The 71,196-nt window shown below is 49.8% G+C and overlaps 2 protein-coding genes across 8 annotated transcripts in view; both read left to right on the forward strand.

Moving 5' to 3' along the window:
* Positions 1-3,308: 3,308 nt before the first annotated feature.
* On the forward strand, positions 3,309-29,691 carry ccnf (cyclin F). Of its 7 annotated transcripts, none has more exons than XM_052022554.1 (19): positions 3,309-3,498; positions 7,857-7,945; positions 8,971-9,125; positions 9,454-9,549; positions 10,546-10,652; positions 11,488-11,555; positions 13,258-13,451; positions 13,959-14,012; positions 14,577-14,681; positions 15,996-16,073; positions 17,262-17,410; positions 18,685-18,849; positions 18,958-19,081; positions 20,141-20,321; positions 20,692-20,779; positions 21,364-21,463; positions 24,360-24,490; positions 25,320-25,492; positions 27,353-29,691. In XM_052022554.1, the coding sequence occupies exons 2-19, from the start codon at positions 7,864-7,866 to the stop codon at positions 27,775-27,777; spliced, it is 2,475 nt and encodes an 824-aa protein (XP_051878514.1). In that variant the 5' UTR covers positions 3,309-3,498; positions 7,857-7,863; the 3' UTR covers positions 27,778-29,691. The 7 variants fall into 7 exon arrangements, with proteins under 7 accessions (XP_051878514.1, XP_051878515.1, XP_051878516.1 ...); XM_052022555.1 differs by having other exon boundaries at positions 7,864-7,945; XM_052022556.1 differs by lacking the exon at positions 7,857-7,945.
* Positions 29,692-54,622: 24,931 nt separating this feature from the next.
* abca3b (ATP-binding cassette, sub-family A (ABC1), member 3b) overlaps positions 54,623-71,196 on the forward strand; it is a 67,913-nt gene continuing 51,339 nt past the window's right edge. The window contains 6 exon segments of the mRNA XM_052021199.1: positions 54,623-54,768; positions 61,896-62,136; positions 62,615-62,873; positions 63,286-63,416; positions 68,180-68,345; positions 70,278-70,537. Coding sequence (XP_051877159.1) covers positions 62,083-62,136; positions 62,615-62,873; positions 63,286-63,416; positions 68,180-68,345; positions 70,278-70,537 — 870 coding nt within the window. The 5' untranslated portion in view covers positions 54,623-54,768; positions 61,896-62,082.

A 71,196-nucleotide genomic window follows, 5' to 3' on the forward strand; every position in this document is an offset into this window, starting at 1 on the left:
TCCAATCAAACACTTGGTTTCCTTCTACCTGGCATTTATTCCTCCTCTCCCTCATCAGCAAAGGTGGTTAAAAATTAACGTGGGCTCTCGGTCTCCCCCCACCCCCGGTCTTCTCCCTCGGTTCCCACCCCGATCTCCCCTCCCGCCTGATCTTCCCCCCGCTCACTCTCTTTCGATCTCTCAGTGTCAGTCTCTCCCTCTCTCTCTCTCTCTCTTTGAGAGGCCTGGAGAGAGCAGACGTGGAGAGGATGTTTCCATCAGTGGGAGAGTCCAGGATTCAAGGGCACAGCCTCAGAATAAAGGGACGTCCGTTTAGAACTAGATGAGGAGGAATTTTTTCAACCAGAGGCTGATGAATCTGGGCAGTTCATTGCCAAGGGCTGTAGAAGCCAAGTCATTGGGTGTATTTAAGGCAGAGATTGATAGGTTCTTGATTGGTGAGGGGGTTAAGGGTTACAGGGAGAAGGCAGGAGAATGGGGTTGAAAAAAAATCAGCCATGATTGATTGGCAGAGCAGATTCGATGGGCTGAATGGCCTAATTTTGCTCCTATATTCTCTCCCTCACAGTCTCCCTCTCCTTCCTTCCAGCAGCACAGTCTCTGCTCCAATCAGTGGAAATCGGTGCAGCTCAAACCTGAGCTGTCTCTGCTCTGGGACTGTGGGAATATTGCAAATAAAGTGTGGTTCTCTGACCTGTGGTGTCCCTGCCCTGACCCCAGATCTATAGTGGGCACTGTGTGCCCAGGACAGCACAGGGGTAGCTTACAATGATGTGCACAAATGTCCTCAATGCTACAGTTTGTATTGTAACTGCACAATATTTGTACATGGAATCAAAAATTACTCTGTTTATAGAGTTTAGTTTTGTATAATTAACTTTTATTAATAATTAACCATGTTCCCTTGGTGGTGCTGTGTGTGTGTGTGTGTGTAGTCTACATGATTTGATGTCCCTTTCCAGGTACCACACTTTGAGCTGTTGGAAATGCTGCCAAGTAGATTTACGTGGATGGTCTCAGGAAAGACGGTCTTATTGTGTCAGGAGTCTGGGGTTTTCCTTAGAGCAAGGAAGATTGGGAGACCCAGTAATGTGCAAAATTCTAAAGGCAGAAGTGATAAATTGGTCAATTGGTTTATTATTGTCACATGTACTGAGGTACAGGGAAAAACTTTGTTTTGCATGTCAGCCAGACAGATCATTTCATCACATCAGTGCAAGGGAAGACAATAACAGAATGCAGAATAAAGTGTTCCAATTACAGAGAAAGTGCAGTGCAGGCAGACAGTAATGTGGAAGGCCATAACAATGGTGGGGAGGGCTGTGCCCATGATGGACTGGGCTGTGTCCACTACTCTCTGCAGCCTCTTGCCTGCCTGTGCGTTAGAATTGCCGTACCAGGCTGTGACGCCACCAGTCAGGATACTTTCAACAGTGCATCTGTTGAAGTCTGATAGAGTGTTCGGTGACAAGCCAAGTCTCCTTAGTGAAAGTCGAGTTTATTGTCAGCTGCACAGTCCATATGTACACAGGAGCAATGAGAAACTTGCAGCAGCACCACAGGCACACGGCATCATGTAAGCAGCATTCACAAGATAAACATAAACACAATTTTTACAAGAAAGATCACAATTAGAAGAAAAAATGTAGTGCAAAGTGGTCAAAGTGTTCCTAAACTGTAGTGATTAGGGTTGTGCCGGTTGGTTCAAGAACCAAATGGTTGACGGGAAGTAGCTGTTCCTGAACCTGGTGGTGTGGGGCTTCAGGCTTCTGTACCCCCTGCCCGATGGGAGCTGTGAGAAGACGGCACAGCCCGGATGGTGGGGATCTTTGATGATGGATGTTGCCTTCCTGAAGCAGCACCTCCTGTAGATACTCCTGATGGTGGGGAGGGATGTGCCCGTGATGTATTGGGCTGAGTCCACTGCTCTCTGCAGCTTTCTACGTTCCTGCGCATTCGAATCACTGTACCAGACCGCGATGCAACCAGTCAGGACACTTTCAACGATACAGCTGTAGAAGTTTGTGTTTAGTGACAAGCCGAACCTCCTCAACCTCCTAAGAAAATAAAGCTGCTGGCGCGCCTTCCTTGTGATTGCATCGATGTGCTGGGCCCAGGACAGGTCGTCCGAAATGTTAACGCCCGGGAATTTAAAGCTGCTGACCCTCTCCAGCTCTGACCCACCAATGAGAACTGGCGTGTGGTCTCCTGACTTCACCTTCCTGAAGTCAATGACTAGTTCCTCCTGATCGACTGGTCCCTCCTGCCCCCCGCCCCATCACCATGTCTCCCTCCCCTCCTCCACTCATAACCCTCCCACTGGCTCTCACCCCTCTACCCCTCACCCCCCTCCTCACCCCACCCACAATCACCCCCACCACCCTTCACCACCACCCCTCACCCTCCCCACCAACCCTCACCCCACCCCAACCCTCACCCTACCCACCATCACCCCTCACCCTCCCCATCACCCCTCACCCCAACCCTCCCCACCAACCCTCACCCCTCCCTTCACCACCACCACTCACCCCCTCCTCACCCTTCACTACCTCTCACCCCCACCCCAACCCTCACCGCACCCTACCCACCCCTCACCCTCCCCACCAACACCCCTCACCCCAACCCTCACCCCCACCCCAACCCTCACCCTACACCCCCACCACCCTTCACCACCACCCCTCACCCTCCCCACCAACCCTCACCCCTCCCTTCACCACCACCACTCACCCCCTCCCCACCAACCCTCACCCCCACCCTTCACTACCTCTCACCCCCAACCCTCACTGCACCCTACCCACCACTCACCCCCACCTCACCCTCCCCACCCCTCACCCTCCCCACCAACCCTCACCCCACCCCAACCCTCACCCCTCCCCCCTCACCCTCCCCACCAACACCCCTCACCCCAACCCTCACCCCCACCCCAACCCTCACCCTACCCACCACACCCCCACCTCACCCTCCCCACCAACCCTCACCCCCCACCACCCCTCACCTCCCCACCAACCCTCACCCTCACCCCCTCCACCCCCCCCCCCCCAGTACCGGGGACAGGTCCGCCGGGTGCACCTCCCCCTCCCCACCACAGGGGGCACCACTTTCGCTCCGCCGGCGCCCGATTCGAAAGTGCATTCTCTGCAGCCAATGGGAAACGCGCACAACCCGGAAGCGACGCTGAACCCACCAATGACGGGGAGGAATGAGGGAACGAGGGCTTGTGATTGACTGCGGGGAAGCCCAATGGGCGTGGCGCGTTTCCGCGACAGTCAGCCAATCAGTGCTGCCTATTTTGAATAGGTTCTCGAGCGGTGGGTTTGAAACGGTCGGTGCGCGGGGCGGCGGGAGAGCGGCGGCGGCGGGAGCGAGCACCGGGCGCGGGAGCGAGCACCGGCCGGAGCGGCGGCGGCGGGAGCGAGCACCGGGAGCGGCGGCGCGCCGGCGGATCTCGGTGTGTGGGTGGACGGGACCGGCGGCGTCGGTTGAAGATGCGGCCGGAGGGTGAGAGCGGGGGGTGAGAGAGCGGAGGGAGAGGGAGAGGGAGAGGGAGAGGGAGGGGGGGGGGGAGGGAGAGGGAGGGGGGGGGGAGGGAGAGGGAGGGGGGGGGGGAGGGAGAGGGAGGGGGGGGGAGGGAGGGGAGGGGAGGGGGGAGAGGGAGGGGAGGGGAGGGGGAGAGGGAGGGGAGGGGGGGGGGGGAGAGGGAGGGGAGGGGGGGGAGGGGGGAGAGGGAGGGAGGGGGGAGAGGGAGGGGAGGGGAGAGGGAGGGAGGGGAGGGGAGGGAGGGGAGAGGGAGGGGGGGAGGGGAGGGGGAGGGGAGAGGGAGGGGAGGGGGGGGGAGAGGGAGGGGGGGGGAGGGAGGGGAGGGGGGGGAGGGAGAGGGAGGGGAGGGGAGGGGGGGGAGGGGAGAGGGGGGGGGGGAGGGAGAGGGAGGGGAGGGGGGGAGGGAGAGGGAGGGGAGGGGGGAGGGGAGGGAGGGGAGGGGGGAGGGGGGAGGGGAGGGGGAGAGGGAGGGGGGGGAGGGGAGAGGGAGGGGAGGGGGGGGAGGGGAGAGGGAGGAGGGGAGGGGAGGGAGGGGAGGGAGGGGGGGAGGGGGGGAGGGAGAGGGAGGGGAGGGGAGGGGGGGGAGGGGAGAGGGAGGGGGGGGAGGGAGAGGGAGGGGAGGGGGGGAGGGGAGAGGGAGGGGAGGGGGGGAGGGAGAGGGAGGGGAGGGGGGGAGGGAGAGGGGGGGAGGGGGGGAGGGAGAGGGAGGGAGAGGGAGGGAGGGAGGGGGGTGAGAGGGAGGGGGTGAGAGGGAGGGAGGGGGGTGAGAGGGAGGGAGGGAGGGGGGTGAGAGGGAGGGAGGGGGGTGAGAGGGAGGGAGGGAGGGGGGTGAGAGAGGGGGGGTGAGAGGGAGGGAGGGGGTGAGAGGGAGGGAGGGAGGGGGGTGAGAGGGAGGGAGGGGGGTGAGAGGGAGGGAGGGGGGTGAGAGGGGGGAGGGAGGGGGGTGAGAGGGAGGGGGTGAGAGGGAGGGAGGAGGGTGAGAGGGAGGGAGTGGGGTGAGAGGGAGGGGGGGAGAGGGAGGGAGGGGGGTGAGAGGGAGGGGGGGAGAGGGAGGGAGGGGGGTGAGAGGGAGGGAGGGAGGGGGGTGAGAGGGAGGGAGGGAGGGGGGTGAGAGGGAGGGGGGGGGTGAGAGGGAGGGGGGGGGGAGAGGGAGGGAGGGGGGGGAGGGGGAGGGAGAGGGAGGGAGAGGGGGGGGGAGGGGGAGGGGGGGAGGGAGAGGGGGGGGGAGGGAGAGGGGGGGGAGGAGAGGGAGGGAGAGGGGAGAGGGGAGAGGGAGGAGAGGGAGGGAGGGGGAGGGAGGGAGAGGGAGGGAGAGGGAGGGAGAGGGGGGAGGGAGGGGGAGGGAGGGAGGGGGAGGAGGGAGAGGGAGGGAGGGGGGTGAGAGGGAGGGAGGGAGGGGGGTGAGAGGGAGGGAGGGGGGTGAGAGGGAGGGAGGGGGGAGAGGGAGGGAGGGGGGGGAGAGGGAGGGAGGGGGGGGAGGGGGAGGGGGGAGAGGGAGGGGGGGGGAGGGGGAGGGGGGGAGGGAGAGGGAGGGAGAGGGAGGGGAGGGAGGGGGAGAGAGGGAGGGGGAGGGAGGGAGGGGGGGGGAGGGAGGGGGAGGAGGGAGAGGGAGGGGGGGGAGGGAGAGGGAGGGAGGGGAGGGAGGGAGGGGGAGGAGGGAGAGGGAGGGGGGGGAGGGAGAGGGAGGGAGGGGGGAGAGGGGGGGGAGGAGGGGGGGAGGGAGCGGGGGGAGAGGGAGGGGGGGGAGGGAGGGGGGAGAGGGGGGGGAGGGAGCGGGGGGAGAGGGGGGGGGAGAGGGCGGGGGGAGAGGGGTGGGGAGAGGGGGGGGGAGGGGGGAGAGAGGGCGGGGGGAGAGAGGGCGGGGGGAGGGGGGGGAGAGGGGGGGAGAGAGGGCGGGGGAGGAGGGGGGAGAGGGCGGGGGGAGGGGGGGGAGAGAGGACGAGGGGGAGGGGGGGGGAGGAGGGGGAGGGGGGGAGAGGGGGGGAGGAGGGGGGGGGAGAGGGAGAGGAGGGGGGGGAGGAGGGGGTGAGAGCGGGGGAGAGGGGGGGGCGGGGGGAGAGGGGAGAGGAGGGGGAGAGAGGGGGAGAGGGGGGGAGAGGGGGGGAGAGAGGGAGGGGGAGGAGGGGGGGAGGGGGAGAGGGGGGAGAGGGAGGAGGGGGAGAGAGGCGGGGGGAGAGAGGGGGGGAGAGGAGGGGGGAGAGCGGGGGGTGAGAGCGGGGGGAGAGGGGGGGAGAGGGGGGGGTGAGGGCGGGGGGAGAGGGGGGGGAGAGGGCGGGGAGAGAGGGGGGAGGAGAGGGAGAGGAGGGGGGGAGAGAGGGGAGAGGAGGGGGGGAGGGGGGAGAGGGGGAGGAGGGGGGGAGAGGGAGGGGGGGAGGAGGGGGAGAGGGAGAGGGGGAGAGGAGGGGGAGAGGGAGGGGGAGAGGGAGGGGAGAGGAGGGGGGGGAGGAGAGGGAGAGGAGGGGGGAGAGGGGGAGGGGAGAGGAGGGGGAGGGGGAGAGGAGAGGGGGAGAGGAGGGAGAGGAGGGGGAGAGGGAGGGGGGGAGGAGGGGGAGAGGGAGAGGAGAGGGAGAGGGGGGAGAGGAGGGAGGGGGGGAGGGGGGGGAGGAGGGAGGGAGAGGAGGGGGAGAGGAGGGAGGGAGAGGGGGAGAGCGGGGGGAGAGGGAGAGGTGAGAGGGGGGAGAGGAGGGGGGAGAGGGAGGGGGGGAGAGGGAGAGGGGGGAGAGGGAGAGGGGGGGAGGAGGGAGGGGAGAGGAGGGGGAGAGCGGGGGGAGAGGGAGAGGAGGAGGAGGGAGAGGAGAGGGAGAGGAGGGGGGGAGAGGAGGGGGAGAGGAGGGTGAGAGAGGGGGGAGAGGAGGGTGAGAGAGGGGAGAGGGGGGGAGAGGGAGAGGGGGGAGAGGGGGGGGGGGAGAGGGGGGGGGAGAGGAGGGAGGGGAGGGAGAGGAGGGAGGGAGAGGGAGGGAGAGGGGGGAGGGAGAGGGAGAGGGGGGAGAGGGGGGGAGGGAGAGGGAGAGGGGGGGAGGGAGGGGGGGGAGAGGGGGAGAGGGGAGAGGGGGGAGAGGAGGGGGGAGGGAGGGGAGGGCGGAGAGGAGGAGGAGGGGGAGGGGGGAGGGGAGGGGGGAGAGGAGGGGAGGGGGAGAGGAGGGGAGGGGGGAGGGGAGGGGGGAGAGGGAGGGGATGGGGAGAGGAGGGGGAGGGGGGGAGGGGAGAGGGGGGGAGGGGGGAGAGGGAGAGGAGGGGGAGGGGGGAGAGGGGGGAGGGGGAGGGAGGGGAGGGGGGAGAGGGAGGGAGGGGGGGAGGGGGAGGGAGGGGGGGAGAGGAGGGAGGGGGGGGGGAGGGAGGGGGGAGAGGAGGGAGGGAGGGGGGGAGAGGAGGGAGGGGGGGGAGGGAGGGGGGGAGAGGAGGGAGGGAGGGGGGGAGGGAGGCGGGGAGAGGAGGGAGGGAGAGGGGAGGAGGGAGAGGAGGGAGGGGGGAGAGGGGGAGAGGAGGGGGGAGAGGGGGAGGGGGAGAGGGGGGAGGGGGAGGGGAGGGAGGGGGGGAGGGGGGGGGGGGGAGGGGAGGGAGGGGGGGGAGAGGGAGAGGGAGGGAGGGGGAGAGGGGAGGGAGGGAGGGGGAGAGGAGGGGGAGGGGGAGGAGAGGGGGGAGGGGAGAGAGGGGAGGGGGCAGGGGGGAGGGGGTAGGGGAGGGGGTGGGGTGAGGGGAGGGGGGAGGTAGGGGTGAGGGGAGGAGGGGAGAGGGGGTGAGGGGAGTGGAGAGGTGGGGAGAGGGGGTGGGGGTGAAGGTTGGGGAGGGGGTGAGGGTTGGGGGGAAGGGTTGGGGGTGAGGGGTGGGGGAGCGATGGTGAAGTCTCCGTCCGCCCTGGGACGTGTCCATTGGTGAAAGTGATGGATTATTCCACAGTATCCATGTCACAGATGTTCACTCTGGGATCACCCTGACCTGTGGCTGAGCCAGACCAGAAGGAGTGTTGTACCCTGGTGTGGGGCAGGGGCAGGCGGATAGTATCGTGAAGTTTCTTCTGAATGAGTGAAATGCAGCTGACAACAGTTTTTTGGGAAGAGGAAAGGTTTCCTTTGCAGACCCTCTCCCCATCTGTGTTGTTGGGGAGCCTGCATTGAAAGATGTGCCTTGACTCAGTGCCATCTTCTCTCAGCAATCAGGGATGGGCAATAAGCCCTGACCTTGTTAACAGTATGCACATGGCCAAAAACAGTGGCCTGATTGTGTTTTAAGATTGATTTGAAAAAATTTTTACTATTAATGCAAAGTAGTGGTTTGCATGTGATATTTGAGTGCCTCATGATGTAATAAATAACTGTCAGTTTACAGATGGAACATAAAACCATTGGAGAAGCAAGAGGCCACTTGGCTCTTTGCGCCTGCTCCACCGTTCGTCCAGTCGTGAGTGATGGTCAGTTCCACGCCACTTTCCTGCAATATCCCTGATTCCCTTCACATCCAGAAATCAGGCAGTTTGAATGAGTGCAACCACTGGGCCTCTAAAGACCTCCCAGGTAGATAATTCCAATGATTCCCATGAAGAAGCTTCTTCTCGTCTCAGTCCTATTCCTTATTCTGAGATGATGTTCCCTAGTTTTGGATCTCTCAGCTGGGGATACATCCTCCCTGCATCCAGCTTGTCAAACCCTGCAGGAATTATGTAAGTTTCAATGAGATCGCCTCTCATTCATCTAAACTCTGGAGAATAGAGGCCTAGGCTGCTCAATCTCTTCTCACACACAACACCTGCTGTCCCTGGGACCAGTCTGGTTATCCTGCGCTGAATCCACCTGGGGCAAGTATATCACTTCTTGGGTAAGGCACCAAAGCTGTCCATAGTACTTGGTCTCATCCCACCAAGGCTATTTCTAAATGCAGTAAAACATCTTTACTCATGCGCTCAAATCCTCTCGTAATAAAGGCCAATGTACCATTTGCCTTCTACCACCAGCTGCACTGCTGGTTGGCTTTCAGTACAAGCACCTCTCAGTCCCTTTGAACATCAATACTTCGCAATCTTTCACCAAAAAATCTTTGCTTTTCTGTTTTATCCACCAAAATGGATAACTTCATATTTTACCGTGTTATATTAGGTAGGTGCATTAGGTTGAATTTTGTGCTAAGGAAATCCTTTAAGCTAAATTGGAATCCGTTGGAGGAAGTAGTGAAGGTTGTACTGAATGATTTTGACGGGAGTCATTTAAAAGAAATAGGTAAAGCAGGTTGTGTAAATCTGCCAGTGTGTGGCATGGTGCTGGTTCAGTATCCGGTTTCCCCTGATTTGCTCCAGTTCTTGTGAGTGTTCCATTGTAGGAAGGCAGGAACCCTACAGGGTATCTAAACAGCTTTGGCTCTTATGTGTATTTTATGGAACTAGGGTTTCTAGAACAAAATGTCAAATCAAATTTCTTTACCATTCTAATCTTTCACTTTCAGTGTTTCACTGTAACTGTGCAAAATGTGTCTCACTACCTGCAATACAGAAAGTTAAGAAAAGTACACCTGCCCTGACACTGCTCAGTCTTCCAGCTGACGTTTTGCTTTACGTTTTGGAATGTCTCCCTGCTCAGGATATTTTGCGTTTCAGAGCGGTAAGTTAGTTGTCATTCATGTAAGTGGTGTGATGAGAACAAAAAAAATTCCACCACGAGAGCAACAAATAATCTTATGTTCACACTCTCACTTCACGTCAGAAAGATATGCAAGTGGTACTTAGTGTCAATGTGCAGCATTTGCACTATTGCATGCTGAATCCACAACCAGAGTATTTGACATTCAAGTCTGCCTACATTTACCAATTACTGAGCTTTAGTGAAACATTTTTGTAGCTATTTCCATGTATTGTAGTGATAATCTCTGAATTCCCCCTCTATTGCAGTGACCACCAGTGCAGTGAGTGTTTCTTTTATATAATTCAAGGTTAATGGCGGAATTCTTAAAGTTGCCACACAAGTTGACAGGGTGGTTAAGGAGACGTGTGGCATGCTGGCCTTCATTGAGTTCAAAAGCTGCAAGGTAATGTTGCAGGTCTGTAAAACTCTGGTTAGACCACACCTGAAGTATTGTCATTTCTAGTCACCTCATTATAGGAAGGATGTGGAAGCTTTAGAGGGAGTGCAGAGGTGATTTCCCTGGATGTTGCCTGGATTGGAGAGCATGTTTTATGAGGATAGATTGAGTGAGCTAGGGCTTTTCTCTTTAGAGCGACAGAGGATGAGAGGGGACTTGATAGAGGTGTATAAGATTATGAGGGGCATAGATAGAGTGGACAGCCAGCACCTTTTTCCCTATGACTAATACCAGAGGACATCAGTTTAAGGTGAGAGGAGGAAAGTTTAGGGGAGATGTCAGAGGTAGGTTCTTTACACAGAGAGTGGTGGGTGTCTGGAACGCACTGCCGGGGGTGGTGGTAGAGGCTTATACCATAGGGACATTTAAGAGACTCTTAGATAGGCACATGGAAGTAAGAAAAATGGAGGGTTATGGGCTGTGTAGGAGGGAAGGGTTAGATTGATCAAGGCTTAGGTGTTTATGTAGGTCGGCACAACATCGTGGGCCAAAGGGCCCGTACTGTGCTGTACTGTTCTATGATCAAACCAGTAGATGCTTGGGTGCACCGTCAATCTCCTGTGTCCTTCTCGATGACCTGGCAACCCCAGTGCCTGGGTCTCGATGGGGTTCTGAATCGCAGTGGTTGGGTATTGAAGAGTTAAGTTGTTGGGTAAGGTTTGGATTGGCTGTGGTTGGGTTTTAATTTTACAGCTGAGCAGATCTCAGTTTGTTCTGCTGCTATAGCCTTGGAACCAACGTTACAGACAAATGGGTCACAATCGCAGCTAGCCAAAAGTTCTCACACTGCGACCCTGATTGTGTCCAGAGGAAAGGATCCCTTATCTGAACTAAGGTGGCCTGAGTGCTTGCCTACATTACAGTTTTTCAAAGAATGCGTTGTTCTTAATATAAATTGTGTGAGATGTTGACAGTTGAAACCCTTCTACTCCTGCTTTTCAGGTACACCCTCTCTTTAAAGCCCTTGTTGACAATCACTCTAGTGTTTGGGCCCATGCAAATTTTCAGGAGATTTGGCCGTCTCCAGTAAATCGGTGGCTCTTTGAAAGGTACGGTTATAAAATGCGCTGCTGTTTCCGTGTCTGATTTTCAAAGAAGATAAATAGAAGCAGGTGTAGGCACTTATCACCTCCTCCTGCCCACTCCTCGTTCACCTCCTGCCTGCCCGATCTTTTACCTCAGCACCGCTCTCCTGCACTAGCTCTCTATGCATTAATTCCCTATCGATCTCTGACTGATCCTCCAACCCTCTTGGATAGAGAATTTCACTATGCTCTTGAATGAAGACATTTCTTCTCACTTGTCCTGAATGGTTGACCATACTTTGAGACATTCATCTAGACTCGAGAGTAGCTAAAGTTGCCTTGGTCTCCTCATACAACCGAGCTCGCCATCCCGGGAACCAATCTACTCTCAGTCACAAATCGGGCAGGGATATCTTCCCATCTGAACAGTATTCCAGAAATCCAGGCTGTCTGCTCAATCCTATTGTTATTTTCCATGTACCCTATTGCCATTTCTGGAATCCAATATTTTCCCTACTAGTGATGTGGAGCTAGCCTCATCTCTTGCTTGTTCGCTTGTCTCGTTTGGAACAAGCTATTCTGTTCCATTACTGTTTCATGTATGTGTTGTTGCATCATTGCCTACAGTTTACTTGGTGTGATTCAGGTGCTAAACCAGCAAATGTTCATTCCAGCATTGGCCCTTCCCCTTGAGTGCCCAAAGAAAGATGAACTTTGTTCCTAAATGTATGAAATGCAGATTTCTTATTAAAACCATAAGTGTACTATTGTTAAACTATTGAAACCAAAGTGTTAACTGCATCTGTTTGGGAACGGGAGGAACTCTCTGCTACAGCCCTCATGACTCTCTCTTTTCTAGGGCTGCAGAAAGTGGAAACTTTGAGGCTGCTGTAAAGCTTGGGATAGCGTATCTTTACAATGAAGGGCGTAAGTATTGATCCTGCTGCATGAAATGTTATACTGATGGGTCACAAAACATCAGTGGAAGATTTAAAGGAACTTTTAGACAATGAATTTGGAATGCTTTCCACGGAACTGTGAAGCAGAGTCCATAAGTTCTTTTAAAGGCAATTTGATATTTGGTTTGGAACAGGGTAAATGATATGAGAACTTGGCAATGCAGTGAAATTAGACTAGGAAAACACCAGTGCAGATTTCGGTTCTGTAATGTTCTGTGATTATAATTCTGGACCAGACACAATGCACAACTTGACGGAGGCATGGGTGAGGCAGGGTGGGTGATATTCTTAATTACTGTTGTAGTTTCATTTTTCTCCTGTTTGGTTTTCTACCTGGAAGGATGTCACATTATTAAATAAGTGTGTTAAAGTGAGCTTCTCGGCCCTTTCCACCAGCCGCCAGAAGCAGACGGAAAGTGTGACTGAATTTGTTCTGAATGGTGCTCCATTGGTGCGTTGAGTGAACTGACCACCTTAAACACTGTGTTTTGACACATAAACCTTGTACCTGTTGATTATTGTGAACAATGTCTAGAAGAACAGCTGGTATTTATAAAATTACTAAATATTTATATGTTTCAGATGAAAATGTCATTGCATTTTCTTCATGACTCAGTGGTATTTTGTGTAATGATTTCCTTTAAACATTTGGAGAGACTTTGTATTTCTATGGTACATTTTGCAACCCTTATTTTAAATGCTTCACAGCCAGTGAAGTTGTTTTGTAGTGTTGTGCACACCAAGCCCACACTTGCAATGATATGAAAGTAGCCAGAATATCCGTTTGTGTGCTGTCAGCAGAAAGCTGCCCAGTTCAAAATATTGCTTGGGGATCTTTACATCCACCTGTGACAGCAGTCAGCACTCCTATTAACATTCACCTGAGGGACATACTTTAGAATCCTGACCAATTACCTTCCACCTTTAGTCTCTATCAAATGGAACGGTGGTAGGTTTCTGTATCGCACCCCATGTGTTTTAAATGTCTGCCCTGCAGTCCCCTCTTCGTGAGGAACTGCAAAACTTGAGTCATCAACTTTGGGGAGTAAATTGCAAATTCTGCGTGCCTTTGTGCATGTATTTCCTTTTTAAAAAAGGGTTTACTTTGACCAAGTAGTTCAAATAACTCAGTTGTACAAAGGATCAGTGTGCCAGTACAGATTTAATGTACAATAAATTTCAGACAATCGCGTATGTGCATACAGCATTGATACGAATCCTGGGTTGATGGTTGAAAATGTGCAGAAACTAAAGCTTAGCCTAGTCCACTGTCTTGCTGGAATCTGGTGTAAACTGCACTTGCCAAGTTGCTTGTGGAGTTAGAGGTTTGTTCAGGTCATCTTGCTGTCTGAGCTAGTTACTGGAAGCTGGAAAAATCTGATATTTATTTGGGCAAATAACCAAACATCAAACACAACAGTGAATCTGATTAGTTTTTCAATTCTCCAATTTGGAATCCAGAATAAGCAGCTTATCAAACTGAGCTTTATTTAAATGTATAGATTGTCGATGCATGCCTACTGTAATCTTGAAAGAAGGGTTGGAATGAAATAGCTTGATGTTCTGAGCAATCTTTTAACTTGTGGCAGGCCTGTGGTTAAAATGCAACTTTGTGGGCCTGTACTTCTGTTGCTTTCTGTTAAGTGATCAAATGCACTTTTATTTCCCAGTTTCAGTTTCTGATGAAGGGCGTGCTGAAGTGAATGGACTGAAGGCCTCCCATTTCTTCAGTCTGGCTGAGAGTCTGAATGTTGATGCAAGCCCATTTGTTTGGCTGTTCATTAGACCACCGTGGTCTCTGACTGGCAGTTGCTGTAAGGCCGTTGTCTATGATAGTTTAAAGAACGAGTGCCAATTACAATCAGTAAGTTTTTTTCTATCAACTAGGCTTGATAAATTCATCTATAGAATAGTTTTTGCATTGTTTTGTATCTGCTAACTTAGTTCTTTATGGTTTGTAAACAGGGCAGTAACGTAGTTTTCTTCTGTGGGAAATCTACCGTTGGGAATTGTTTTCAAATAGATTGCCTTCCAGTTCTTCAGGAAGCTTTCTAGTTTCCTTTATTTTTTTGCTATTGTTATTTATTTCCAAGTATCAGGGAAAGGGCACAGTACCCTAGTGGATGTGAAAGATAGTAAGTTATTTGCTTATAGATTAACTTTAATATCTACTGACACAATAAAATTTGACAGGAATTGAAACACCTTGCTGAATGCAGACTGTCTATTTTGTGAAAGAAGCAGTGGATTGAGATCCTTTCCTAAGTGCAATGTAGACTGTTGTAACTTGCAGAACTAATTGGGCACAGGTGCTGAATGCTGCGACAGATCTGGGCAAGTTTTTACATCGTGTATTATTGTCTTTTTTTAGGCTAAGGCGGCATCGCTAACTTATTGTTTGGCCAAAGTTCTGAGTCTCTTTGAGGTTGGTATCATAGTAATTAAGCTTAATCTCTCGCAATCCTCTGCATAGCACCGTTCTCTGGCCCCGCATCAGCCCATCGTCTGAAACCCTCGTGCATGCCTTTTGTCACTTCTGCACATGAAAATTATTCTGGCTTGTCTCCCTCAGGTTTGCACCCTCTATCTTTGGAGCTCATACAAAATTCTACCCTTTTATCCCATGCTTTCAAATTCCTCCTTCACTTCAGTTTCAACCTTCTCTCACCCTGTAACCATCTGTATCAGTGCTGCTTCAGCTGTTGCCTTATTGCCGATTCTGCTTCACTCCACTGACCATTGTCCATATCTGACTGCTTAGACCTAGAATTACTGGGTCTGCTTAGTTAAGGACTGCTTAATAAAGGACTGCTTAGTCCTTCACTCCCTGTTCTGATCATGTTGCAGTTATGTGCCCTCGTATCTCCTTGACCAGTATGATGTGGCATTTAATTTAATCACTTTTGTTATGATGCAGTGATATAGGTGCTATTGTTGCAAGTTAATGTTCGAGCAGCATTCTATTAAATAAACTTTTCCTTCAATTTAGGATGAAGAGAAGCAGAAGCAGGCTATATCAATGTTCGAAGAATCTTCTTGTCACGGGTGTTTGCCAAGTTCTTACCACTTGTGGGAGAGAAACCATAAAGAAGCAGTAAGTTAGATACAGTGTTGATTTTCTGGAATGGAAAATTCTTTGTTATTCCAGCATCCAGCACGTGCTGTGGGTTCTCCAGAAAGTGTTAACATACTGCTCAATCTTTCAAAAGGCCTGAGCTCTGTCTGTGGCCTTCAGTGAGAGGTGGGCGTCCGGAGAGAAACTAAATGTGTACTTCATGGCAACTTTGGTTGTGATAGAAGGTTGTGTACTTTTAATTGGTCTATTGTTCCAGTATTTTGGCACTGGCTTTCTACTTATTACAGCTGACTGAACTTTAGACTGACCGTTTCTGCTTGTTCATGCAGGTGGGCATTGGTTCCTAGTTACAGAGTCCCAACAAGTACCTTTTGGGTGTTCCTGGCTTTAACCCTGGCCATGTGAGGTTAGCACATTCTCCCTGTAACTGTGTGGAGGTGCTCTGGTTATCTCCCATGTTCCCTAGATGTACTGATGCAGTAATTTACAATTAGCCTTGGTGCTGGTGGTAGTAGGAGAACGAGGAAGAGTTAATGAGCGAATAAGTTACAGGGAAATAGCTGGAGGAATGGAATTGCTCTGGGAGCCAGCATATTCTCCAATAAGCCAAATGCCTTCATATCATGAGGAAAATGGGCATTATGGCTTCATTTTGGATCACAAACACTGGTACAGACGATGATGTTTTCCCAGAGTTGCACAGATTCATAATTTGGGTGCTGGCTATCCAAACTTAAGGCCACAATTGAATGAGGTATAACTTTCATGATGTGTCTTAGGCTGGCTCAGCGTCCTTGAGGTAGCAGAGCCTGTGGGTAAAGTGCATTTTTCAAAGAGCCTGAGTTTGAGCGAGTAGTGCTACAGGTGGTCATGGATGAGTTCACATCTTCCATCTGTGAGGAAGCCCCTTTTTAAAAACTGGTTGGAAGGATAAATGGGATACGTAGGCAAAGGCTGGTGGGTTTGAGATTTGGGGTAGGCACATTTCGAACTTATTCAAATACTTTGAATCTTAAATTCGGCCCCCTGTTTTTTTTACTTTTAGAAAAGATTTGTTTAAGAGAGGACTCAAAAAGATCTTTCATATTTCCCCGTGTGTCTGCGTGGGTTTCCTCCGGGTGCTCCGGTTTCCTCCCACATTCCAAAGACGTACAGGTTAGGAAGTTGTGGGCATGCTATGTTGGTGCCGAAACCATGGCGACACTTGCAGGCAGCCCCAGAACACTCTATGCAAAAGATGCATTTCACTGTGTGTTTCAATGTATATGTGACTAAAACGATATGTTATCTTATCTTCCCATTCAGTATTTGTGGATGATTTTGTTTTGTTAGGTGGCTGATCCTGGGAGGTTCCTTCAGAGCCTGAGGAAATTGCGTGATTATGCAACAAAAGGATGCTGGGAAGCACAGGTAGATGCAGCAGGGAGCAAACATTGATTCCCTTTACCGTAGTTGACAGAAGCTTCCTAATTGGAGACTTAAATGGACAAAGAATTTAAAATTAATGTTATTATTGTGGGACATCTAAGTTCTGCTCATTCACCGATTTATAAATTATGACCAAAACAGTGGTGTCCCATTACCTGAGGAATTGCCGCAATGCTGTGTAGGATGGGCTGGCTTGAAACCTGCTAGTTCCATGCCTGTAGTTTCTGTGCAAAACTGATTTTGAGGTGGAATTCACTTTGAAAACATTTGTTCACTCTGGTCAATCTGAAGATGGTCTTAGCCTTATGATGGCAACTGATTTGAGTGGATTATATCCTAAGGATTTGATGAATGCACCAAGCAGAATGTCACACAACCTGTTCCTGTTTTTTTTTAAGGACTGCAAAGTATTTAACTTGGGAAGTTTTCCTTCGACGTGGACACGAGACTGGCAGGCAATGTGTCATGAGCTTTCATCTTCCACAATAACCCTTTGAAATGGCATGTTATCAAATGCCTTCTGAAAATCTAAGAATAACACATCTACCCATTCCTCTGTTACCCTTGTCAAACATGATTTCTCTTTTACAAAACATTGTTGACTTTGCTGGGTTATCTTAAATTTTCCCAAATGTCCTGCTGTAGCGTCTTTAATAATGGTTTCTAGCACTTTGCCTGTGACAGATGTTAAACTAACGGACCTGTAGCTTCCTGCTTTTAGTCTCCCTTTTCCTTTGAATAAAGGAGATACATTCACCAAAATATCAAAGTAAGTTGCCGGCCATCCAGAATTGAGGTGACCACCTTCCCCCAAGAGTTAGTAATTCTTTTACCCAAGGGGCTGTGAAAGCACAGTCAATGACCCTATTCAAGTTAGAGATCGATAGATGTTTATATCTGTGGGAATCCAAGAATGTGGGCTTGCTGACGTAAATGATTGATCGTGCTCCTGTCGAATGCAATACAGCCATTCCTTTCGTAATCTGTAGCTTCTTGCAGTCTGGTGCTTTCCTCCTCCCAATCAACTCCGTGGCCAACATTTGTACCACTGGTTGGAGTATGACTCCGGATTGTTCTGGGAACAATATTTAACAAATCTGAGGGGAGGGTCTTGCAGTAGTAGCCTGTAATTTTTGAATTGCGTAAGACGTATTTACAATTCTGTTTCAGTTGACATTAGCCAAAGCCTGTGGAAGTGGCAGTCTGCTTGGACTGAAGTCTAAACCTAAAGATCTTGTGGCCCAAATTTTTCAGTCTTCCTGTCCATCCTTCAAACAGAAAATGTTCAAAGTACAAAAGGGCATGAATGACACAATGAGGTAAATGCAATTATTTTCAGTGTTGATTTATTTTAAGTTGAAATACTAAACAGAAACATTCCTATCCAAGTAACTCATCTGGATGCTGTCTGTTTTTGGCATTGCATGTCAGGAAGGTTACATTGGCCTTGAAGGGAAATGTAGTACAGATTTACTAAAGTTGCAGTGCACTAAAAGGGCAAGTTGCATAAATTGATTGCACTTCTGACTTTGAAGGTTGGTGTTTATACACAGCACAAACCATTCGCCCAACTAACTTCTGCCAATGTTTATGCTCCACGGGAAAATCTGCACAGTGCAAAGATCAAACATTGAATAAAGACACATTCCTAAAGTAAGAGCTAGATTCATGACCCTCACAAAAGGGTAGTGGGAATCTTGAACACTCCTCTCCCAGCAGTGATTGTTATGCTGCAGGGATAATTGAAATGAGATTAGTAGCTTCTCTCAAGAATATATTTCAATGATATAAATCAACAGTGGGTAGGTGGAGGCATTCTATTCTGCTCAGTTTGCTCCTGTTCTTGTGGACTGTCCTCTCTTACCTTTTTAACTTGCATCATTAAAACAACTTGACGTCCAGTCGTTTTGTTGAATTTGAAACAGAATGCCGGAAACATTCAGTAGGGCAGGTAGCATGTGTTGAGAGAAACCTATTACTGGACATTGCATCGTTCCCATGTAGTGGCTGAGAATCCAATTTTGCCACAAACAAATAAAATAGCTTCCTTTATGTAATAATTCGTAGGTGTCAAGTTGGATGCTTTTATAATCGATAAAGCAAGCTGTTGCTCTCAGGGATAGTTTCCATTTTGGCTCAGTAATGGGTATAGCACCAGTGGTTGAGAATGGTGCTTGTATGTTGCTGTTTGATAATTAAGGGAGAGTTTTATCTTTTTGGGAAGATGTTGAACATCTTGTGGATCTGACGTAGAATCAACTGAGTTTGAAATTATTTCTGTCTAACATTTGACAATAGTGTCATTGATTTATTCCTTGACATTGAGAAGCATTTGATAACACACCATATGGATAGCTTAGGAAAATGTGTCCCATTGTATAAAGAGGTTTACCCTGAATAGGGACTGTTTTGGCTTGTGGGAGATCTGCTTGAATCGGTTGCTTCTCCCTTTGTGCTCATTAGCAGAGCAGGGTACTCCCTTACCTGCACATTTACCATAGCTTTCTGCCATTTTATGCTATTTTGAAATCTGCACAAACCAATCCTGTATAGAAATGGCTGTGGCATAACCAACAGTTTTCCTTCCCTTCAGGTACATTTTAATCGATTGGCTCGTGGAAGTGACCAGCATGAAGGACTTTTCCAGCTTGTGTCTGCACGTTACCGTGGCAAATGTAGATCGGTACCTGATGCTGCGCTCTGTACCCAGGGGTAGACTCCAGTTGTTGGGGATAGCCTGTATGGTTATCTGCACACGGTAAGGTTAACAAACAGCCATTTTACCTTCATAAAACTGCTGCACAATGTTTTATTTTTCTGATTCAAGGTCTTTACAGGTTTTTTGTTTAAATTTCTTCCTCCATAGTTTTATTAGTAAAGAGATCCTCACAATTCGCGAAGCAGTCTGGCTTACGGACAACACTTACAAGTACGAAGACCTAGTACGAATGATGGGAGAGATCATTTCTGCACTTCGAGGAAAAATTAAAGTGAGTGACTACAGATGCCATGCAGAACTGAAGCAGGGGCGTTGGTTTATAGTGAAAACTACAAGGATAGATGGAGCAAAATGAGCTTGGGCAAGGAATTTAAAAACTCATCACAATGTGGTACAAAATTTCCAAGTCTGTCCAGTGTACATTCCCTTGCATTTGGTCCATGAAGCTCTTCCATAAACAGATCCTGTTTCCCTTTCAACTGGAGTGTGCGGCATAGCCAGAGGTGGATAGGCACACTGCAGTTACAGAGTTGTACAGCACAGGAACAGGCCCTTCAGCTCACTGCATCCATGCTGACCATCCTGCCTATCTATATAATCCCACTGCCTGCATTCATTCCAGGTCCCTCTGTGCCCTGCTCATTCACGTACCTGTCCAGATGCCTCTTCAATGTTGTTCCTGTTCCAGCCTCCTCCTCCTCCTCTGGCAGCTCGTTCCAGATACCAACTTCTCTGTGTGTGGAAATATTTACCCCTCAGTACCCCTTTATATCTCCTCCCTCTCACCTTAAACCCATATCGTCTAGTTTTAGACACCCCTATCGTATTAATCCCATCTTCCAGCACTTTTGCTCGTGTCTAGTCGAACACTTGAACTGCCTCGGCCATCTCCTAAATGCTGTCAGCAATGCTGCTTGCACCACTCGCCACTCTCCCCTGCCGTACATCAGTGTGCTCTAATTTCATCCATATCTGCAGCCTACCCTACCTATACCTGTCCTAACTTCCTATACCTCATTTGTGTCCCCTCTTAATCTCCTGCACTCCAGGGAGAACACACCTTGCCTCTCCAATCACTCCTTGTAACTGAAACACTCCATTCCAGGCACTGTCTTCATAATGCGGAAATTGCCAAAATGATGTCTCATTTTATTTTCTGTGCATCGTTCTCTGAATGTCTAAGCAGATAGCGGTACATTTAAGGAAACTGAAATTGTAGGTTCTCATCTAAAAGCTGTGGACTTTTCCTGCAGTTTATTGGGACAATATGAGAACATTAAATCCACCTTTCAAACTAGTGCATAATTCATGTCGATCTTTATTTTTACAGACACCTACCATTCTGGATTATGCAGAAGTGCTGCTGGCAATATCTCCACTAGAAAGGCACACCGTCCATCTATTTAACTACATCTGCGAGCTGTCACTGCTCTATACAGACATCTCTGTTTATTCCCCCTCCATGACAGCTGCTGCTGCTTTGCTATTGGCTCGAGTGCTCCACAAGCAAGGTTAGTATACAGCAGTGTAGATTATGTGACGTGCATGTTTCAAATGCAAATGCTACTATTCGAATCAGTAACATTTATGGTGCTGTATTAGCTGCACCGAATTACTGTATTGCTATGGAAAGCAGACATTTGGCGCAGTTTTGAAATGAGTTGCTTAAATTGCAGAAACCTTGCAGGGACGGGGCAAAGGGCAGAGAGTGGGACTGTCTTCATTTCTCTTTGCAGGCTTCAGTGGCTGCTATCTGTGTTCTTACCATTCCTGAATCTGATTCAGTACCAGTATGAAGAGCTGGCATGTTCAATGATGGCTCTGGTTGAAAGCACATAACTCCCTGTAGCTGTAACACCGGTTTTGTCTTTTCTCTTCTAGCCCTGCCATGGTCCAGCCAGCTTACAGAATCCACTGGATTTACATTAGAGAGTCTCATTCCATGTGTAATAACCCTGCATAAAAAATGGTGAGAACTACCAAATGCCATCCAACTAATTGTGTGGTTTTATATAATATGTCCAATCGCGTATAAATTCTCAAATGGTTCTTTTCTATATTAATGTTAATTGCCCAAAATGTGCTGGGCAGACTGTCTGCACTGTATAAATAACTTTTACTGCTTGAGGGTTAAATATTTACAGGCCTCCATCTTCAGGCCCATTAGTGCTGGATACCTTTTGGTACTGCAAAACTTCATCCAGCAATTTATTGGGCAACGCTGTCATTAAACATTTGTATGTTGTGCTATTTCAAAGGATAGCTATAATACTTCTCCACTATCTGCAGGCAACGTAGCTCAGTGCATTGGGAAGGGGCTTTACTCCTAAACTCATTGCTACTTCCCTGAGAATGATGGCTACATGTGTCATCAATATTTAATTGTGTATTGAGCTGTTTTACGTAAATGTCCATTTTTTTTTGGGTAAATGGTTGTTTTGGAGCCTTTTTTTAAAAATCCACTTAATTTAATTATGTACGTTTGTAGGTGACAAGGTAACACTTGAGAAACTAACTCTTGCGTGATTTATTCTTAAAAATAAATTCTTCTAGCTTCCATAATGAAGTGCCCAGGGATTACAGGCAAGTCTCTCTGACTGCTGTAAAGCAAAGATTTGAGGATGAACGTCATCAGCAAATAAGCAAGGAAAAGGTAGGTGATTCCGGGTAGAAAAACTGGTGTGATGTGTTGATAAATCCTGCACAACTCCACAGGTATCTGTGTATTGCACAGCTGTCAATCAAATGATCGTCAATGCCCTGTCTTTGCATTATGCCTGTCTATTAATCCATCAGTCCAAATTAATTGTTGTGTGTACTTTTTAAGTGGTATCCTTTTTCTCCCCCCACCATCTACAAACTTGCTGCATTGTAGCAGAGGGTCATTCTGGCACTTTGAACCACATCATGGCTGTTAATGTTGGTTTTAGTTCTGTATTTAGGGTAAGGATATCACCAGCAATGCCAGTGCTCATTATCCATCCATCATTGGCTTGCTGGGCTGCTTCAGCACACCTTTTCAAAGCCATCTGTGTTAGTGGCCTGGAGTCACGTAACAGCTGGACTGGGCAAAGACGTCAGATTTCCTCCCCTAAAGGGTGTAATGAACACAACTGCTTTTTTACAACAATCCAGTAGTTTCTACATGAACATTTTTTAAACAAAACCAAGTGGTAGGAAAATCAGCCCGTTGAAAATGTTCTGCCATTCAATGAGATCCAATCTCAGCCTCGACATTCCGTTCTCTCCCCATACCTTGTAACTCCAATGTCTGTCGGCCTCTGCCCCGAGTATACTCACCAACTCTGCAGCTCTCTAGGGTCAAGAATTCCACACCATTTGGACAGAAGAGATTCCTCTTCCTGTCTTAACCGGGTGGCCCCTAGTGCTAGATGCCCCCACTGGGGGAAACATCCTCTGTGTCCGCCCCTTCTATCCCACTCAGAATGCTCTGCTGCAATAAAGTTGCCTGTCATTCTCCTGTATTCCAATGAGCACAGGCCCGACCTGCTCAATCTCCTTTCATACGTCAACCCATTCATCCCAGGAATTGAGCTAATGAACCTTCTCTGCACTTCCTCTGGAACTGTGCCTATCCTCTCCTCCTTTATCCAATCTCTTGCATCTACAAAGAACTCTTGCAAATTTGTCAGATACCTGCTTCTCTTATGACTTTTTTTAAATGTCCTGCTATTACCTTCTCGATACATTCCAACGTTTCCAGATGTTTGGCCAACAGTTCCCTCCTATCCTGAATGGTAGCATTATATTTGTGTTTTTCCAATCCTCTGGGACCTTACAGAGTCCAGGAAATTTTGGCAGATTACAACCAACACATACGTTATCTCTGCAGCCACATCCTTTACATCCCTGGAATGCTGTGTCCAGTTTTGGTCACCCTGTTATAGGAAAGACACTTCAAACTGGAGAGGGTGCAGAAGAGATTTACGAGGATGCTGCCTGAATTAGAGGGCCTGCATTATAGGGAGAGGTTGGCCACGCTGGATCTTTATTCCTTGGAGCGCAGGAGAATGAGGGGCGACCTCATAGAAGTTTATAAAATCATGAGGGGTATGGATAAGGTGGACGGTCAGTCTTTTCCCCAGGGTTGGGGAGTCCATGACTAGAGCGCACAGATACAAGATAAGAGGGGAGGGATTTAAAAGAGACCTGAGAGGTGACTTCTTTACACAGAGGGTGGTGAGTACTGGAACGAGCTGCCAGAGGAAGTGGTCGAGGTGGGTACAATTGCAACATTTAAGAGGTATTTGGATAGGTACATGGAGGGGAGGGGTTTGGAGGGTTATGGGACGAACACGGGCAACTGGGACTAGCAGGGAGGATGCTGTGGTCAGCATGGACCAGTTGGGCCAAAGGGCCTGTTTCTGTGCTGTATTACTCTGACTCTTAAGACCCTAGGATGCAGGTCATCAGGTCTTGAGCTGAATTTGTTTGCCCAGTACTTTTTCTCCAGTAATTGTGTCACGTTCCCTTCCAGTGGCCCTTTGATTGTCTGTTATTATTTTGTGGCCATCATTATTACTGACGAGTTTAAAAATTTCAGATTTAAATTTCACAGCTGTAAGGTGGGGCTTGTACTCAGGTCTCAGCACTGTGCCAGATGTGCACGTGCTTCAGTGGTGCTGCTCCTTCCAACAATGTTAGGCCACCACTCCCCTGGCAAACCTTGTGGCTACACAAGCCTGTGTGATTCCCCTGTCATAGTTAACAAATTCAAAAATCTATTTTTCTACAGACTCTCTGCCAATCTTATTTCATATTCAAGCTAATTTTCCTTTATGTCAGACAGATCTCCAGGGAGTCTGGCTTGGGTTTCCTCTCTGAGGGAACATTCAGAGACTGTGCCCTTGTAAAGATGTCCTGCTCTGTTTCTTTCTTCCACCCTAATTGGTTGGATCTCTAAGTTTGCTGGAATCATTCCTCCTGCTATTAGACAACCGGTATCTTTTTTCCCATGGTCAAAATGCCTAGAGGGCATGCATTTAATGTACGAGGGGAAAAGTTCAAAGGAGATGTGCAGGGCAAGTTTTTTTTACACACGGAGTGGGTGCCTGGAATGCACTGCCAGGGGTGGTGGTGAAGGAAAATATGATAGAGGTGTTTAAGAGGCTCTTGGATGGGCAGATGAATGTGCAGGGAAAGGAGGGATATGGACCATGTGCAGGCAGAAGGGGTTAGTTTAATTAGGTTTCATTAGCTTAATTAGTTCAGCACAACATGATGGGCCAAAGGGCCTGTTCCTGTGCGTACTGTTCCATTGTTTCTTCCTGCTTTGTCCTTTTCCATTACTAATAGAAACGTCATGAAACACTGGTCACATCTGCTGGGCAGTTTGCCCACTGTTCTCCAGTTAACCCAGAACTACATCCCCCTTCAGACAGCAAATGGATTGGAGAAGGTTCTCTGAATGCATGTGACGATGAAGGCCTTGAAAGCTGGTGAAGCCAGGATAAAGGTTCAAGATGAGAGTAACTTTGGAAGTGGCTGTTGCAATGCTTTCTATTAACGACACTTGTGGTCAATGTTAGGTGATGGATTACAATGAGCTGTGTAGTCTTCTGGGAATAAAAGAGGAAAGTGGACCTTCACCACCTTCTGTTCACACCGTTCCTGAGATCCAGACCTTTTTGACATCGCCTTCAGGCAACAAAACAAAACGGTAAGAATTGTTGTAAGCCTTAACTAAAGAACTTAAAGATAGTCTTTATCAAGCAGTTCCTCCAAGCAAGAAGGGCACGTCAGTTCAATGTGTACTTCTGGTTTTCTCATTTTCCAAAGACACACTGGCTGCCGGGAGAATTGGCTAATGACTGGTGGGACTATCAAAGGGGAGTTGGTGGGCATGTGAGAGAGGATAGGTTGTAGAGAAGTCAGAAGTCCTATTCCTTGTCCACCTACCACTAATTTGTACTCCCTGTAGGCCTTTAACTAGCTGCCACGTGTCTACACCGATTTACCTGCTTGAATTTTCTACTTTACGTGCCACCTTGATCCCCGAGGTGCTGCTGCCATTCCCATTCTTGTATTGTGGGAGTGTTGGGTTAGTGAAGGACACTCTGCAATACACTGTTCCAGGTTCTGCCTTGAACACTTGTAACAAAGGTTGTCTTTCATTCGGCAGCAGAGTGAGGAGAACTTGCTGAGCGGTAGCCTTTAAATTTACCTCAAAATTTGCCAGAATATCACATTTTCTTAACTTGTCCTTTTAAACTGGACCAGGATCAAGCAAAGCTTCCACTCGGCATGTCGGCTTTTCCCGCTGGCTTGTAATTTGAGAGTAGTGGTGGAAAGAGATCAAGCGATCTCTTAATTGTTGTATCACATCAGGTGTCTGTCTGTAGCGATGCTTGAACTCAACAGGTCTACACTATTCTCCAGTGGTCAGTGCACTTAACCTTTGGAGAAGGGAGAATCTTTTGTACAAACAAGTTTGCCAAAATCATGTTTCTGTTGCAAGTTTGCCTGAATATTTTATTCCCTTTGTTCAGACGAAGAGAAGATAGTTTTCGAGAAGACAGAGGTAACTTTGTGGCAACTCCTATTGTTGAATTATCTAATCATGAGGACACCTTCCTGGGCGACTTCGTGGATCTGAGTTTAGACTTGTCCTGCACTGGGTATGAAGGAGACCAGGAAAGTGAAGAGGAGAAACATGTTGATAGTAAGTTCATTATATTAAATACTTCACAACAGAAGTGTGTGTGTATCTAATGAATTGGTTCTCGGACCCCAATATTTGCTGGTGCTTTACCCTTGGTCTCTGAGTGGCCATCTTCACCCAGTGCCTCTGGGATTCAGTCTGAGCCACAATGTTGCTGTAGACATCAAATGTTCTTGTATCTACAATTATAGAGTCATGCAGCACAGAAACGGGCCCTTCGGCCCAACTGGTCCATGCCAACCAAGATTCCCATCTAAGCTAGTCCCATTTGGCCCATATCCTTCTAAACCTTTCCTATCCACTTACCTGTACTTATTTTAAATGTTTAATGTACCTGCCTCAACCACTTCCTCTAGCAGCTCATTCCATATACTGACCACCCTCTGGGTGAAAGAATTGTCCCTTTGGTCCTTATTAAATTTTTCCCCTCTCACCTTGAACCGATGCCCTCTAGTTCTTGACTCCCCAACCCTGGGAAAAAGACCATACACATTCACACTATCTACACCCCTCATGATTTTGTACACGATAAGGCCACCCCTCATTCTCCTATGCTCCAATGGGGGGAAAAAAGTCCCAACCTGCTCAATCTTTCTCCATTACTCAGCCCTTCAAGTCAACATCCTCGTAAATCTCTTCTGCACTCCTTCCAGTTTAATGGCATCCTTGCTATAGCAGGGTGACCAAAAATCAACTCCATATTCTAAATGCAGCTTCACCATTGTCTTGTACAACTGCACCATGACATCCCAACTTCTATACTCAGTGCCCTGAATGATGAAAGCCAGCATGGCAAAAGCCCTCTTCACCCCCCCTGTCTACCTGTGACAACATTTTCAGGGAACCATGTACTTGAACTCCAAGGTCCCCCTGTTCTGCAACACTCCCCAGTGCCCTGCCGTTCACTGTGAAAGTCCTACACTGGTTTGACTTCCCGAGTGCAATACCCTGCACTATTCCAAATTAAACTCCATTTACCATTCCTTAGCCCACTTGCCCAGCTGATCACCATCTTCACTGTCAACTACACCACCTCTTTTGTTGTCATCTGCAGACTTGCTAACCACGTCTTGTTCTTTCTCATCCAAATCATTGATATAGATGCCAAACAGCAGTTGGCCCAGCACCGAGCCTGGGGCACACCACTAACCACAAGCCTCCAGTCTGGAAAACAACCTTCCACCATCACCCTTTGCTTCCTATCATCAAGCCAATTCTGTATCCAATTAGCCAGCTCTCCCTGGATCCCACACAGCCTACCATGTGGAACCTTATCAAAGGCCTTACTGAAGTCCATGTAGCACGTCTACCTCCCTGCCCTCATCGACCTTGTTGGTTACTTCAAAAACTCAATCAAATTCACGAGACATGATCTCTGACACAGAGCCATGCTGACTATCCCTAATCAATGCCTGTCTTCCCAAATACTTGTATATCTTGCCCCTCCAGTAACTTACCTACCGCAGATGTTAGACTTACTGGTCTATAGTTCCCAGGTTTTCTTTGCAGCCCTTGGATAAAAGGACAACATAGACAAAAGAGCCTTGCTAAAATCCACGTCGACTGCATCAAACGCCCTGTCCTCTTCAGCCCTTCGCAAAGAATCGGTTGTGACTCTTATGGAACTTTCTCTGTTCTTGATTGATCTGTGTTTCTAAATGAAGGTATATGTGGCGCCTTAGAGTCTGTGTGTGTACTCGGTGTGGGGAATAACTGATGCTGAGAGTGAAGGAAATCTATTAACGCCACTACTTCAGTTGACTGCTGCTTCATATTTCCTCTCCTTTGTATTTAAAGTTCTTTGTAAGCAATTAACCAGCTGGTCCACAATATTTGCCTAAAAATAATGTCTTATTGCAGTTACTGATGCTGCTGGAGTTGAGGACGCAGCTGCGGCGAGTGGGAATTGTGAAGCAACAGATGAAGAGAGTGACGACAGCCTGCTGGATGATCAGCTGCTGCCTGGCTCACAGAGATCTGCAGCACCATGTGCCTTCCGAGAGCTGCAAGGGGAACTCAGCTCAGGCTACTCATCTGTGACCAGTGAAAGCTCCTCCTCCTCAGACACCAGACAGCCGTTGCCATCTACTTCAAGGCTGTCTCCCACAGTGGACCGCATGAACCCAACACCTTCCTCCTTCAGCACAGAAAGCTGGCACCTGCTCCACGAATCGGAACCCGAAGGGCACGGGAACTGGTCCCCGCCCTCTCGCAGGAGGCCTATCAAACGCAAGAATGGTGCAGAGCACAATAAAGGTGACTCGAACTTGGGTTTGAGGGTCTAACAGAAAATTGCCTCGAGCTTTGAAAACAAATTGCTGTTCAATTGGAATGAATTTGATATTGGTAACGTAATTGGTTCTGTACAATATTGTAAGATTTGAGTAAAATCGAAACTAAGGGGGAATGCACTGTGCTGAATTGTAGTCCTAAATGTTTTAAAATGGCAACTTGAGCAGTCCTAGGGACTGGCATTTTGTTTGTACTTGATCATCCCATTGGTGACACTTTGGAAATGGTGCTAAGGCTACTGTTTACATCCCTGTAACATTGGGAGCGTTACATTTAAACACTTTTATACTGATCTCTACATGGCTTCTTCTAGTTTTACGAGTTACAGCCCAACATTAGACAATTTAGGATTGTATAATTTGGTACAATGCGCACTTTTCTCAAATGCCTAGTCATATCAAGGGTACTTGGGTATTGGCCAAAAAGCCCAATACACTGAACAAATAAACTCTCATTACACACCTCATTTGGGGTGTTCTATTTAGCTTTGGGGCTCTTTGGGCAATGATTTGGTTTCCAAATTGATGTGTACTTTAATTTTCAATGTAAAATCTGCTTTTCCTTGGCTCCCTGCATGAGGCTAGAACCTGCCCTGACCAAAGCCTTGTCGTGTCTGTCTGTCAATGCTGTCGTTTCTGGATTCAGGCACTGAAATAGTATGTTGTTTGTTGCCACTGCCTTTCAAAAGAAATAGACGATGTTAAGGAGACTCTTAAGAGTCTCACTAGCTGTTCAACACTAAAGTTCATTGTCTTTGATATGAGACCACGTTTACAGCTGTTTGACAAAACCACTTCACCTCATTTTAAAGGTGATGACACTTCTAACTGGATCATATTTCTCCACAGCACTGGGTCCAGCAGTAAATGCAGAGAGTGGTCTGTTTGTACAGTGTCTAATGTTTGGAAATGGTCAATTTAGTGTTTTTCTTGGCTGCATTTTTGTCAGTGTGAGGAAAGTATCCTTCCATCTATTTGTTGGGAATCTGTGCACGCAGTCATTGAACTCCAGTTACTTGAAATTCACATTAAATGTGTACAGCTTGATCAAATGGAAGCCTACTGTGCATTTGTGCTGAAGCTATTGATGGACAACAGTTAAATAATGCAAATGATCACTGCTAAAATTGAAATATTGGCAAGCTGTGAAAATGAAAGCTACAGTGCAACAATGCGTTGTAGTAGAAAGTTATTCAGGGAACATGTCGCAAAAAAACGCATAATACTTGATGGGCAGTTAGCCCGGGAAAATGACCAAACTAAGTGTCTTTTAAACTTTTTGATTATGTTGACAACCAAGTACATTTTTATTTGAAATGACTTTCATTTCATAGTTTGTTTTCATTGTAAATGAAATTCAATGTATTTTTGTAAAAAAAAAAGAAAATTAAGATGACTGCTTTGTGATCTCACCCTTTCAAAATAAAGGGTCTGGGTCTGGAAAATGTGTGTTGGCACTTTGGAGCTTCAACTGGTTCTGTGGGCAAAATCTACAATTATTCCTGAGTTTTTGTTTAGTAAAATAAATTGAATCAATTCTGGTTCATGCCCCACCTTGAGTTTAATGTTTCCTGTTTGCCTCTGAACTTGGCTTTTAAATGTCAACTCTATTAACAATCTGCCAGGTGCAGAAACTCCAGGCCCAGGAATACCTGACTTGACACAATTGCAGCTGTCAAATCTGAGAAACTTTTGATGCTGGGAAAATAATTCAAATTCTTGAATTTAAAACTTCTCTGGAACCACCGTTGCTTAACTCTAAATATCTCACCTTGAGCATGTTAGCACTGTATGTGAACGTCATTGTTATGTACTTTCTTTTGGCTAGCCTATCTATTTAATAACTGTCAAATGTATACTTTCTTACATGCAGTGTCATAGTAAAGATGTGTTCTTCAAAGTGGTTAATTGACGAGTTGGCCTGTGTGTTTACAGCAATTACTGGCTTGATTTAAGACTGATTCATAATGGGCTCTGGAACTGATTCCTCGTGTAATAGCATGTTAGTCTGGTATTTGTCATCCACATCCTGTAGTTTTGGGTAGGAGCAATAGGAACACCACTAGGAAAGAGGAGGTAAACTTCACATTTCCTCCTGCAAAACTGGCCTCAAAATAGCTTTTGACTTTTAACTTGAAAATTTGTCCGTGACAATGGGAAGAGACGGGAGCAGAGTCAGTCACTTGGCCCTTCGAGCCTGCTCTACCTTTCTGTAGGATCACAGCTCGTCTGACCATGATCTCCACTCCACTGTCCTGCCTCTTCATAACCTTCGACTCTCCAATACAGGCCTTCCTCAGGTTACGGCAGGGTTCGTCAGAAGTGTGGCTGCAAACAGAGTTCCCACCTGCGGCCCTGGTCTCCCAAACGCACGTCTATAACCTGGGGAGGACCTGTACACAGTATGTAGATAATACTAGACCTTGTATTGGGAAATGAGTCTGGCCAGGTGATTGGAGGTTCTGTTCAGGACCCTTGGATGACAAGAGATGTGGCAAATTTAGTCCAAGAATAAGGAAGAGTATGTAAGGTTTAGGATCTGAAATCGGACAGGGCCTTTGAGGAATAGAAAGGAAGCAGGAGAGAATTTAAACTGAATCAGGAGGCTGAAAGGGGCCAGGAAATGTCCTTGCTGAATAAGATTAAGGAGAATCCTAAGGCATTTTATAAATTCAAAACAAGAGGGTAACTAGGAAAAAGGCAAGACCACTCAAAAGCAAGAGGGAACTTGTGCCTGAAGCCAGAGGAAGTGGGTGAGGTACGAAACGAGTACTTCACAATGGTATTCACCAAGGAGAAGGATGTGGAGGATTGTGAGATCAGGGAGGGGTGTGCTCGTAGAACAGTACAGCACAGGAACTGGCCCTTCAGCCCACAATGTTGTGCCTAATTAATTAAACGCCTGACTAAACCAGTCCATTCTGCCAACACAATGTGCAGAGAATGGAGGGATATGGACATTCATGTACCCATCCAGGAGCTGCTTAAACATCTCTATCCTGTGATATTCTGAGGCATGTTGATATTAAGGAGGTGGTGGGTTTGGGGCTCTTGAAGGATATTAAGGTGGATAAGTTTTCAAGACCTGATGGGATCTCTCCCAGGTTACTGAGAAAGGCAAGAGAGGAGATTGCTGGGGCTTTGACATCTTTGTATCCTCTTTAGCTGCTGGTGGGTGCCTGGAGGACTAGAGAATAGCCAATGTTTGTTCCTCTGTTTATGAAGGGCAGTAGAGACACAGCAAGGAATCAGTGGGAGGGAAATTACTGGAGGAGATTCATAGGGATATGATCTACTCGTGTCTGGGAAAGCATCAGCTTATTAGAGATAGTCAACACAGTTTTGTTTGAGGGAGGTCACGTCTTACCAAGTTGCCTTGAGTTTTTTTGAGAGGTGATGAAGGTAGGGCAGTGGATGGTGTCTCCATGGACTTTAGGAAAGCATTTGACAGTGTCCCGAGTGATAGGCTGGTACAGAAAATTAAGGCATGTGGGATCAGTGGAGACTTGGTAGCTTGGCCGTAAAAGAGGTTTAAGGGGGGTGGGGGGGTAAGAAGACTTGATAGGAACCTGAGGGGCACATTTTTCACCCGGGGGTGGTCAGTATATGGAACGAGCTGCAAGAGGAAGTGGTTGAGGCAGCTACATTAACAACGTTTAAGATACATGTACATCAAAACACACATTGAAATGCATCTTTTTGCGTTACTGAGAATGTGCTGGGGGCAGCCCACAAGTGTCGCCACTCTTCTGGTGCCAACATAGCATGTCATAGAACACTACAGCACAGAAAACAGGCCATTCGGCCCTTCTCATTTGTGCCGAAACGTTATCCCACTAGTCCCATTTACCTGCTCCTAGTCCATAACCCTCCAGACCTCTCCCATCCATGTATCTATCCAATTTATTCTTAAAACTCAAGAGTGAGCCCACATTTACTACATCAGATGGCAGCCCGTTCCACACTCTCACCACTCTGAGTGAACATGTTCCCCCTAAACCTTTCCCCTTTCACCCTAAAGCCATGTCCTCTCGCATTTATCTCTCTTAATCTAGGTGGAAAGAGCCTACTCGCATTACCTCTGTCTATGCCCCTCATAATTTTGTAAACCTCTATCAAATCTCCCCTCGTTCTTCTGCGCTCCAAGGAATAAAGTCCTAACCTGTTCAATCTTTCCCTGTAACTCAACTCCTGAAGACCCGGCAACATTCTTGTAAATCTCCTCTGCACTCTTTCAATCTTACTGATATCCTTCCTATATTTAGGTGACCAGAACTGCACACAATACTCCAAATTTGGCCTCACCAATGTCTTATACAACTTCACCATAACATCCCAACTCCTATACTCAATACTTTGATTTATGAATGCCAGGATGCCAAAAGCCTTCTTTACAACCCTGTCTACCTGTGACGCCACTTTCAGGGAATTATGTATCTGAACTCCCAGATCCCTTTGTTCCTCTGCGCTCCTCAGTGCCCTACCATTTACTGTGTATGTCCTACCTTGATTTGTCCTTCCAAAATGCAACACCTCACACTTGTCTGCATTAAATTCCATCTGCCATTTTCTGGACCATTTTTCCAGTTGATTCAGATCCCTCTGCAAGCTTTGAAAGCCTTCCTCGCTGTCCACAACGCCTCCAATCTTAGTGTCACCAGCAAACTTGCTGATCCAATTTACCACATTATCATCTAGATCATTGATGTAGACAACAAACAACAATGGCCCCAGCACAGATCCCTGAGGCACACCACTAGTCACAGGTCTCCAGTCTGAGAAACAATCATCCACTACCACTCTCTGTCTTCTCCCACACAGCAATTTCGAATCCAGTTTACAACCTCTCCATGGATACCTAGTGACTGAACCTTCTGAACTAACCTCCCATGTGGGACCTTGTCAAAGGCCTTACTAAAGTCCATGTAGACAACATCCACAGCCTTTCCTTCATCTACTTTCTTGGTAAACTCCTCGAAAAACTCTACAAGATTCGGTAAACACGATCTACCATGCACCAAGCCATGCCGACTATCCTTAATCAACCCTTGGTTGTCCAAGTACTTGTATATCTGATCTCTCAGAACACCTTCCAATAATTTACCCACTACTGATGTCAGGCTCACCGGCCTGTAATTACCTGGTTTACTTTTAGATCCTTTTTTAAACAACGGAACAACATGAGCTACCCTCTAGTCCTCCGGCACTGCACCCGTGGCTATGGACATTTTAAATATATCTGTCAGGGCCCCTGCAATTTCTACACTGGTCTCCCTCAATGTCCGAGGAAATATCTTGTCAGGCTCCGGGGGATTTATCTACCTTTATTCACTTTAAAGCAGCAAGCACCTCCTCCTCTTTAATCTCTATATGTTCCACGACACTACTGCTTGTTTCCCTTCCTTCCATATCCACTCTGCCAGTTTCCTGAGTAAATACTGATGCAAAAAAACTGTTTAAGATCTCCCCCATCTCCTGAGGCTCCACACATAGACGACCACTCTGATCTTCTAGGGGACCAATTTTGTTCCTGACTATCCTTTTACTCTTAATATACTTGGAGAAACCCTTCGGGTTTACCTTCACATTATCTGCCAGAGCAGCCTCATGTCTTCTTTCTGCCTTCCTGATTTCCTTCTTTAGTATTTTCTTACATTTTCTATACTCTTCAAGTACCTCATTTGTTCCTAGTTGCCTATACCTGCTATACATCTCTCTCTTTTTCTTAACCAGATTGCTGATATCCCTTGAAAACCAAGGTTCCCTATGCCTGTAAACTTTGCCTTTAATCCTGGCAGGAACATGCAAACTCTGCACTCTCAAAATTTCGCCTTTGAAGGCCTTCCACTTACTGAGCACATCCTTGCCAGAAAACAACTTATCCCAATCCACTCTTCCTAGATCCTTTCTCATTTCCACAAAACTGGCCTTTCTCCAATTTAGAACCTCCACTCGAGGACCAGACCTGTCCTTATCCATAATTGACTTGAATGTCCACAACTCCTAACCCGTACGTCTTTGGAATGTGGGAGGAAACCGGAGCACCCGGAGGAAACCCACGCAGACACGGGGGGAACGTACAAACTCCTTACAGAGAGCGGCCGGAATTGAACCTGGGTCGCTGGCGCTGTAATAGCGTTACACTAACCGTTACACTACCGTGCTGCCCTTTAAAAGATACTTGGACAAGTACATGTTGTCTCGAAATTTAAGTTCTCACTTTTGTCTGCTCTAAAGTAACACAGTGCCACGAGGTCGGTTCGATAAAACGTGTTTATTAGCAGTGCACCGCTAAGGAGAGGTCTCTTCAGCGCTCGTTAAGAGTCACTTCCCGAGGTCTCCCCGTACAAAGGAGCAGACAGAAATTTATACAGATATTGTGACACACACTTAATGCATGCGGCGCCGTGAGTTTCGGTCAGGCCACAGAGATCCCGAGACAGACATCGCACCTATTGTCCAGCATAATTGAGTTATAATCAAGAAATTCAAAGACAGGTCTCACCCTCATTGTTTAGGACAAGCTTCCCACTCATTGTTTATTGCACCCAGTACTCCTATTGTCTAGCAAAACAGGACTGAAACCAAGGTCCCGGACACAGCAATTAACTCCTTATCCATTGAGTTGCTTGTGAGGTATTTTTCCATCAGCTAAAGGTATGGTGAGTGTTTCACCCTTTACTTCCTCACGTGGATAGCAAAGGTTTACAGGGATATGGGCCAAATATGGGCAAATGGGACTGGCTGAGATAGGAAGCCTGGTCGGCATGAAGGGCACATTTCTGTGCTCCTCTCTCCCCCCTCCCCTCCCCTCCCCATTCTTCACTCCCCTCCCCTCCCTCTCCTGCCCCTCACCCCACGCTCCCCCTCACACCCCACGCTCACCCCCCTCACTCTCACCCTCACACCCCACCCTCACCCCTCACCCTCACACCCCACCCTCACCCCCCCACCCTCACACCCCCTCACACCCCACCCTCACACCCCCACCCTCACCCTCACACCCCTCACCCCTCACACCCCACCCTCACCCCCTCACCCCCCACCCTCACACCCCCTCACACCCCACCCTCACACCCCACCCTCACCCCCCCAACCCCCACCCTCACCCCCTCACACCCCACCCCTCAGCCTCACACCCTCACACCCCCACCCTCACCCCCCACCCTCACCCCCACACCCTCACCCCCACCCTCACCCTCACACCCCCACCCTCTCACCCTCACCCCCACCCTCACCCCCTCACCCTCACACCCCCACCCTCACCCCCCACACCCCCACCCTCACCCCCACCCTCACCCCCTCACACCCCCACCCTCACCCCCTCACACCCCACCCTCACCCCCCCACCCTCACCCCCTCACCCTCACCCCCTCACACCCCACCCTCACACCCCCTCACACCCCACCCCTCAGCCTCACACCCCCTCAACCCCACCCTCACCCCCCACCCTCACCCCCACACCCTCACACCCCCACCCTCACCCTCACACCCCCACCCTCTCACCCTCACCCCCACCCTCACCCCCTCACCCTCACACCCCCACCCTCAACCCCCACACCCCCACCCTCACCCCCACCTCACCCCCCTCACCCTCACCCCCCCACACCCACCCTCACCCCTCACCCCCCTCACCCTCACCCCCCACACCCCCACCCTCACCCCTCACACCCCACCCTCACCCCCTCACCTCACCCTCACCCCCACCTCACCCCCCCATCCTGACCCCTCACCCCCACACCCCCACCCTCACCCCCCATCCTGACCCCTCACCCCTCACCCTCAGCCTCACCCCTCACCCAGTGCCCGACCCGCCCACTGCCCCTTTAATTGGGCCCCGGGAGGCGACGCTCCGCCCGTGTCCGCCTCTTGTTACGTCACAGGCATGAGTGACGGGGGCGGCGGACGGCTGCGGGCGCTGATTGGTGCCGAGGAGCCCAGTGGGCGGGGCGAAGCTCAGCATGGAGACTGGCGGCGGCGGCGGCGAGGTGAGTGAGGGAGGGTGGGGGTGAGGGAGGGAGGGTGAGGGGTGAGGGAGGGTGGGGGGTGAGGGAGGGTGGGGGGGGAGGGAGGGGTGAGGGAGGGAGGGGTGAGGGAGGGAGGAGGGAGGGGTGAGGGAGGGTGGGGGAGGAGGGAGGGGTGAGGGGGTGGGGGAGGAGGGAGGGGTGAGGGAGGGTGGGGGAGGAGGGAGGGAGGAGGGAGGGTGGGGAGGAGGGAGGGGGAGGAGGGAGGGGTGAGGGAGGGTGGGGGGGTGAGGGAGGGAGGGTGAGGGGTGAGGGAGGGTGGGGGGGGAGGGAGGGGTGAGGGAGGGTGGGGGAGGAGGGAGGGGTGAGGGAGGGTGGGGGTGAGGGAGGGAGGGGTGAGGGAGGGAGGAGGGAGGGGTGAGGGAGGGTGGGGGAGGAGGGAGGGGTGAGGGAGGGGGGGGAGGAGGGAGGGGTGAGGGAGGGTGGGGGTGAGGGAGGGAGGAGGGAGGGGTGAGGGAGGGTGGGGGAGGAGGGGGGAGGAGGGAGGGTGGGGAGGAGGGAGGGGTGAGGGAGGGAGGAGGGAGGGGTGAGGGAGGGTGGGAGGAGGGAGGGGTGAGGGAGGGTGGGGGAGGAGGGAGGGTGGGGAGGAGGGAGGGAGGAGGGAGGGGTGAGGGAGGGTGGGGAGGAGGGAGGGAGGAGGGAGGGTGGGGAGGAGGGAGGGGTGAGGGAGGGAGGAGGGAGGGGTGAGGGAGGGTGGGGGAGGAGGGAGGGGTGAGGGAGGGTGGGGGAGGAGGGAGGGGTGAGGGAGGGTGGGGGTGAGGGAGGGAGGAGGGAGGGTGAGGGAGGGTGGGGGAGGAGGGAGGGAGGAGGGAGGGTGGGGAGGAGGGAGGGGTGAGGGAGGGAGGAGGGAGGGGTGAGGGAGGGTGGGGGAGGAGGGAGGGGTGAGGGAGGGTGGGGGAGGAGGGAGGGTGGGGGAGGAGGGAGGGAGGAGGGAGGGGTGAGGGAGGGTGGGGGAGGAGGGAGGGAGGAGGGAGGGTGGGGAGGAGGGAGGGGTGAGGGAGGGAGGAGGGAGGGGTGAGGGAGGGTGGGGGGGTGAGGGAGGGAGGAGGGAGGGGTGAGGGAGGGTGGGGGAGGAGGGAGGGGTGAGGGAGGGTGGGGGAGGAGGGAGGGGTGAGGGAGGGTGGGGGAGGAGGGAGGGAGGAGGGAGGGGTGAGGGAGGTGGGGGAGGAGGGGGAGGAGGGAGGGTGGGGAGGAGGGAGGGGTGAGGGAGGGAGGAGGGAGGGGTGAGGGAGGGTGGGGGAGGAGGGAGGGGTGAGGGAGGGTGGGGGTGAGGGAGGGAGGAGGGTGGGGGAGGAGGAGGGGTGAGGGAGGGTGGGGGAGGAGGGTGAGGGAGGGTGGGGGAGGAGGGAGGGAGGGGGTGGGGGAGGAGGGAGGGAGGGGAGGGGAGGGGGGGGGGGGAGGGGGAGGGGGGAGGGGGTGGGGGAGGGAGGGGTGAGGGAGGGTGGGGAGGAGGAGGGGTGAGGAGGGTGGGGGAGGAGGGAGGGGTGAGGGAGGGTGGGGGTGAGGGAGGGAGGAGGGAGGGGTGAGGGAGGGTGGGGGAGGAGGGAGGGGTGAGGGAGGGTTGATGTGAAGGGGAATGGAAGGGAGGGTCAGTGAATGAGGGGATAGTGAAGGTGTGTGTGGAGGGAGGGAGGGTGGGCAGAGTGATGGAGGTGCGGAGGGAGTGCGGGGAATGTGATGAACAGAGGGCAGAGTGACGGAGGGGCAGAACGAGTGGGAGGAGGTGATCAATTGATGAGGGGTAGGGGAGAGGTTGGGGCAGCGGTGGAGCTGAGACTGAAGTTTGAAGGGGCTGGGGCACTGAAACAGGGTTGAAGACTGTTCACCTTTGGAAGGCAGCACCATTGAACCCATATGGCCACAGCACCAGTGTTGCCCTCTGGCTATCCTGGAGCAGGGGGTTTCCAGTGTAGGACTGCCTTCCCCTCAGACTACTGTTGCTACTGTGCTCTCCATCCCTCGTCCTGTCTCCAGCTCACGTTTCCTCCTTGGGCAGGATGTCAGACCTGTGGACAATATCCCGGGTGCCATCTCTCTGGACCACCAATGGCCAGGGTATCACTTGCCATCCTGATTGTTCGTTGTACTCACATGTGGGTTTTCAGTGACAGGTGTATGAGGACAGACTGTGCCTTTCAATGTCTCACTGCTTAAAAAATACTCTGCGCTTCTATTCTTTCTACCAAAGTGGATGGCCTCATTGTTCCCACACTAACCTGCGATGTCCTTGCCCAGTTACTTATCCTGCCCGTATCCCCCTCAAAGCCCATACTGCCAGCTGGAATGTTTCATCAACAACATGGATATTTTACACTTGAGACCCTCACCCAAATCACTGATGTATCTGTGAATACACAGGTCCCCCACCTGTGGCACCCACAGCACCCCACCAGTAGCACCCACTGGTCACAGGTCCCCCCCACCTGTGGCACCCACTGGTCACAGACCCCCACCAGTAGCACTCACTGGTCACAGGTCACCCACCTGTGGCACCCACTGGTCACAGCCCCTCACCTGTGGCACCCACTGGTCACAGGTCACCCCACCTGTGGCACCTACTGGTCACAGCCCCTCACCTGTGGCACCCAATGGACACAGGTCACCCCACCTGTGGCACCTACTGGTCACAGCCCCTCACCTGTCACACCCACTGGTCACAGGTCACCCCACCTGTGGCACCTACTGGTCACAGCCCCTCACCTGTGGCACCTACTGGTCACAGGTCACCCCACCTGTGGCACCTCCTGGTCACAGCCCCTCACCTGTCACACCCACTGGTCATAGCCCCTCACCTGTGGCACCCAATGGACACAGGTCACCCCACCTGTGGCACCCAATGGACACAGGTCACCCCACCTGTGGCACCCACTGGTCACAGCACCCCACCTGTGGCACCCACTGGTCACAGCCCCTCACCTGTGGCGCCTACTGGTCACAGCCCTCACCACAAAAATGACCTCCCCATTCCTCATCGGGAAAACAACCCGCTGTTTTTGTCCTTAATCCAGAGCAGTATATTACCCCCAATACTTTATCACAGACCTTCTGAAAATCCAAACACACTGATCTCTTCACCTCTGTCTGTTCTGCTAGTGAAAAAGCTCTGGGTTCCTCCAGCAGATTGTTACTTTCCCAAACCAGGTGAAGGTCCAGCATCTGCAGTGACTGGCGTGATGTATCTGCTGCTGCACTGGGTGGGAGTGTTGTCGAGTGGTGAGGCAGCTGCAGAAGCTGCGTCTGGCTTGACTGGACCTGCCATCCCTCAACCGGCCTCTGCTTCTTTACCCCTGCACTGGAGATGTTGTAGCTCCAGTAACCTGGGGTGAGCTGGACCAATTCGTTATCATCTGAGTTGATGTGAATAAGGGTAGAAGGTACAGAGTGAGCGGTAGTATCGAGGGTGTCGGTCTGCCAGTTAAATTGTGGTTAGGCTTTTCGTTCGGCCATTTAAGTTGGACCTTAAAGCTACAGCTTTGACCAATCTTTTAGACATCTGCCCAATATCTCCATAGCTGATAAGTTTTGTCTGAAAACATTCCTGCAAAACATTTTGCTACGCTAAAGAATTGATATTGTTGTCTTACAAAATTGACTAGACTCCCAAAGTTTAGTGCTTCATTGACAGAAAGGTACCCAGAAGTTGTGAAGTGTGCTGTCGGATTACAAGCTACCTTTTCCTGTAAATGTTGCATGTTCCATTTAATTTAAAGGGTCCTTGTGCCACAATAGATCATCAGGAATTGCTCAGTTCTCATGCATTTCCTGATGATCTGTTATACAGATTCGCCACTTTATTCCACGGATATCACAGAAGTAGAAATAGATTTATTGTTAAAATCATAAACTGCTGGAGGAACTCAGCAGGTGGAGGCAGAGGGACAGATGATGTTCAGGTTGAGACCCTGTACTGGGACTGAAATGTTGACCATTCCTCTGCCTCCACAGATGCTGCTCAACCTGCTGAGTTCCTCCAGCAGTTAGTTTTCTCACGCCAGACGCCAGCATCTGCCGTCCCTCATGTCTCTATGTATTAGAATGTTGTTCTCAACGTAAGCAGTCCCAATGACAACTGGAAAACCCATTTCCAACGCTGACGTTTCTAACAGACCAGACATTGCAGTTGGAACTTGTTCTTCCATTTCCATTAATAACAGAGTCATAGGGTGCTTCTGATGTCCACATCTCTCTCTGTCTCACACACGTGCATTCCTGCACTCAAGGACACTGCATCTCTTGGGCATTCTGGTTGTCTCTGCTCTTCACTCCGTTGCTGCCTCTGGTGTGGCTGTGAAGTTGACAGTGCCTCTGTACTTCACTCTTTCCAGATCATTTCTAAGCACTTGAGGCGTGGTATCTTCCAATCAACAAACGTCCAGATGGTGACTGGCCCCAAACTGCACCCATGTTGGTGCTGAGAAACAGGGGCAGTTCACTCTGTTCCTTCATATCTGCCCCTGTGTTTTCTTGCATTACCTGAGCAAAGTAAAGCTAGGAAGTACTTCTGTGGTAAATGTTGAAGCACACTGGATAATTTGCACAGCAAGATCCCACAAAGAGCCATGTGAGTATGATCAGATATTCTGCTTCAGTGATATTGATTGAAGGATAAATATTGAGCAAGACATCAATCACAGCAGCTTCCATTTAAATAGCTCCCGACATTGGCACAGATATCCCAGGAGGCACCAGCCAACAAATTAACACCAAGTCACGTGAGGAGATTCCAGGCCAGGTGACCAAACACTTGGTCAAGTTGTTGAAGAAGCACTGAAAGGTTTATAGGAGGGGAGGTGGTCAAAGAGATGTAGAGGAGCAGGGAGGGAGGGAGCAAGAGAGAGAGAGAGTTAAAAGCAAGGATGGGAATTGTAAAATCATGGCATAGCTTAACCAGTTAGCAAGCACGGGAGTGATGGGTGGATGGGACTTGGTACAAGTTAGAATAGGATCAACAGAGTTTGGTAACCTCAGTTGTACAGAGGATAGATGGAGGGCAGCTGAACAGGCGTGCGTTAGCCTTGAGGTAGCAAATGCACAATTGAGCATTTCAGCAGAAGGTAGATACGAGTTGGATACAAATGGTCAGTAGGTTTTCAAATAACATCAAAGTTGGTGGTGTTGATGGTGAGGAGGGTGGTCCCAGGTTACAGGGAGGTATCGATCATTTGGTAAAACAGGCACAGCAGCGGCAGGTGTGAAGTGATGCATTTTGGGAGCATTGATGAGGCTGAGATACAGAGCGAAGGGTCGTGTTGAGGAACACAGGGACCTTGGTACACACGTCCACGCACCCCTGAAGGTGACAGCACAGGTGGTGAAGAAGATAATGAGATAGTTGCCTTCATTACCAGGGCACAGAATATAAGAACAGGGAGGCTATGGTGCAACGTTATAACTAGAACAGTGTGTACAGTTCTGGTCACCACACCACAGGAAGGATGCGATTGTACTGCAGAGGGTGCAGAGGACATCCACCAGGATGTTGTCTAGGATGAAGCATTCCGGTTATGAGGAGAGACGGGATAGGCTGGAGCAACACACAAAGGGCTGGAGAAACTCAGCGGGTCAGGCAGCATCTATGGAGGGAGATGGACAGTCGACGTTGCGAGCTGAGACCCTTCATCTGGACTGGGTTTGCTTTCCTCGGGTGGAGGAGTCATAGAGTAATACAGCACAGAGACAGGACCTTCGGCCCAACTGGTCCATGCTGACCACAGCATCCTCCCTGCTAGTCCCGGTTGCCCGTGTTCGGCCCATAATCCTCCAAGCCCCTCCCCTCCATGTACCTATCCAAATACCTCTTAAATGTTGCAACTGTACCCACTCCGACCACTTCTTCTGGCAGCTCATGCCAGGTACTCACCACCCTCTGTGTGAAGAAGTCACCTCTCAGGTCTCTTTTAAATCTCTCCCCTCTTGTCTTGTATCTGTGCCCTCTAGTCATGGACTCCCCAACCCTGGGGAAAAGACTGACCGTCCACCTTATCCATACCCCTCATGATTTTATAAACTTCTGTGAGGTCACCCCTCATTCTCCTGCGCTCCAAGGTGAAAGATGTGGAAGCCATAGAGAGGGTGCAGAGGAGATTTGCAAGGATGCTGCCTGGGATGCAGAGCATGCCTTATGAAAGCAGGTTGAGGGAACTCGGCCTTTTCTCCTTGGAGAGACGGAGGATGAGGGGGGACCTGATTGAGGTGTATAAGATGATGAGAGGTATTGATAGGGTAGATAGAGGCTTTTCCCCAGGGCTGAATTGGTGGCCACAAGAGGACATAGGTTTAAGGTGCTGGGGAGTAGATGTAGAGGAGATGTCAGGGGTAAATTTTTTACTCAGAGAGTGGTGAGTGCGTGGAATGGGCTGTCGGAAACAGTGGTGGAGGCTGATACGATAGGGTCTTTCAAGAGACTGTTAGATCGGTATATGCAGCTGAGTAAAATAAAGGGCTGTGGGTAAGCCTAGTAATTTCTAGGGTAGGGACATGTTTGGCACAGCTTTGTGGGCCGAAGGGCCTGAATTGTGCCGTAATTGTTCTATGTTCTATGTTGTTCTATAAGGAGCCAACTTCTTCCCTATAACACAGGCCCTCTGGTCCAGGCAGCATCCTCATAAATCTCTTCTGCACCCTCTCCAGCTGGACAATGTCTTTCCTTTAACAAGGTGACCAAAACTGTACACAATACTCCAAGTGCGGCCTCACCAATGACTTGTATAACTGCACCATAATGTCCCTACTCCTAAACTCGATGCCCTGACTGATGAAGGCCAGTGTGCTAAACGCCTTCTTCACCACCCTGTCTACCTGCACAGCCACTTTCAGTGAACTGTGCACTTGTTCTCCCAGGTCCTGCTGCTCCACAACACTCCAGGGGAGATCTGACAAAGGTGTACATAACTATGAGGGGCACAGACAGGGTGGATAGTCAGAAATCTTTCCCCATAGCAGCGGTATCTGAAACTAGAAGACATAGAACAAAAAAACCGGGAAGAACGCAGCGGGTCAAGCAGTTTCTGTGGAGGCAAAAGGTGTAAGTTGATGTTTTGGGCTGAAACCTTGTCTTGTGACTTCAAGACGACAGGGTAAGAGGTTTAGAGGGGATCTGAGGAAGAATTCTTTCACCCAGAGGGTGCTTGGAACCTGGAACGCACTGCCCAAGGGGGTGGTGGAGGCAGAGGAGCTCACGACATTTAAGAAGTATCTGGACAAGCACTTGAATCGCTAAACGTTGAACATGGGTCGAGTGCTGGTAGAGGGGTAATTGATGGCAGGCATGGATGGTGGGATGAGGGGCCTGATTCTTGGGTAACTTGGGTGATGTTAGGTGGTAGAAAGGGGCAGTCTTAGTGATGGCACATATGTGTGGTCTGAAACTCAGACTGGGCTCAGCTGTATGGTGAACGGTCTGGTTCTTTGTCAGACCCTGGCCAGGGAAAGGGATGGCGTTGGTGACCAGGGAACTGATGAGAACTGAGGACGCAGGTTTGGTATACTGGAGAGAACTCCCCAGTCTTCATCAGAATAGCCCCACATTTTTACATCCATCTGAGAGAGGAAACCGTATCTTGGTTTAACATCTCCCTGGAGAGTGTCAGCTTTGATTTTTTTCTGGAGCCTCTGGAGTGAGACTTGACCCTGGAACCTTCTGATTCAGAGGCAAGTGTGAGGCGGCACGGTAGTGTAGCGATTAACGTAACGTCACAGCGCCAGCGATCGGGGTTCAATTCTGGCCGCTGTCTGTAAGGAGTTTCTACGTTCTCCCCGTGTCTGCGTGGGTTTCCTCTAGGTGCTCCGGTTTCCTCTCACATTCCAGAGATGTACGGGTTAGCAGGTTAACGTGGGTGTAATAGGGCAGTGTGGGCTCATTGGGCCGGAAGGGCCTGTTGCCGTGCTGTAGAAATAAAGGTTAAAGACTTCCAGCAAGTCAGAGATTCACCAAAGCACAGGAAGAGCCATTGGGTCTGTGCAGCTCCCGGTTTGTATACGTGGGCTAGGCCGGCGACAGCTTGTATTTGCAGTCTCCAAGGCCCGGATATACGAAGCTGAACATTCTGATCCCAGTGGCAGCCTCATTACCCAGGCTGCAGCTGGGACACCATCACTAACATTCCAGTGCCATAGCCCTGTTACCCCGAACGGAGCTAATCATTTGTTTTCCCTCTCTCAGTTTCGCACTCCTGTTGTTTCTTTTGCACGTGTGTAAGTTTTGTACAATTTCTGTAAATATAAGTTTATGTTAATTTACATTTGTCCTCATAACGCACTGTGCTGGTGCTGCGAGAAGCTCCTCTTCATGGCATCTGTACCCTGTGTGTGTCTGCCTATGACAACAATAAACTTGGAGCAAGTCTCACCCAATGCCCCTCATTCCTGCCATGCCGAGCATAGATCCCACTGGGAAAACCAGCTTGACATGCTTTACACAGGCACAGCCACAGCTGGTCTGAGCACAGTTCCCTTGGGTTAACGTCGGGAGGAGGTATTTGGAGCCTCGTCCTGCCTCTCTGCTGTGGAGTGACGTTGTTACTGAGAAGCTCGTTCCAGTTGATCGGTTGGTGTTTCTGCTGGATGGACTTATGGTGACTAAAACACGACGGTAAACATACAAAATTCTTGCAGGGCTCGGCAGGGCAGCTGTGGGGAGGACGTTTCCTCCAGCTGGGGTGTCTAGAACTGGGGGTCACAGTCTCAGAACGTCTTCTGGCGGAGGGTGGTAAATCTGGAGTTCTCTGCCCCAGTGGGTTCTGGAGGCTGATTCACTGGGGTATTTAAAAGGAAAGAAGATAAATTTGGGGAAGATCAGAAAATCGAGGCTTGCGGTGAACTGGCAGAGAAGTGCTGATGGGGCCCAGAGTAAATCAGTGGTGGTCACATTGAATGGTGGGGCAGGTTTGAGGGACCGAGGGGCCTCCTCCTCCTCCTGGTTTCTCATGTTTTTATGAGACCCTGGCTGTAACAGCAGAGGGACCCAGCCTGGGGTTGCAGAGTGAGGCGGACTGAGTGGTTGGGGGACATTTACAGCTGGCAGATTGTACCTGAGAGGTGAGCTCAAGGAAGCCTCAAGTAATTCCTGTGGTTAGCTGTGAACAGAATTTTATTTTTAGAACTGACTGCACAGGTTTTGTGATTGAATTAAAAACATGCACCCTGGAAGTGTGAATTCAATGAACCCACTCTGCAACAGCACTTGTTGTTGAACCGGATTCTTCAGCCAGTGCTGTACCTCAGCCCCTGAGTGTTGCTATGGTTCCTCTGCACACCACCACATCACTCCTTCCTTAAATGGGTTCTCCTGAGTAACTCCCCTGGGGGTTGGAGATCTCTGTTGCACTGTAAGAGCCACTCCCTGTAACCACACTTGGATGTTGCAAGGCTGATGTGTGCCAAACTGTGTAGCAGTGTTCTTCGTGTTATGTCAGCTGAGGACTGCCATCCCTCTGGTACAGACACTCCAGCAGAACAAGAGAACGGGGTGAGACGTCACTGGTCCAAGGGGGCGCATGAGAGTGTGTCAGGACCTGCTCCCTGTTTCCAATCACTGTGCTGTTTACTGGCTTGGAGTGTCTGTGTCACCTCTCTGGATCAGTGCATTGATCCATGGACTGGGCTTTCACAGAGGGTGGCTATGGGAGCAGAAGGCACTGCCAGAATTGCCAAACATTGGCACCTACAGTGGCAGTTAGTTACAGGGTCCCTGTAGTGAGTGTAGATTGGCTGCACAGTCTCCTGGGCTGAGTGATGGCAAAAAGGTACAAGGGGGATGTGAAGAAAGGTTCCTTCCCCACAACGAATGTTGATGGTCTTAGACTCACACCTGCAAGGGTGATAGAATCAGACCCCGTCTGAGTTTTCTGAAGGCACTTGAGGAAAAATAGTTTGCTGGGCTCCAGGGTTGAAGCAGGAAATGGGACTGATGGATTGATGGATCCAATATGGATTTAATGGGCCAAATGTTCTCCTTTGGGATTGTGGCAATTTTATGATTCTGTGTCTAAGCAGTCTCCTACAGTGAACAAGGATTGGTGACAGGGGGTCCCGTACTGACTCGGGATTGGTTGCATGATCTTCCATAGTGAGTGGGGATTTGTTGCGTAATTCCTGTACACAGAATTACATCAAATATATGGCACAGAAACAGGCCATTTGGCCCAACCATTCCATGCCAGCCTTTATGATCTACTTGAGCCCATCTTTCCTCATCTAAATTAATCAATGTGACTTTCTATCATCGATCAACCTCCTCTTAGATCTACACTATTCACCTCAATCCCTCCTCCCAGTTTCACCATTCTTTGGGTAAAGATTTTTCTGAATTCTCTGTTGGATTTTTTTGGTCACTTTTATGAATTTGGCCTCTAGTTACATTCTTCCCCACAACTGGAAACCTCTTCCCAACCACTCTATCATAACTCTTCACAGTCTTAAAGGTCTCCATAAGGTCAGCCCTCAGCCATTCATTCACCCTTTCCTGATATGTACCCCCTCTCATTTCTGATATCATCCATGTGAATTTTCTTTGCCCCCACTCCAGTGTCTCTATATTTTATAAAAAAAAGTTTAGTCTAACCAAGGTTCAATACTGGTTTTGTATAACTTTCCTACTTCTCAATTCTGTCCCTTAGAAATGAACCCCAGTGCATGGTTTGCCTTGTTTAGGATGTTGTTAACCTGAGGCACACCTTTTCATGATTAGTGTTCTTGTACTGTAAAATCCCTTTGTTGCTCTGTCACCTGGACACGCACCTTCCAAGTAACAGTGACCTTCCTCCTCCTGCAGAGATGCACCAGCTCACATTTAACTGGGTTGAAATTATTTTTCCATTCTACAGATTTCCTGTAATTTACTGCAACATTGACTGCTCCTTCCTCCATCACCGATTTGGTTAAATATTTAATGTAATGTGAATTTAATGGACCCAGCACCAACCCTTGTGCAACGACACCACCCACTTTCTTCCACTGTGACCGATACCCTTTCCTCCCACCATCTGCTTTCAGTGCTGAATCCAGCCAGCAATCCATCCTGCTACCACCAGGCTCAAAGACAGCTTCTGTCCTGCTATTATAAGATGATAAATTGGACTCTTGACCTCACAATCTACCTCGTTATGACCTTGCATCTTATTGTCTGTCTGCACTGCACTTTCTCTGTAGCTGTGACACTTTACTCTGCATTCTGTATTGTTTTACCCTGTACTACCTCAATGCACTGTGTAATGAATTGATCTGTATGAATGGTATGCAAGACAAGCTTTTCACTGTACCTCGGTACATGTGACAATAATAAACCAATTCCAATTCCAGTTCTTTGACATTCATATTATGGAGTGCCATATCAAAGACATTTTGAAAACCTAGATAAATTATCTCCATGAATTATCATTATCTACTCCTCTGTTACCTCTTCAGTAAATTTGTTCAATCAAGATCCGGCCTTTTGAAATCCGGGCTGACTATACTTTCTTATATTTTTCTTTCCCTTTTCTGTCCTTTACTACAGGTTCTGTTAATTTTCTTACTGTCAGTGTTAAACCAACTCATCTACGATACTTCGGATGTTCCATCCCCCTTCTTAAATACAGGTACATATTACCAGTCCACCCGCACCACAGCTTTTTCTAATGAATCATTAAATGCATGCAATAGTACCTCTGCTGTCTAATCCCTAGTGTGTAGGAGCAACTCATCCTCATTGGCACTTTTATCCTCTTAGTTTAATCAGTTTTTTTTTAACCACATCCCCATTTTCTGTTTTAAATTCCTTATTTCTTTACTCATCTTCAATATCATTGTCCTCCTGCTCTGTCTCCCTGGTAAGTACAAAAGCAATATACTGATTCCTGCCATTTCTGCACTGTGGTATTGTCCTGCCCTCATCTTTGGTTGTTCAATTCCCATCCAAAACCTCACAGAGTCAGAGTTATACAACCCTGTGACCCAACTCGTCCGTGCTAACCAACGTGGCAAACTGAGCTAGTCCCACTTGCCTGTGTTTGGCCTTCTAAACCTTCCATGCACCTGTCCAAATATCTTTTAAATGTCATCATTGTACCTGCCTTCACTAGTTCCTCTGGAAGCTCGTTGCATATACCCATACCCCCTATGAACAACTTGTCCCTCAGGTCCCTTTTAAATCTTTCCTCTCTCACTTTAGACCTGTGCCCTGTAGTTTTAGACTCCCCTACCCTGGTGAAAAGACTGTGACCGTCCGCCTTATCTATGCTCCTCCATAATTTATAAACCTCAATAAGGTCACCCCTCAGCCTCCTTCGCTCCAGGGAGGACAGTCCCAGCCTGTCCAGCGTCTCCGTATAACAGAAACCCTCCACAAACAGTAACAACCCCGTAAATGTTTCTGTAACGTTCCACTTTAATGACTTTTTTTAATTGATCGGTCTGCAAAATAGTTTAATATTTTTTCAATTTATTTTGGTAATTTAGTTTAATAGTTCCTCCTCGTCTTCTTAATTTTTTTAATGTTTCTGATCCTTTCATATTTTGTCCAGTCATGCACTGCTCTGCGGTCTAATTTCCCATTCTTCCCCCAGTCGTACCCCAATGCCTTTATTCATCCGTTCATCCACCGAGTTCTGAGTGTTTAGTTTGTTTCCTTTCAGCAGGATATATCTTTCACCTCTTTTGAACCCATTTTATGGTTTCCATTGTTGTCTGACATTGTTGTTTGCCAGTATTGTTCCTCAGTTTATCTTCCCTCGTTCTCAGTTTGTCTCCAACCTATTTCATCGTACTTATGGCCTTCTCTGTTATCACTTTAAAGTTTGTTATATTATTGTCACTACTGCCGAGATACACCTGGACCTTTACACCTCGAAACTCTGCTTTTGTACTGAGAACCTAACTCCTGATACACTTTCAGCAGGACATCCTACCTGTTCCTACTTGTGACATTTCTTGTACAGAGTCCTTGTACACGGAGGTGATTGGATACACAGTCCCTGTACACTGAGGTGATTGGATACACAGTCCTTGTACACGGTGGTGATTGGATAAACAGTCCCTGTACACGGTGGTGATTGGGTACACAGTCCCCGTACAGAGTGGCGATTGGATACACAATTCCTGTACAGAGTGGCGATTGGGTGCACAGTCCCTGTACACGGTGGCGATTGGGTACGCAGTCCCTGTACTGCAGCGATTGGGTGCACAGTCCCTGTACACAGTGGCAATTGGGTGCACAGTCCCTGTACACGGTGGCGATTGGGTACGCAGTCCCTGTACACGGTGGCGATTGGGTACGCAGTCCCTGTACTGCAGCAATTAGGTGCACAGTCCCTGTATCAGCCTAACAACGCCATTGTAGATAATGCTGCCTTAGTTCCATTGACCCTGGCATCAATCCTGTCCTCTGGTGGTATCTGTGTGGATTTTACACATTTCCAGTTTCTTCCAACATCCCAAAAACAGATCATAAGACATAGGAGCAGAATTAGGCCATTCGGCCCCTCGAGTCTGCTCCACCATTCGATCATGGCTGATTTATTTTTCCCTCTCAACCCCATTCTCCTGCCTTCTCCCCATAACCTTTGACACCCTCACTGATCAAGAACCTATTAACCTCCGATTTAAATACACCCAATGACTTGACCTCCACAGCCGTCTGTGGCAATGAATTCCACAGATTCACCACCCCCCTGGCTGAAGAAATTCCTCCTCATCTCTGTTCTAAAGGGAGATCCTTCTATTCTGAGGCTGTGCCCTCTGGTCCTAGACTCTCCCACTACTGGAAACATCCTCTCCACGTCCACTCTATCCAGGCCTTTCAATATTTGGTAGGTTTCAATGAGATCCCCCTTCATCCTCCTAATCTGCAGTGAGTACAGGGCCAGAGCCATCAAAAGCTCCTCATACATTAACCCTTTTGTTCCCAGGATCATTCTTATAAACCTCCTCTGGACCCTCTCCAGTGCCAGCACATCCTTCCGTAGATATGGGGCCCAAAACTGCTCACAATACTCCAAATGTGGTCTGACCAACACCTTATAAAGCCTCAGCATTATGTCATTGCTGTTATATTCTAGTCCTCTTGAAATGAATGCTAACATTGCATTTGTCTTCCTTACTACTGACTCAACCTGCAAGTTAACCTTTAGGGAATCCTGCACCAGGACTCCCAAGTCCCTTTGCACCTCCGATTTCTGAATTGTCTCCCCATTTAGAAAATAGTCTGCGCCTTTATTCCTTCGACCATACACCTTTGACCGTACACTTCCCTGCACTGTGTTCCATCTGCCACTTCTTTGCTCATTCTCCCAACCTGTCCAAGTCCTTCTGCAGACTCCCTGCTTCCTCAACACTACCTGCCCCTCAACCCATCCTTGTATCATCCACAACATGCTCTTTGACAGATTAATTAGCTATTGTAAATCATCCTTGGTGTTGGCTGGTGTTAGGAGAATCGGGAGGAGTTGATGGGCATGTGAGATGGAATAGGTTGCAGGGAAATAGTTATTGGTATTGGTTTATTACTGTCACATGTACCAAGGTACAGTGGAAACTATGCTATCCAGACAGATGATGCCATACAGAATTACATCGAGGCAGTAAAAAGAAAGCAGAATGCAGAATATCGTGTTGCATTTACAGAGAAAGTGCAGTGCAGGCAGACAGATAAAGTGCAAGGGCCACGATGAGGTTCACTGGGAGATCATGAGTTCGTCTGTTAGTGTACGAGAGGTCTGTCAATGCTGGGACTGTGGCGGGAGAGGACTGCTCAGGGAGCCGGCATAGACTCGATGGGTCCGGTGGCCCCTGACTATGGTTTAAAGAAGTGTGAGGTTGACAGCCCCTGTACTGAGGGGTGTTTGGGTACGTTGTCCCTGCACTGTGTGGATTGGTTACACAGTCGCCTGTTGATTTGAATTAAAGCATCTCACCTCATATCGAAATTCTACCGAGAATGACACAGCCCTGTCCTGAGAGAGTAGAACAACTAGAACATTCTCCAGGCAGAGACTCACAAACACAGCACCTAGCTCAGGTGTCACCCTGTTGTGAAACAACAAGTAAGTGGTGACTGCGACCGGTTACGTGGTCCCTGTACCAAGAGGATCAGTTATGCAGTCCCTGTACCAAGTGAGGACTGGTTATTTGGTCCCTGTACCGAGCAAAGATTGGCTACGCGGTCCCTGTACCGAGTAGGGAGCAGTTACACAGTCCCTGTACCGAGCGAGGATCAGTTACACAGTCCCTGTACCGAGCGGGTTACATGGTCTGTTGAGCCCAGGCACTGAGAGCACAGCGAACCTCAGGTAGATAGTGGAAAGAGCACATCACAAGTGACTGTAGGTGCCAGATTTATTTCAGCAGTGACCTCAGAGCCTGCAGAACCAGAGTGGATGCAAGGAATCTGGAGCAACACACAAGGTGCTGGAGGAACTCAGAGGGTCAGGCGGCATCTGTGGAGGGAAATAGAAAGTTGATGTTTCAGGTCAAGACCCTTCCTCTGGACAGCTTTTCTAGAAAAACACGGAGAGTCTTGATGGGAAATGGAAGTGTTTGGGGTCTGGACATGGTAAAGGTGAGGTGGTGGGAGCCCGCAATTGGAAGTTATTAAAATGGAGAGTTATGCGAGGTGTCCCGGATGTAGGTGGGAAGGGATTGGACAAGGAGGGACATGATAAAATGGAGATTTGAGGAGATAAGTTCAGTGGGGCAGGAGCAGGCAGAAACAATGGGTTTCCTGTGAGTCCTGGGTAGGAGAGGGTTGGGGAATTATCAGGCTGGAGGCTGTGTTGGGACCATCTCCTGAAGAGATGAGATCTGTGATGGTGTGGGAGACACTGGTCTGGTGATCATTGGTGGGCTCCAGATGCAGGGCCTCCACCTGAAACATTGACTCTTTCCCTCCACACATACACTGCCCGACCCACCGTCCCTCCACACACACCGCCCGACCCACCGTCCCTCCACACACACCGCCCGACCCACCGTCCCTCCACACACACCGCCCGACCCACCGTCCCTCCACACACACCGCCCGACCCACCGTCCCTCCACACACACCGCCCGACCCACCGTCCCTCCACACACACCGCCCGACCCACCGTCCCTCCACACACACTGCCTGACCCACCGTCCCTCCACACACACTGCCTGACCCACTGAGTCCCTCCACACACACTGCCTGACCCACTGAGTCCCTCCACACACCGCCCGACCCACCGTCCCTCCACACACACCGCCCGACCCACTGAGTCCCTCCACACACACCGCCTGACCCACCGTCCCTCCACACACACCACCCGACCCACTGAGTCCCTCCACACACACCGCCCGACCCACTGTCCCTCCACACACACCGCCTGACCCACTGTCCCTCCACACACACCGCCTGACCCACCGTCCCTCCACACACACTGCCTGACCCACCGTCCCTCCACACACACTGCCTGACCCACTGAGTCCCTCCACACACACTGCCTGACCCACTGAGTCCCTCCACACACACCGCCCGACCCACCGTCCCTCCACACACACCGCCTGACCCACTGTCCCTCCACACACACCGCCTGACCCACCGTCCCTCCACACACACTGCCTGACCCACCGTCCCTCCACACACACTGCCTGACCCACTGAGTCCCTCCACACACACTGCCTGACCCACTGAGTCCCTCCACACACACCGCCCGACCCACCGTCCCTCCACACACACCGCCCGACCCACTGAGTCCCTCCACACACACCGCCTGACCCACCGTCCCTCCACACACACACACCCGACCCACTGTCCCTCCACACACACCGCCTGACCCACTGTCCCTCCACACACACCGCCCGACCCACTGAGTCCCTCCACTCACACCGCCCGACCCACCGTCCCTCCACACACACCGCCCGACCCACCGTCCCTCCACACACACCGCCCGACCCACCGTCCCTCCACACACACCGCCCGACCCACCGTCCCTCCACACACACCGCCTGACCCACCGTCCCTCCACACACACTGCCTGACCCACTGAGTCCCTCCACACACACCGCCCGACCCACCGTCCCTCCACACACACCGCCCGACCCACTGAGTCCCTCCACACGCACCGCCTGACCCACCGTCCCTCCACACACACCGCCCGACCCACTGAGTCCCTCCACACACACCGCCCGACCCACTGTCCCTCCACACACACCGCCTGACCCACTGTCCCTCCACACACACTGCCCGACCCACTGAGTCCCTCCACTCACACTGCCCGACCCACCGTCCCTCCACACACACCGCCCGACCCACTGAGTCCCTCCACACACACCGCCTGACCCACCGTCCCTCCACACACACCGCCCGACCCACCGTCCCTCCACACACACCGCCCGACCCACTGAGTCTCTCCACACACACCGCCTGACCCACCGTCCCTCCACACACACCGCCCGACCCACCGTCCCTCCACACACACCGCCTGACCCACCGTCCCTCCACACATACCGCCCGACCCACTGAGTCCCTCCACACACACCGCCCGACCCACCGTCCCTCCACACACACCGCCCGACCCACCGTCCCTCCACACACACCGCCCGACCCACCGTCCCTCCACACACACCGCCCGACCCCCCGTCCCTCCACACACACCGCCCGACCCACCGTCCCTCCACACACACCGCCCGACCCACCGTCCCTCCACACACACCGCCTGACCCACTGAGTCCCTCCACACACACCGCCCGACCCACCGTCCCTCCACACACACCGCCCGACCCACTGAGTCCCTCCACACACACCGCCCGACCCACCGTCCCTCCACACACACCGCCCGACCCACTGAGTCCCTCCACACACACCGCCCGACCCACCGTCCCTCCACACACACCGCCCGACCCACTGAGTCCCTCCACACACACCGCCCGACCCACCGTCCCTCCACACACACCGCCCGACCCACCGTCCCTCCACACACACCGCCCGACCCACCGTCCCTCCACACACACCGCCCGACCCACTGAGTCCCTCCACACACACCGCCCGACCCCCCGTCCCTCCACACACACCGCCTGACCCACCGTCCCTCCACACACACTGCCTGACCCACTGAGTCCCTCCACACACACCGCCCGACCCACTGAGTCCCTCCACACACACCGCCTGACCCACCGTCCCTCCACACACACCGCCTGACCCACTGAGTCCCTCCACACACACCGCCTGACCCACTGAGTCCCTCCACACACACCGCCTGACCCACTGTCCCTCCAGTGGGAACAAGTCATCCCCAAACCAGAGGGACTACCGAAGAAGAGAGTGATGATTGGTTACACGGTGTGTGCCCTGAGTGAGGATTGGTTACACGGTGTGTGCCCTGAGTGATGATTGGTTACACGGTGTGTGCCCTGAGTGATGATTGGTTACACGGTGTGTGCCCTGAGTGAGGATTGGTTACATGGTGTGTGCCCTGAGTGATGATTGGTTACACGGTGTGTGCCCTGAGTGAGGATTGGTTACACGGTGTGTGCCCTGAGTGAGGATTGGTTACACGGTGTGTGTACCGAGTGAGGATTGGTTACACGGTGTGTGTACCGAGTGATGATTGGTTACACGGTGTGTGTACCGAGTGAGGATTGGTTACACGGTGTGTGTACCGAGTGATGATTGGTTACACGGTGTGTGTACTGAGTGATGATTGGTTACACGGTGTGTGTACCGAGTGATGATTGGTTACATGGTGTGTGTACTGAGTGATGATTGGTTACACAGTCTTTCACAGAGGTCACCTGTTGATTTTAAACAAAGCAATGACTGTGAATGGCCCAGCCCTTTCCTCAGAGATTAGACTGGAACATTCACCGGGCAGAGACTCACAAAAACAACACCTGCCTCAGGTGTTCTCCGCTTGTGAAATAACACACGGGGTGAATGCAAGAAATTTCACATTTGGAATGAGTGATGTGAAGATAGCAAGAAATATTCATGGGTTACGTCGCAAAGTAATCCTGCAGGTTGTACACACTGGTGAGTGCTGCCAATTTAAACTGGGAAATTAAAGCTGAGACAGTTTGGAATCATTTGTGGGAAGTGGTTATGACAGGTGAGACACAGGGACCAGGAAAATGTAATGAAGTCCTTCTGGGAAAGGGTTGGGAACGAAGGTATCCATGGAGTTATGGGAATAAATGGGAAACCCACAGCAGTGATGGGGGGACCAGGGGAAGACGGGGGGCAATTTTGGTATGGGAGAGATGGGAATTGAACTTTGGTTTGAGATCTCCAGGTGAGCTCGACAGCAGGAATCGGCACAGATCAGTGAAACAAAGAGATTGATGGTTTACCAATTTAACATTGTGTTGCCAAGCTACTAATAGCCATGACAGTCCAACACTCTATTGTTGCATTCACATTAATAGAAAAGTCCAACGACTGTGAGGGTGCAATTCTGACCTTACAACTTACATGCTGGAAATGCTCAGCTGGTCAGGCAGCACCTGAGGGGACAGGGTCTTGGTTTGGCTCCATTACCTTCTGGCAGAACTGGATATTCACCTTCTGGACAAATTAATCCAATCTGGGCTCTGGCAGCTGGAAAATCTGCATCATAAAGGGGAGTTGCCAGCCAGCTGTGTCAGTGACCGTGCTTTACTGTGTCTCAGCTCGAAACATCGACTGTCCGTTTCCCTCCACAGCTGCTGCCTGACCCACTGAGTTCCTCCAGCAGCATTTTGCTTTTGTAGAATGTTTGATATATTTTTATTTATGATGGTACTGTTTGCCAGATCTGGCCACATCTGTCAAATATTTCAACATGTGGCGTCCGATTTATAAATTGTGCCTCACTGGGATCCCTCAGCAGCCTTGATGAAACCAGCATGGGAATCACCTCTGTGTTTGTGGTCTGGCCCAGTCGTTGTAGCGAAGGGCATTTCTTTGAGAATTAAATGGTGGACTGTTGTTTTAAGTATGCTTGTTTTGCTGCTGATGAGATGGCTTTATGTGACTCGAGATGGCTTTTGCTGCTGAGTTTGGACCATTCTTTGCTCCAGATTCCAGCATCTGTTATCCCATTTCTGTCTGTTGGAACAGCAATGATGGGCTGTTTGAGGTGAGGCTGTCAGGCTCTGTCTCTCACTTCCTCTCTCTCCGTCTCTCACTGTCCAGTTCTTCCTCGCCGCTTTCCCCTCTGTCTTTATCTATGCGCCTCTCTATTTCTCTTTCTGAATCGATGTCTCCCCACCTCACTTTCTACCTGTTTTTGCTCCATGTTCTACCTGTTCTCTTCCTGTGTCAGCACCAACGTGAAAACATTGTTCAGTCAAAAAGCTGTACAGCTCAGAAACAGGCCTTTCGGCCCATCGTGTGCAGACCCATCGTGTGCAGACCCATCTACACTCATCTCATTTGCCCGCATTACGTCCCTATCATTCTGTGCCACACCCCTCCCAGTGCCTGTCTAACCGTCTCTTAAACATGGTGACTGTACTGGATTCCACTGCCACCTCCGGCAGCAGGTTCCAGACATCAGCCACTGTCTGTGTAACAAAAACTTGCTCCTCAGATCCCCTTTAAAACTCCTTCCCCTCACCTTAAACCCATGGCCTCTTGTTTTTGATCCCCCTAAAATGGGGAAAGATTCTACCTACCCAGGGCACAGGTGTAAGGTGAGAGGGAGGAAGTTTAAAGGAGATTTACGAGGCAAGTATTTTACACAGAGAGTGGCGGGTGCCTGGAACGGGTTGTCAGGGAAGATGGCAGAGGCAGGTACGACAGTAATGTTTAAGAAGCATTTAGACAGAGGTGTGCACAGGCAGGGGCTGGGGGGATATGGACCCTGTGCAGGCAGATGGGATTTGTTTAGATCGGCTTCATGGTTGGCACAGACATGGTGGGCCGAAGGGCCTGTTCCTGTGCTGTATGGTTCTGAGCTAAGATAAGATATCTTTATTAGTCCCATGTACATCGAAACAAACAGTGAAATGCATCTTTTGCGTAGAGTGTTCTGGGGGCAGCCCGCAAGTGTCGCCACGCTTTCCCCGCCAACATAGCATGCCCACAACTTCCTAACCCGTACGTCTTTGGAATGTGGGAGGAAACCGGAGCACCCGGAGGAAACCCACACAAACAGGGGGAGAACGTACAAACTCCTTACAGACAGCAGCGGGAATTGAACCCAGGTCGCTGGCGCTGTAATAGCGTTACGCTAACCTCTACACTACCATGCCTGCCTTCTATGTTTACCTTACCTACGTTTCTTGAAATTTTACAAACCTCTCTTGGGTCACCCTTCAGCCTCTGTCATTCCAAGGAGAACAGGCTCAGTCTTTCCAATCTCTCTCATTACCAAAGTCCTCCAATCCAGGCAACATCCTGGTGAACCCCTTCTGCACCCTCTACGAAGCCTCCACATCCTTCCTGTAGTGTGGTGACCAGAACTGCATGCAATATTCGAAGCACGGTCTATCCAGTGTTTTGTAAACTTGCAACATAACCTCCCAACTTTGATATTGTATTCCCCACTCTATGAAAGCAAACGTGCCGTCTGCCTTCTTCGCCACCCAACCTACCTGTGTTGCCACTTTTGGGGAACTATGGACTTGAACCCCAAGGTCCTCTGTTGTTCATCAACGTTCTTTAGTGCCCTACTATTTACTGCGTACGTCCTACCTTTATTTGACTAAATGTATCATCTTGCACTTGTCAGGATTAAATTCCATTGGCCAACACTCTGCCCATCTTTCTCTCTGATCTATATCCTGCCATAGCCTTAGATAATCTTCCTCGCTGTCCACAAACAACCGATTTTTGTGTCATCTTTAAATTTACTGATCATTCCTCCTGCATTCACATCCCAGTTAATGTATACCACAAACAACAGTTGTCCCAGCCCTGCTCCCTGCAGTACAACACTGATCACAGACTTCTAATCAGAGAAACATCCTTTCACCACCACCCTCTGCCTCCTATCACCAAGCCAAATTGGATCCAATTAGCCAGCTCACCTTGGAACCCCTGTGGCTTAACCTTCTGGACCAGCCCACCACGCAGGACCTTGTCAAATGCATTTCTAAAGTTTATATCAATCTTGCCTTCATCAACCTCCTTTGTTTCCTCCTCAAAAAACTCAATCAAATTAGTGAGACTGGACTTCCCCCTCGCATAAATCCTGTCCTCTAGAATTTTCTCCATTTCCCTACCACTGACGTAGGCTCACTGGCCTGTAGTTACTTGGCTTATGTCTGCTGCCCTTCTTAAATAAAGGAATGACATCAGCTATCCTCCAGTCTTCCGGTGCCTCCCCTGTGCCTAATGAAGCTGCAGAAGTCTCCGCCTGGGCCACAGCTATCTCCTGTCTTCCCCTACCACTCCACGGGATTTATCAACCCTACTGCATTCACTGACATCTAACCCCTCCACCTTCTTAATGTCAGAATTAATTAAAACAAGGATTGATTTAAACACTGTTGCTTTACGTTTTTTGATAAAGTGTTCGTTTACACTGGTTTCTATCAAACACCATGAGACAGGTAGAGTCAAAATAAAGATAATTTGTACTTTAAGGGGAGGCTGTATCGATCAGTCTGTGGGAAGCTTCTAGACTGAAACTGCGGGTGTGCAGTGACACCTGCCATCTCAGGTCAGCTCTTTGTTCAACAACAACTTGCATTTGTACAACTGTCCCAACGTCAGTCATTGTTATCAAACATAATCTGATACCAGTCACATGAGATATTTGGGCACATGGCCAAATGGTGCTGGTATTGGTATTGGTTCATTATTGTCACTTGTACCGAGGTACAGTGAAAAACTTGTCTTGCATACCGATCGTACAGGTCAATTCATTACACAGTGCAGTTACATTGAGTTAGTACAGAGTGCATTGATGTAGTACAGGTTAAAACAGCAACAGTACAGAGTAAAGTGTCACAGCTACAGAGAAAGTGCAGTGCAATAAGGTGCAAGGTCACAACAAGGTAGATCCTGAGGTCAGAGTCCATCTCATTGTATAAGGGAACCATTCAATAGTCTTATCACAGTGGGGTAGAAGCTGTTCTTAAGTCTGGTGGTACGTGCCCTCAGGCTCCTGTATCTTCTACCCGATGGAAGAGGAGAGAAGAGAGAATGACCCGGGTGGGTGGGGTCTTTGATTATGCTGGCTGCTTCACCAAGTTAGCGAGAGGTAAAGACAGAGTCCAAGGAGGGGAGACTGGTGTCCATGATGTGCAGGGCTGTGTCCACAACTCTCTGCAGTTTCTTGCGGTCCTGGGCAGAGCAGTTGCCGTACCAAGCCGTGATACATCCAGATAAGATGCTTTCTATGGTGCATCGGTAAAAGTTGGTGAAAGTCAAAGGGGACAAACCAAATTTCTTTAGCCTCCTGAGGAAGTAGAGGCGCTGGTGAGCTTTCTTGGCTGTGGTGTCTACGTGATTTGACCAGGACAGGCTGTTGGTGATGTTTAGTCAAAGTGCATCAGAGAGGAGGAGAGAGAAGCAGAGATGTCTCTGGAGGTAATTCCAGAGCTGGAGGCTTTAGCAGCTGAAGACACAGTTGTCATTGGTGAAATGATTGAATTTGGGAATAATCAATGGATCAGAATTGGAGAAGCACGGAGCAGAAGCAAGTTCAGGAGAGGCAAGACCACTGAAAAATAAAGGGGGAGTAGAGGAAGGAGGTTGGTAAGAAGTGTAATGGAAGAGCACGGCAGTAGAACATGCTACTACACATCTCCTCCATCAGCCAACAACTCATCTGCATGTGTCTTCAAGGACTCTGCTAGTTAATTCCTCCTTTCCCTATGAAACAATTGCATCAACCAGACAAAGGGTCTCTGACCTGAAACATTAACAGTTTCTCTCTCCACAGATGCTGCCTGACCTGCTGAGTGTTTCCAGCATTTTCTGTTTTGTGTTTCAGATTTCCAGCAATCAGTTGTTTTGATTTCCAGTATTGGGATGTCCAAGTCCAAAGGTAACAAGGACATGCAGGAGCTTTTCAGCAGCAGGTGAACAGGTGGGAGTGGAGCTGGGTGATATTACAGAGCTAGAAACAGTCATTGTCAAACTGTGACCATCAACGGCCAGCATATAGCTGTGATTCCTCAAGTACTGAGGTGTAGAGGGGATAACACAATAATGTTGAAGAGGAAGGGGTTTCAGGTCTGAAGTAATTGGTATTGGTATTGGTTTATTATTGTCACTTGTACCGAGGTACAGTGAAAAACTTGTCTTACAAACCGATCGTACAGATCAATTCATTACACAGTGCAGTTACATTGGGTTAGTACAGAGTGCATTGATGTAGTACAGGTAAAAACAATAACAGTACAGAGTAAAGTGTCACAGCTACAGAGAAAGTGCAGTGCAATAAGGTGCAAGGTCACAACAAGGTAGATCGTGAGGTCAGAGTCCATCTCATGGTATAAGGGAACTGTTCAATAGTCTTATCACAGTGGGGTAGAAGCTGTCCTTAAGTCTGGTGGTCCGTGCCCTCAGGCACCTGTATCTTCTACCTGATGGAAGAGGAGAGAAGAGAGAATGTCCCGGGTGGGTGGGGTCTTTGATTATGCTGGCTGCTTCACCAAGACAACAAGAGGTAAAGACAGAGTCCAAGGAGGGGAGACTGGTGTCCGTGATGCGCAGGGCTGTGTCCACAACTCTCTGCAGCTTCTTGCAGTCTTGGGCAGAGCAGTTGCCGTACCAAGCCGTGATACATCCAGATAAGATGCTTTCTATGGTGCATCGGTAAAAGTTGGTGAGAGTCAAAGGGGACAAACCAAATTTCTTTAGCCTCCTGAGGAAGTAGAGGCGCTGGTGAGCTTTCTTGGCTCTGGCATCCACGTGGTTTGTCCAGGACAGGTTGTTGGTGATGTTCACTCCCAGGAACTTGAAGCTCTCAACCCTCTCGACCTCAGCACCATTGATGTAGACAGGTGTATGTACACCGCCCCCTTTCCTGAAGTCAATGACCAGCTCTTTAGTTTTGTTGACATTGAGGGAAAGGTTGTTATCATGACACCATTCCACTAAGCTCTCTATCTCCTTCCTGTACTCCGACTCATCGCTGTTTGAGATACGGCCTACAACGGTGGTATCATGTGCAAACTTGTAGATGAAGTTAGAGCAGAATCTGGCCACACAGTCATGAGTGTATAGGGAGTAGAGTAAAGAGCTGAGGACGCAGCCTTGTGGGGCACCAGTGTTGAGAATAATCATGCCGGAGGAATTGCTGCCTATCCTCACTGATTGTGGTCTGTTTGCTAGAAAGTCAAGGATCCAGTTACAGAGGGAGGTGTTGAGTCCTAGGTCTCGGAGTTTGGTGACAAGCTTGCTTGGTATTATTGTATTGTAGGCAGAGCTGTAGTCAATAAACAATAGTCTAACGTAAGTGTCCTTACTGTTCAAATGCTCCAGAGCTGAGTGTAGGGCCAGGGAGATGGCATCCGCTGTAGACCTGTTTCAGCGATAGGCGAATTGCAATGGGTCCAGGTTGTCTGGGAGGCTGGAGTTGATGGGTGCCATGACCAACCTCTCAAAGCACTTCATGATGGTAGATGTCAGAGAGGCATGTTACCTTGCTTTTCTTTGGTACCGGGATGATAGTGGTCTTCTTAAAACAGGAGGGAACCTGAGATTGAAACAGGGAGAGGTTAAATATGTCTGCAAATACTTCTGCCAGCTGATCAGCACAAGATCTGAGCATGCGGCCCAGGACACCATCTGGGCCAGGTGCTTTCCTCGTGTTCACTCTTCAGAAGACTGATCTTACGTCCTCCACTGTGATCACAGGTTCAGCTGCGTTAGTGGCTGTCAGAATGGATGGTGACAATCCACTTCCTTTTTATTCAAGACACGCATAGAATGCGTTAAGTTCATCAGGAAGGGATGCGCTGTTGTTAGCTACGCAGCCCGACTTCGTCCAGTCCAGTCGCTGATCTGTTGCTCTGAATGGTGGAGGAATAAGGTGCCTACCTTGAGTTTGTAGCCAGGGTGATTCTGGTTCTGGCCTTCCACATTGGAGTGGAAATGTCATAGCTTTTGTTGTATACAACAGTGACTACACTCAGAAATACTTCCTGACTGTGCAGTACTTCAGATTGTCGTAGGGCAGTAACAGGCGCTATAGAAATACGGATCTCTCTGTTCTTTCTCAGAGGGCCACGCCTGGGCCGATGAGAGAACCAGGGGCATCTCATTCAAACTGCTTTACATCCGCTCCAGTCAGAGTGATTCGCCTCCCGCACTCTCTGCAGCCTGTGGCAAGGCTTTGAAAGCTGCCTGCTGGAACGAACCCTTCCTCCCTGTGATGAACAGGGGGTACAGAGGGATACTGAGCACAGCATGAGCAAACTTAAGCAGTTGGGACTGCTCCTCTGGAAAAACTATGTACTACAGGTAAGTGAACCTTGTAAGTCTTGGTGGGAAGGGAGTGTGTGTGACTGTGTGATGTTCACAACATTACATGTGCGATGCTTTCTCCGGGACCTTCAATCGGCCGGTAGACACTGCAACATACACTTACGCTGCTATCTGAGACCCTGCCCTCATCCCCCTCTCCACAGCCAGGCTCAATATCCCCTAGCGACCACAGCTATTGTCCTATTGGGCTCCTAGGGAGTTTGACACACTGATGTATCTGTTACCCTGTGCACCCCATCCCATGCCCCCCCCTCCCCACCCCAGGACCCCTATCCCTCACCAGAATGTGACTCTTACCTACCCCACTAATTGTGCCACAAGTTGGGGTAGCTTGCCCCAGTGCTGGTGAGAAAGCTGGGTCTGGATGGCGGTCTCTGCTGCAGCTGGTGAGTTGGGTTCACGCTGTGTTTCGGTGACCATTGCCTTTGACAATCTTTCTTTTGTTTCACTACAGAAACGTCAAGTGTTGGTCACCATTACCGAAATAAGCCTCCCACTTTTATTCACTACAATCCTTATCATTCTAAGACAACGTGTTGGCTCCGTCCAGTATCCCAATGCAACAGTATATTCGTCCTTTAACATTAATAACATTCCATATTTTCCACAACATCCTTTCGCCAAATGGTACTTGGTTTACGTTCCTTCCAACGTGACAGCAGTGGAGAAAATTGCCACAACGGTGAAAGCCAGTCTGAACAGGGTGGTGGGAGGTAAGTTTCTCGGGAATGGCTCATGGTCCTGGCACTGGGCTTGGTCCTCTCTTTCTTGTTGCATTGAAGTCATAATTCAGTTGTATGAAATATTGGGAAAGAGGGGGTGACAACCACAGGGCAGCAATACATCCATTGTGGCAGTCCGCAATTTCCATTACCTCAGTGTATGATTTCCGTTTGACCAATTCATGATAAGCACTAAGACAGTATAGCTGGTAGATGAGTATAGGATGTATGTCTGCAGTGTCTATTAGAGCACCCTGCAGTGCCATTGGTGCAGTCTTTAGTATCTGTTTGAGCAGTTTACAATATCCATTAAATCAGTGGAGGGAGGGCTAAGTATGACCTGTCTCTGTTAGTTCCCTCTGTGATAAACCATGACTTACAGAAAGTTTGCTTTCCTTTGCAGTTCTGGGTTTTCACACAGAAGCTCAGTTTGAAGAATTTATAAAATCTGGAAATAAGTTGGCCCAGAGTGTGTTAACAGCTCTGGTATTTGACCATGACTTCAAGCATCCTGACGAGCGTTTACCACTACAGGTATGTGTTAAAGAGTGAGTCTTGACCACGTCCATTGCACTATAGTGAAGAGAAACATCAAAAGGAGACTTGCATTTCCCTTTCACTGTCTCTCAAAGTGTTTAATTAGCCGTGGAGCGCTCTGCAGTTCTGCTGCAGTTTCTTTCCCACCTTACATTGAGCACTTACAATAGCGTTTGCCAAATGTCGATTGCTGAAGGTATTTGGCAGTTTTTATTTAGTCTCCAGGTATTCAGTAATCTTTTAATCTACCAGGAAGCAATGTCAGCTCAATTTAACCCCTTGGTTCCTGCAGTTAGTGATAGGAATTCAAGAGCTAGGAGTCTTGGGCCTGAGGAAGAGTCTGCTGTCACTCTTGTTGGGATTGTACTATAGGCCCCCCAATAGTCAATGGGAATTAGAGGAGCAAATATGCAGGGAGATTGCAGAAAGTTGCAAGAATAGTAGGGTTGTCAGAATATGGGGCTTTAATTTTCCTTATAACTGGGACTGCCATAGTGCTCAGGGCTTAGGTTGGCGGAAGAATGTTAAGTAGGTTCAGGAAAGTTTCCTCAGGCAATATATTGAAGGCCCTCCCAGGGAGAGGACAAAGCTCGACCTCCTCTTGGGAAATGGGCAGGGCAAGTGACTGAGGTGTCAGTGACCATCGTTCTATTAGTTTTAAATTAGTTATGGAAAGGGACAGATTTAGTCCACAGGTTAAAGTTCTAAATTAGGGCAAGACAAATTTTGATGGTATTAGACAGGAACTTGTGAAAGGAGCATGTTGTTTGTGGGCAAACAGATGTCGAGCAAGTGGGAGGCTTTTAAAAGTGAAATAACAAGAGCTCAAGATCTTCATGTTCCTGTTAGGGTGAAGGGCAATGCTGCCAGGAAGAGGGAACCCTGGATGATGAGGGATAGTGAGGCCCTGGGTCAGAAAAAAGGAGGCACAGGTCAGGTACAGGCAGCTGGGATCAAGTGAATCCCAGGATGAGTATAGGGGATGCAGGAGTGTACTCAAGGAAGAAATCAGGAGGGGAGAATGTGGGCATGAGACAGCTTTGGCAGGAGAGGATTAAGGAGGATCCAAAGACATTTCATGTATATTGAGGGGAAAAGAGTAACTATGGAGAGAACAGGGCCCCTCAAAGACCAAAGTGGACCTCTCTGTGTGGAGCCACAGGAGATGGGCGAGGTCCTCCATGTGTATCTCTCCTCTGTGTTTATTGTGGAGAAAGACCTAAAGACTTAAGAACTTGGGATAGTTAATGTGGAGGTCTTGGGGACAGTTTGCATTACAGCAGGGGTGCTTCTGGATGTCTTAAAGTGTATGAAGGTAGATAAACCTCAAGGGCATGATCAGGTAGATCCAAGAACACTGTGGGAGGCTAGAGGAGAAATTGCAGGAGCTGAGATATGTGCGTCATCGTTAGCTACAGGTGAGGTGCCAGAGGACAGGAGGGTGGATAACGTTGTGCCTTTATTTAAGAAGAGCTACAAAGAAAAACCTGGGAACGATAGACCAGTACGTCTAACATCTGCGGTAGGTAAGTTACCAGTGGGGATTCTGAGGGATAAGTTATTCGTGCATTTGGAAAGACAGGCGTTGATTAGGGATAGTCAGCACGGCTTTGTGCATGGCAGATCATGTCTCATGAATTTGATGAAGTTTTTTGAAGAAGTAACCAAGAAGGTCAATGAGGGCAGGGCAGCCAACGTGGTCTATGTGGGCTTCAGTAAGGCCTTTGATAAGGTTCCACGTGGTAGGCTGCTCTGGAAGGTTAGATAACAGAGAGCTGGCTCATTGGATACACAGCTGGCTTGACAGAAGAAAGCAGAGGTGTGGTGGAAGGTTGTTTCTCAGACTGGAGGCCCATGACTGCTAGACAAGCACGAGCACGCCCAGGGGTCGGCGCTGAGCCCATTGTTGTTTCTCATCTATATCAATTGATTTGGATGAGAATGTATAAGACACGGTTAGTAAGTTTGCAGATGACACTAAAGCAGGTGGTATAGTGGACAGTGAAGTAGGTAATCAAAAATTAGTCACCTTTCCAGAAATGAGCCCAGTCAGTCACCTCTCCAGGATCATTTCCCAAAACAAGGTCCAGTTTGGGCCCTCCTCTAGTTGGGCTACCCACGTACTGTGTAAAGAAACCCTCTTCAATGCACTGAATATTGTGTTCAGTTTTGGTGGCGCTGCTATAGGAAAAGTGCCATTCAGCTGGAAAGAGTGCAGGCAAGATTTACTGCAATGTTGCCAGGACTCGAGGGACTGAGTTATAGAGAGAGGTTGAACAGGCTAGGATTTTATAGACAATAGACAATAGGAGCAGAAGTAGCCCGTTCGGCCCTTCGAGTCTGCACCGCCATTTTGAGATCATGGCTGATCCTCAACAATCAATATCCTGTTCCTGCCTTGTCCCCATATCCCTTGATTCCCCTATCTATAAGAAACCTATCAAGCTCCTTCTTGAAAGTGCCCAGAGAATTGGCCTCCACTGCCCTCTGAGGCAGTGCATTCCACAAATTCACAACTCTCTGGGAGAAGAAGTTTTTCCTCACCTCTGTCATAAATGGCCTAGCCATTCTTAAATCATGCCCCCTGGTCCTGGACTTCCCCAACATCTGGAACATATTTCCTCTCTCTATCTTGTCCAATCCCTTAATAATCCTGTATGTTTCAATCAGATCCCCTCTCAATCTTCTCAATTCCAGCGTGTACAATCCCAGTCCCTCCAACCTCTCAGCATAAGACAGTCCCGACATCCCCGGAATTAACCTCGTAAACCTACGCTGCCCGCCCTCTATAGCCAGGATATCCTTCCTTAACCCTGGAGACCAAAACTGTACACAATACTCCAGGAGTGGTCTCACCAGGGCCCTGTACAAATGCAAAAGAATCTCTTTGCTTTTGTACTCAATTCCCCTTGTAATACAGGCCCACATTCCATTAGCCTTCATCACTGCCTGCTGCACTTGCTCATTCACTTTCAGTGACTGATGAACAAGGACTCCTAGATCCCTTTCTATTTCCCCCTTACCTAACTCCACACCATTAAGATAATAATCCGCCCTCCTGTTCCTGCTCCCAAAGTGGAGAACCTCACACTTATCCACATTAAACTTCATCTGCCAAGTATCTGCCCACTTACCCAACCTATCCAAATCACCTTGAATTCTCCTAACTTCCTCTACACATGTCGCACTGCCACCCAACTTTGTATCATCAGCAAACTTGCTAATGTTATTCGCAATGCCTTCATCTAAATCATCAACATAGATCGTAAACAGCTGCGCTCCCAGCACCGAGCCCTGTGGCACCCCACTAGTCACGGCCTGCCATTCTGAGAAACATCCATTCACCCCTACCCTTTGTTTCCTGTCCGCCAACCAGTTTTCTATCCATGTTAATACCCGCCCCCCAATTCCATGAGCCCTAATTTTACCCACTAATCTCCTGTGCGGCACTTTATCAAATGCCTTCTGAAAGTCGAGGTATACAACATCCACTGAATCTCCCTCGTCTGTAGATTTTATCCACTGGAGTTTAGGAGAATGAGGGGTGACTTTATAGAGGTGTATAAAATTATGAAGGGTATGGACAGGGTGAATGTGCACTGTCTTTTTCCCAGGGTTAGGGAATCAAGAGCTAGAGGGCATAGATTTAAGGTGAGAGGAGAAGATTTAACAAGAAATTGAGGGGCAACTTTTTCACCCAGAGGGTGGTCCATATGTGGAACGAGCTGCCAGAGGAAGTGGTTGAGGCAGGTACATTAACAACATTTAAGAGACACTTGGGCAGGTCCATGGACAGGAGAGGTTGAGAGGGATATGGGTCAAACGCGGGCAAATGGGACTGGCTTGGATGGGAATCTTGGTTGGCATGGACCAGTTGAGCCGAAGGGCCTGTTTCCGTGCTGTTTGACTCTAGTTTTAGAGAGGTTTTTACTGGGAGGGAATAGGTTGTGGACGATGATGAGTTTCCTGGAGCAAGGGGCCAGTATTCTCCAGGAGTCATGGTGTTGTGAGCAGACGCTGCTACTTTCACCATGGCATGGACCACGTGTGTTCCAACATCCACAGGGCTCCTGGGGAGGATGGCTGGGATCAGTCACTCCGGGAGTGGTGTTGTTTGACCCCCTTTGATGGCATCAGTCTTTCTAGATTATGTTCAGTATCTCTTCCAGTCAGCCAGATGTTGGGTCCCATCAGGTTAACGCTGTGACAAGGAATTGTTGGGAAGCTAGACATCCTCCCCCTGTCAATGGTACAGAGAGCCAGAGTGAGTGGGGTCCTGAAGCCAAGGTCTGCCTGGCCACAGCCCTGCTGATTGGAGACACCCACAAGCTCAGGCAGGAGTGGACTGCTTTGTGCTCTAACTCTAGAGGTTGAGCATGTCCATCATCCTCATCCAGCTCACGTGGGTCGAGCTGTGGAAGGTTGTGGTGGTGTTGGCCCGATTGGTGGTGGACACAGAGGGAATGGGCAGGGAGCAGGTGGCCCCAGATGGAGCGGGATCTCAGCCTGCCTCTCCGCCCATTGACAGCCCACCAATCAGCTGGTGAGGCTATTTTCCCCTGAGAGCTGCAGTGCTTCCATCAGGGGGTTTGAACTGTGCTGCCCTAGACACTATGGGCACGCCTTGGTCACTGTAATCTTCTGGGGCGGGAGTTTAAGGACAAACATTTCCCAGTTACATTGGCAATGAGCAAATCCCGGGAAGATTGTGGGAAGGAGAGGACATCAACCACTGTCAGAATCTTGTTTTGTCTTTTTAGGTGAAGTACCACCTCAGATTTAAGTACAGTCCTTGGAACGCACCCCTTGAGGAACTCAGCTCTTTCAATCCCAACGAAGATCAGAATTGGAAGACGGAATACCTTTTCCCGTTGTTCCAGCTGCCGGGACCTCGGGAGCAGTACTTCAGGGATGGGGGCAATCCAGGTGAGCTGACAGTCGTGGGCTTCTCACTCGTAAAGGTGCGCGGGGAACGGGACACTGCCTGCTCCCCGCCGACCCTGTTGTAAAGGTGCACAGGGAACGGGACGCTGTCTGCTCCCCACTGCCTCTGTTGTAAAGGTGCGCGGAGAACGGGACGCTGCCTGGTCCCCACCGACCCTGTTGTAAAGGTGCACAGGGAACGGGATGCTGCCTGCTCCCCGCCGACCCTGTTGTAAAGGTGCGCGGGGAACGGGACGCTGCTTTCTCCCTGCTGTATCTGTTGTAAAGGTGTGCGGGGAACGGGACGTTGCCTGCTCCCCGCTGCCCCTGTTGTAACTTCCTTCACACTCCAGGGTGCAAAAGTGATGTGTTCTACTACTGCTGTCCTCTGCTGCAGTGCCAAGGTCTCTGGTTATCGCCGCCTCTAGCTCCTGTCTCTACTTTCTGTCACATTTGTGGGACTGGAGAGATTGGACAGGCTAGGACTTTGTTCCTTGGAGTGTAAGAGAATGAGGGGTGACCTTACTGAAGTGTATAAAATTATGAGGGGCATTGATAGGGTGAATGCACTCAGTCTTTTTCCCAGGGTTGGGGAAACAAAAACTAGAGGGCACAGGTTTAAGGTGAGAGGGGAGAGATTTAATAGGGACCTGAGGGGCAACTTTTTCACCCAGAGGGTGGTCAGTATGTTGAACGAGCTGCCAGAGGAAGTGGTTGAGGCAGGTACATTAACAACATTTAAAAGACACTTGGACAGGTCCATGGATGGGAAAGGGTTAAATGGCTCGGTTGGCTCTGCTTGGCCCCTTTGTGGGGCTTGGACCCAAAATGTCAACAATTCCTTTCCCCTGAGAAAGATTCAAGGGCGTCCTGAAAGTCTCCTTGAGGAAATGCAACATCTCTACAGACTCCTGGGAATCTCTGGCGCATGACTGCTCAAAGTGGAGAAGGAGCATTGGGAATGGTGTTAAGAACCTCAAGGTCATTTACTGGGCTTTTAAGAAACACTGACCATAATATGGTAACATTTGATATCAAGATTTAGTTGTAACTGATTTAGTTCAAGGTGGTCAATGACTCCATATGACACCAGAGCAGGTAGTTTCGTTTTGTCACACACAGGTAGTGTACACTGGTATTAAAGCAACAGTTATCTGCACTGCAAGTGATATTAACACACACCACCCATCCCAGCTTTGGGAGGGCCATGTACACCTGTGATGTTTGTCAAGGTCAATCTGTGAACGTAGATCTCGGCTGCACCTTGTCAGACCTTGCTCCTTTCCTATGGCAACAAAGAGAGGTGAGGCACCAGCCCAAATCAATCCCTTCGAAAGGTACCAGATTGCTGTTTGTTTCTCAGCCGCCAAAAACCTATGGTTTTAACTATTCCTAAACTAAAGTTTCATACTGAAATATTAAATATCAACATTTCCCCCTCCTAATGCTGTCAGATTAATACCGACAGCATTGTGAAGTATTTCATTCCACCGATACTGGGAAGATATGTTTCTGCATGAAAAAACACAACTAGAACAAAAAAACAAAGTCCATATTAGTGCAAAGTGATCAGAGAGGTCCCAGTGTTGCTGCATTGAGGCAGTGATCAGGATTGTGCTGGTTGGTTCAAGAACCGAATGGTTGAAGGGAAGTAGCTGTTCCTGAACCTGGTGGTGTGGGACTTCAGGCTTCTGTACCTCCTGCCCGATGGGAGCTGGGGGAAGACGGCACGGCCCGGATGGTGGGGATCTTTGATGATGGATGTTGCCTTCTTGAGGCAGCGGCTCCTGTAGATACTCCCGATGGTGGGGATGGTGGGCCCGTGATGTATTGGATCCCCTCTATACAATGGCTGTAGTAAGTCAAGGCTGTCTTCTGTGTTCAGAAAGCCATCGTGTTCCAGGTGTGCTGTGACTGTGCTTTGCTTTCTCGAAGGCTATTACCGCGAGGGTTTCCTGGCCACCCAGTTTGCAACAGACAAAGCCATCATCAGGTATCACGCCAGCAGTGCTAACGCCAACCTTCTGAGCTCGATTACGCTAGAGATGCTGCGGTTCCCTTTCCCCCCCTACACTGACGATGTCTTTGTCTTGGCGATCCAGACCCAACTCTCGCTGCTGATCATGTTGAGCTTCACCTACACGGCGCTCAACGTCACCAAAGCAATTGTGTTGGAGAAAGAAACCAAGCAGAAGGTAAAGAACAGGGCGATCGTGAGCCAACACGTATGTGACGGGAATAGAGATGGAGCAGGATCTGGGACTGGTCCGGCAGTGGGATCTGCATCAGGCAGTGGGATCTGGGACCAACAGTGGGATCTGGGACCAACAGTGGGATCTGGGACCGGCAGTGGGATCTGGGACCAACAGTGGGATCTGGGACCGGCAGTGGGATCTGGGACCGGCAGTGGGATCTGGGTCCAGTCCGGCAGTGGGATCTGGGTCCGGCAGTGGGATCTGGGACCGGCAGTGGGATCTGGGATCGACAGTGGGGGGGAGGGGGAGGGGGAGGGGGAAGGACAGGTTGTGGACCAGCAGTGGGGGGTGGGCACTGGATCCATTTGGGGGGGTGTTCTGGGTCCAGTGGTAGCAGTTTGGGTCGGTTCTGGACCTGGCGCCGTGTGGGAGGGGTGGGTTCTGGGTCTGGCAGGGCCGGGGAGGAAGGTGGAGGGGTCAGATCTTGGAATAGATGACAGTGCATGTTCTGGAATCAGTCACAACATGGATTCTGGATCCCAAGTGAGGCAGATTCTGGATACAGTCACAGGACAGGTTGTGGATACAGTCGCATGGCAGGTTCTGGATACAGTCACAGGACAGGTTCTGGATACAGTCACACAGCAGGTTCTGGATAC

The sequence above is a fragment of the Pristis pectinata genome, chromosome 8, assembly GCF_009764475.1.
Source record: "Pristis pectinata isolate sPriPec2 chromosome 8, sPriPec2.1.pri, whole genome shotgun sequence".
In the NCBI taxonomy this organism is placed as follows: Eukaryota; Metazoa; Chordata; class Chondrichthyes; order Rhinopristiformes; family Pristidae; genus Pristis; species Pristis pectinata.

Excerpts from the sequence above, each read along its gene's own strand:
- ccnf (XM_052022553.1), top strand. The coding sequence starts at position 7,943 with ATGGTCAGTTCCACGCCACTTTCCTGCAATATCCCTGATTCCCTTCAC. Across the intron at positions 9,550-10,545 it reads TTGAGTTCAAAAGCTGCAAG|GTACACCCTCTCTTTAAAGC; the intron begins GTAATGTTGCAG and ends CCTGCTTTTCAG. Across the intron at positions 20,322-20,691 it reads TCGAGTGCTCCACAAGCAAG|CCCTGCCATGGTCCAGCCAG; the intron begins GTTAGTATACAG and ends TTTCTCTTCTAG.